Below are 72,089 nucleotides of genomic sequence, written 5' to 3' on the forward strand. Positions count from 1 at the left end.
TTATTTTGCTAAAACTTTACCATAAATTTTAGTCAGAAAGTATGTTTCTGGCTGCGACCCTCAAATAGTCATCACTCAGTCCAATTATTTTAAATAGTAAATTTGAATTAGACCAACACTTCAATGTCAAAAGAACCCTCTTTATAGATTGGAAAGAATACTGTGCCAAGTTATGGAAATGTGCACTGCAACACAACACAATCTTGGCATTTGCTCAGATTACAAAATCTTGCAGAATACAATGCACTAAGCACATGACAGCCAATGACATACAACATGTAGCATGCTTGACACAATTCATTGAGCAATTATTTTTAAACAGAGCAGCCTAGTTAGATTCATAACAATTTGAAATGCTGTAATGGAATTCCTCTTCACATGGTATGTAGTTTAATTTAAACAATGTATAATGCAGCTCCCTACGCACGTCATACTGCCAAGTTACCCTCATTTATTTCCTTATTTAGGTCCACCCAAAAATAATTTTCATCTAGTGCATTTCTGTAATAATTTATACATTCACATAGATTTCATTTTAATAGGAACCATAATTTAAGCAGACATGCCGAGAGCTATGCATAGATTCTAGTTAGAAGAAATGCACAAGGCAGCGTTCAGTCCCTTGAAGAATACGGGAGCCTTACGCTGGTACAGTTCTAAACAGGAGACATCCTTTACAACGCAAAAATGGCAACGCAATGCCTTTACAACGCAACTATTACAACGCTGACACACTAACATTGCATGCTTTTACAACGCATGCTATTACAACGCATTGGTAAGTATTGTATGGTAAGTGTTTGTTTTACTTGTTCATAATGTTTGTTTAAATAATATAAAAAAGATTAATTAATAAATAAAAATATTTTTTTAAACTTATTAATACTCAGGTATTAATATTGTTAATAAATAGTTAGGGGTCGATTAGGATGTAGGGCGGATCGTCACTGCCCGCATGGCGGTGGCGATCCACCCTACATCCTTCCCCGCCCGCCAGCCATTTCCCCCCGGCATATTAGTATTGCGGGGTGGACCCCGGCGGACGGGAAGACTGTCCGCCGGTTGACCAGTCGACCGGGCGGAAAAGGGGCTATATATGGTGGCGGTGTCTGCTAGACACCGCCATCCATATTAACATGGGCAGCGAAGCATGGCTTTCCATGGCGGAGACCGCACCATGAAAAGCCATGCGGAGTCTGCTTTCGGGGGACCGTTGCGGGCCCCCAGGGTATTGGGAGGGTGGGGGGTGCACATGGGGGTTACCTATGGTACCCCCCTGCATTGTCATGGACATGGTGGCAGGTACCTCGCGGTGCCTGTCACCTTGTGCATGACAATGCACACAGTGCATTCCCAGCATTGTGGCGGGCGGTGCTGTGAGCACCGCCCGCCATAATGCTGGGACTGGAGGATGCCACCACCACGGTGGCATCCTAATTGCAGGTGCGGGACCACCGCACCACTGGCGGCCGGTCCCAGCACCGCTAGGGTGGCGGCGGACTAAAATCTGCCTGCCATCCTAAATATTTATTATTATAATAATACTAATTATTTTATGGAAAAGCGTTATTTTTTGGTAATTTAATACTTAGGTATTAATATTTATATGACATTTAAAAAAATTAACTGAAACGTTCATATTTAATATTTTATATTTAATATTAATATTTAATATGTAATGGGAGTTGGCTGTTATTGTGTAATTTAATACTTAAGTAAATATTTAAGTTATGAGTAAATTATGTTATTGTTTAAATAAATACTCAGGTATTAATATTAATACTAAGGGGTCGATTCCGATCCTGTAAAAAGGCCCTACGAATAGCCGTACGGAGCGTGTTCTCCGTACGACTCGTACCAGGTAAACTCATTTCACAACCTAGGAAGTACGATTCGTACAGAAAGCCTTTTTCTGTACGAATCGTACAAAAGACCGTACAGCAAAAAAATACCCACGATTCCGATCCGGAAATGCTTGTACGCGACGTCCGTACGTATTTTACCAGCGTTTTCCAGCCCAGCAAGTACGATTCGTACCGATGTCACTCCGTACGGCTCTTTGTTTACGGGAGCCAAACACAGCCAGAAAAGCAGGGTCCGACACGAACCGCAACGCCACGGAGTCCCGGTACGCGACGTACAGCCATGAACCCCATCGTACATGTTATCCCGGTCCTCTTGGCCTACGACTTGGTGCACCGCACCCGACGCACACGCCGCAGAAGGTGAGAACAACATGCGTGGGTACGGTGCATACCACATGTACCCCTACGGCGCCATGACAACAGTGGTACGGACCGTACCCATGCATGAATGCGTGGGTACGGTGCGTACCACACGTACCCCTACGGCGCCATGACAACAGTGGTATGGACCGTACCCATGCATGAATGCGTGGGTACGATGCGTACCACACGTAACCCTACGGCGCCATGGCAACAGTGGTACGGACCGTACCCATGCATTAATACGTGGGTACGGTGCGTACCTCTACGGCCCCATGAGTACCCAGGTACGGACCGTATCCACGCATGAATGCGTGGGTACGGTGTGTACCATACGTACCCCTACGGCACCATGCCAACAGTGGTACGGACCGTACCCACGCATGAATACGTGGGTACGGTGCGTACCTCTACGGCCCCATGAGTACTCAAGTATGGACCGTACCCACGCATGAATGCGTGGGTACGGTGCATACCATACGTACCCCTACAGCACCATGCCAACAGTGGTTCGGACCTTACCCACGCATAAATATGTGGGTACAGTGCATACCCCTATGGCCCCATGATTAATCAGGTACGGACCGTACCCACGCATACATGCATGGGTACGGTCCATACTACACGTACCCCATGACGGCAGCAGGAAAATTTGGATACGAGGCGTACACACGCCAGGAATGTGGGCATAGAGGACTGGCCCAGCATGTTACCTACAAATTGTTGTGTGTGTAGGTCCTGGCCAGCAGTGTACAGATCCAAGGGGGTGCGTGGGTGGGTGCAGAGGGCTCCCAGCAGTGGGCAGACATATGAGGGATGGGTGCAGAGGACTCCCAGCAGTGGAGAGACATATGAGGGGTGGGTGCATATCACTACCAGCAGTGGACAGAGATATGGGGGTGGGTGCAGGGAACTCCCAACAGTGCCCAGACATATAAGGGGTGGGTGCAGAGGACTCCCAGCAGTGCCCAGACATATGAGGGTGGGTGCAGAGGACTCCCAGCAGTGGGCAGACATATGAGGGGTGGGTGCATATCACTACCAGCAGTACCCAGACATATGAGGGGTGGGTGCAGAGGACTCCCAGCAGTGCCCAGACACATGAGGGGTGGGTGCATATCACTACCAGCAGTGCCCAGATATATGAGGGGTGGGTGCAGAAGACTCCCAGCAGTGGACAGAGATATGGGGGTGGGTGTAGAGGATTTCCAGCAGTGCTCAGACATATGAGGGGTGGGTGCAGAGGACTCCCAGCAGTGCCCAGACATATGAGGGGTGGGTGCATAGGACTCCCAGCAGTGCCCGGACATATGAGGGGTGGGTGCAGAGGACTCCCAGCAGTGGACAGACATATGAGGGGTGGGTGCATATCACTACCAGCAGTGCCCAGACATGTGAGGGGTGGGTGCATATCACTACCAGCAGTGCCCAGACATATGAGGGGTGGGTGCAGAGGACTTCCAGCAGTGGACAGAGAGATGGGGGTGGGTGCAGAGGACTCCCAGCAGTACCCAGACATATGAGGGGTGGGTGCAGAGGACTCCAGCAGTAGACAGACATATGAGGGGTGGGTGCATATCACTACCAGCAGTGCCCAGACATATGAGGGGTGGGTGCATATCACTACCAGCAGTGCCCAGGCATATGAGGGGTGGGTGCAGAGGACTCCCAGCAGTGCCCCACTCCCAGGAGGATGGATGTCATTCACACACTGCATGACACACCACATGTGGGTGTGAGAACATACAACACATGTATACCCACCCATGGTGGATGCCCCACAATACACACCCGGATTTAATGCCAACAGACTGTATAGTCATAGAAATGCATACTAAAATAAGTTAGCCAGGGGGAACACACACTGTCACGCACATCACTGGAGTGATAGGAATGTCCAGGTGCTGGTCCAGCCACCCAGATGTTGTCTCTCATGTAAGGAATAGGGTTCACTGCGACTAGATACAATGCCCACAATTGTGAGTCAGGTGCCCAAATACCCTGCATTACACGTGCCATTTGTGTGTTAGGCCGTGATTACACACATGCATAGTGCTGAAAAGGGGCAATTGGTCCCTGTTGCCATTCCTACATACACAAAACACAAGTACAGTGACTGGCAAGGATGGCACAGACGATTCAGCAGGAGACATCGGTGAGCATGCATGGCCATTGTTGAAGGGATCCGTCACCAACAAAGGATATGTTGACGCAGGTCAGCACAACAATTGTGCAACTGCTTGCAGGGAACATATCAGGTGCCACAGAGGAAGGAACGCTTCCTGGGACAATGTCTCACAATCCAAAGGAACACACACTACCAATTAATATTTTCACAGACATTGAGATGGCACAAACATACCATGGGCCACCTCATGACCATCATGCTAAAACATTTCTCAGAACCCTAACACATTACCAGAACACCAACTTCATGGGCCTCATCACCAACATCAAGTACCTGAAATGCAATAGTGTGGAAACTAAAAGAAAAGGCTTTATTCAGCACACAAAAAACAAAATTGTTAAAAAAACACTATTTACAAAGGCCAATGGCCAGTCCATAGTTCGAGTCCAAGGGTGGACGTATGCGACTGTGTCCACCCCTACCTTGCCTGCACAAAGTCACCTCAAGGGTTGTCGACCGGGGGGGGCATCATCAGTGGGAGTACCAGGCACCGCAGGGACAGGAGTGGGTTGGGTAGGTGTGGTGGGTGCAGGGCTGGACGTATCCACCACAGGGGGTGGTGCAGCGCCAAAGGTGGTGGTGACCAGCTCACTGCACACTGCTGCCAGGGCGTCCAGAGGAACCCTTGCACCGTAACGAACACCAGGGCCAATGGAGGGGGGGTGTCCGAGGGATGGGGTGCAGCGCTCTCGGGGGAGGTGGTGGACATGGGGGGGACTCAACTCCCCTGGCCGGAGACTTCCTCAACCGCTTGCGGGGTGGTGTCACAGTGGGGCTAAGGGACTGACTAGCCATGTCGGTCACTTTGGGTGATGTCTTGGCAGGGGAGCTAAGGGGAGTGGATTTGGAGGAAGTGGGTCGTGAGGACTGCGGACTCTGACTGTGGCTGCATGTCTGCCGTTTGCCCCCAGACCCTGTGGGTGTGACTACATCTCCCTGAGTGTGCGTGCCAGGAGGTGTGCGCTGTGCCTTAGTTGGGGGTGTGCTGGATGTGTCTGTTGTGGTGTGTGCCTGTGACTGTCTGTGTGTGCTTTGGACAGGCATGGGAGAGGGCAATGTAGATGGGTCCGGGGTAGGGGGGGATGGAGTGCCGCAGGAGAGACACTGCTTCCGTCAGTGAAGAGTCCATGGACCGCAGAATCCTGCGTTGGTCAGACATCGTTGCTGACATGCCCTCCACGAACGACACCAACTGTGTGAGCAGTCTAGTGTGTTCATGGAGGACATGCAGCATCGATGCCTGACCAACCTGCAACTGGTGCAGTGTGTCCACAGACTCTTCACTGAGGGTAGCAGGGGTGACAGGGGCAGGGGCTGCGGTGCCTGGTCTGAAGGAGACACGGTGGGACCGTGCACGGACAGAAGGGACGGGAGCAACTTGGAGGGCGGAGATGGCAATGGAGGAGGCGGGTACAGATGCTGCCAGATGTTGTTGCATCCTCCGCCTCCTCAAGGATGTCAGCCTGGGACCCGTCGGTGTTGTACATGCTCTCGCCTCCGGGCAGGTCCTCCGACTGACTCCCCTCGCCCTCCGTGCCACTGTCTCCTGCTGACTCCACAGCACTGGTGGCACTGTCGCTGGGTCCCTCCTCAAGGTCCATGCCGGTGTCTCCCTCGCGTGTGGATGATGATGCTGTGGGCAAGGAGAAGAAACCAGAAAGCATCAGTCACCTGTATACATCTGACACATGAGCACAAGAACAATTGGTCACAGTGCATATCAGGCAATGCATCATGAGTAACAGCTGGATTACTCCACACATATGTAAGCCCTGTACTGCCCAGTTGGTAGACCCACCATGCCACTTTGACACCAGGAAACTCAATACACAAAAGGCCACAACTTGAATGAGCAATACACTGAGAAGCTAGTGTCTGTGAACCGGTGAGCACAGCAATACAATGAAGTCATGACACCTCTTGTTTACCCTGAAAGAAACAGGAGTGGTGCACTCAAGGTAAACTAACACACCTCAATACTCAAGGTGTCACCACACTCAGAGACCTGTAAGTCCCTTGGAACGCAAAACGAACAAATGTTGGTACCTTGGGACTCACACAAATTCAACCAATCTACATGTTTGGGATGTGCCATTTTGCAAAAAGAACACTGATGTGCCTGCATGCAAGATGTTGCACAAGACAGTGCACACAAAAGTACATTGACACTGTCATTGAAGAAACTGGCACCTTTTCAGAGGAGCCACTGTTAGAAATAGATGGTGTTGCAGAAAGTACATATACATGTGCCCACGGAGGTCTGGATGTCTTGACACTCGTTAGTTTGTTTCACCGACAACTAATGAGTCTCACAAAATCAAGACCACCGTGGGCACATGTATATGGAGAATCTGCGACAACATTTATTTATAACAGTGGCTTCATTGAAAATGTGCCAGCTCATTCCATGACAGTGTCAATGTACTGTAGTGTGCACTGCCTTGTGCGACATATTGCATGCAGGCACATTAGTGTTCATAACACAAATCAACAAATTTCCACATGAGAAACATGAACAACTGTTGACAAGTGCTGTGAGTGCCAAGGTACAAATCATGAAGAGTAACAACTTGAATCATGTCAGTTGTCACCAGGCCATCCGTCACCTGATTACACTGTTGGCTACACATATGACCTACTGCCTGTCAGCTGGAGTGGCACCCATGTCCACAACCAGGACAATGCATAAGCTAATGGGCCTGCAAATTGGGTGGTAAAAAAGGCCAGCTGTACTGTGGGGACACCCTCATGGCAAGCCTGAATGGACACACAGATGTCAGCACACACAGTCCAAACTGCGTTGCATCTGAACCACACACGTGCCAATAATGTATGAGCAGGATTCTTGTTGGTAAAAAAAATGACACAGGCTGCAAAGCATGTACATTAAGCACTGGCCAGCAACACAGGGGCACTGCCCAGTGTATTTTAGTCCAGGCATTTCTCACACACAAGTCAGACCTGCCACTGAAAAATCAGAGTGGCACATGTATGCCTCTCCCGCACCCCCCTCCCCCAATACCTGATTCTCTGTGATTTATACAGATCAAGAAGTGACACCTCTTATTCAGGGTTACAACAACTGTGCTTGCAAAATTTCTTCATTGACACCACATCACCTCGTGGGGCTGACAACACATATTTGTGACAAACAACCATCAACAGATTGGTGTGAATAGCCGCACAGGCACTGGCCAGTGAGAGTATGCACAAGCAAAATGTTGTATCCCTGTTCAGTGGACACATGTAGCACACATTAATCAAATAAAACTAGGCCAGGGAACAATGCCACAGAGGCAGACCTATGCAGCACACACAGAGAATGTGCACAGTGTTGGATGACACACATGATTAGGAGGCCAGGGTGTCTCAGGGGACTGTAGTGGGCACACTGCTCCATGGTCCTGGAATGAGCTGACTCTACCATGTACAACCGTCATGGCACTATGCATATCTCACACTCATGCACATCATGTCTGAGGCCACAACAGTGCACATGCATGCTGCAAGGGTGTCCAGTTGAAAGCTCACACTCCTATGTTGAGAATCAGCATCAGTGACAACAACTATGGACCCCCTACATAGTGAACAGGTCATGGCACAGGCAAGGTACCAACACAAGTCACAGACCACCCTCCCACATGATGCAGAAAGCAATGTGCACTTAGATGTACTGGCACCCTAGATGATCATGTGCAAATGTGATTACACACACACCAGGGGACACATGTCAAGGAGAGGAAGGGATGAAAAAGATCCCCAGGTGACATTTGGAAACAGAAAATGCACTGCACATATGAACTCTGGGAGTGTATTCATGCAAAATAGCACTTCCTAAAGCTGGCGACACATAACACAACAAGAAGCCATGTACCTACCCCCTCCTTGCTGCAGTCCCTCCACTATCTGCCTATCGAGGTCAGGGAAGACCACCGCCAGGATACGTTTCATGTGGTGGGTCAGGTGTCGGCGCCTGCCGTGGCGGCGAGGTGGAGAGAGCTTGAGCTGGACCCGGGCGATCCGCCGGGTCCAGCACCGGATGTCCTGCCACCTCCTGTGGACCTGGGCCAGCTGCCAATCACGCCCCCCGCAGTCCTCACGGCCCTGACGACGTTGGTCCAGATGACCCCCTTCTCGTAGGCAGTTACCTGTCAGGATGACAAAGTGACACAACATCAATACACCTGCTCCATGTCCCAGAAACACACATCAGAACATCTTAGAAATGTTGAACAGGGCATAGGATGCTGACAGGAAGAGTCTCATTCACAACATGCAAGTGGCCTGTGTGCAAGCGCCAATGCAGTACATGGCATTGAAAGTCTACAGGTGGCATGAGGGGTGCAAAACAGTCAATGAACATGCCACACACTGTGCAGCACATGCAACAGCAGGCTGATGTGCAGCACGTGCCATGCAGTCACATGTCCCACTCCACTGATGCACCCTCAGCAGGCTAGACAGACACACCCAGCCACTGATCACTGGCCTGTCATTGACTACAGCGGATACAACCCTCACTCTGCACATGTGCCATTTGCCAGGGGGAGTCACAGGTGTCGTGCCAGCTCTGCAAGTTAGACACAAAGCACGGCTCACTTGTCACATTAGATGGTTAGATCAGTAGCCTTCAACATGCAGCTGTGGTGCAACACTTCACATAGACACTCACCCACATGACAAGGAACATTCACACACATCAATGTCCATGAGGTCGTACACGTCATTTGGACACTCTCACCACAGGTCCACCCAACTCATACTCATCTGTGGGTACAGTCACCTGTCACACCGGGGGGACCACAGAATCACCTCAGGACAACAGGAATAAAAGCCCCCAAGGATAAGCCAGGCTGAATGTCTCATGCACTATGCAGTGAAAGTCACTGTAAGCACCATGCAAGTGAGGAGTGCACACAGGAACTACATGATGCACTGCATGAGTGACATAAGCATGCCCCCCCCGGGACACGCTCTGAACAACATTGCATGTCAGTCCCACCTTGACACAATATTGACAGTCACACAACAGGTGCATAGGCAAAGGTAGTGGACTCAGCACTCACCTGCTCCACTAGTCTCCCATACAGGCTGGTGTACTGTGGGAGGAGGACGTCCAGCAGGGCCTGATTCTCCTCCAGGGTGATTGGCTGGGCCCTCTCCACAGCACGAGACATGGTCCAGGGAAGCAGAGACAGCAGCAATGTTGTCGACAGGAAAGTTGTGAAGGCAAGTGCCCTCTCATGGCTTCTGGCTGCCTTATATCTGTCCTACTGAGGGGCATTCATTTTGAGGAGTACATAGTGATTGGTCTGAATCATTCGCATCTTACGTTTACTCCAATCCCTTTAAACATACACCAATGACAGCATTTGCATCGTTCAAATTTAGAGCATCATGTCAAGTCAACAACCACTTTGCAACATTGTATTTTGTGGCCAACTGACTTTTCCAGGAAACCTGCTGGAAAAATTTGAAGAGAAAACTCGGTATCCATGGCAACCTGCATGCATTTAGGGCCTAATACCTGTCCCTTATGTGTCCTCTACGTAAATTTGAAAGCCACACACAGGTTCGGTGCGTTTCACACGTACCCCTACGGCACCAGTTGCACAGTGCGTTTGACACGTACGTGTAGGCACTGGTAGTACATGTACGTGTACCACCAGTGCCTACACGTACATGTGGTATGTGTAGGCACTGGTAGTACACGTACGTGTAGGCACTGGTAGTACACGTACGTGTAGGCACTGGTAGTACACGTATTTGTACTACCAGTGCCTACACATACATGTACTACCATGGCGTACACGTACTTGTACATGTACGTGTACGCACTAGTAGTACACATACGTGTAGGCACTGGTAGTACACGTACGTGTAGGCACTGGTAGTACACATATGTGTACACGTACGTGTACTACCATGGCGTACACGTACTTGTACACGTACGTGTAGGCACTGGTAGTACACGTACGTGTAAGCACTGGCAGTGCACGTACGTGTACTACCAGTGCCTACAGGCACATGTACACGTACGTGTACGCACTAGTTGTACACGTACGTGTACTATCAGTGCCTACACGTACGTTTGCTACCAGTGCCTACATGTACGTGTACTACCATGGCATACACGTACTTGTACACGTACGTGTATGCACTGGTTGTACACGTACGTGTACTACCAGTGCCTACACGTACATGTACTACCATGGCGTACACGTACTTGTACACATATGTGTACGCACTAGTAGTACACATACGTGTAGGCACTGGTAGTACACATACGTGTACTACCAGTGCCTACACGTACGTGTACGCACTAGTTGTACACGTACGTGTACTACCAGTGCCTACACGTACGTGTACTACCAGTGCCTACACGTACATGTATTACCATGGCGTACACGTACTTGTACACGTACGTGTAGGCACTGGTTGTACACGTATGTGTACTACCAGTGCCTACACGTACGTGTACTGCCATGGCGTACACGTACTTGTACATGTACATGTACGCACTAGTTGTACACGTACATGTACTACCAGTGCCTACACGTACGTTTACTACCATGGCATACACGTACTTGTACACGTACATGTACGCACTAGTAGTACACGTACGTGTAGGCACTGGTAGTACACGTATGTGTACTACCAGTGCCTACATATATGTGTACCACCAGTGCCTACACATACATGTACAGGTATGTGTAGGCACTGGTAGTACATGTACGTGTACAACTAGTGTGTACACGTACGTGTACAGGTACGTGTACGCCATGGCAGTACACGTACGTGTAGGCACTGGTAGTACACGTACGTGTACAACCAGTGCCTACACGTACGTGTACAAGTACGTGTACGCCATGGTAATACATGTACGTGTAGGCACTGGTAGTACACGTACGTGTAGGCATTGGTAGTACATGTACGTGTACAACTTGTGTGTACACGTACGTGTACACATACGTGTACTACCAGTGCCTACACGTACCTGTACACTACGTGTACGCACTAGTTGTACACGTACGTGTACTACCAGTGCCTACACGTACGTGTACTACCATGGCGTACACGTACCTGTACATGTATGTGTATGCACTAGTTGTACACGTACTTGTACATGTACGTGTACGCACTAGTTGTACACGTACGTGTACTACCAGTGCCTACATGTACGTGTACTACCATGGCGTACACACACTTGTACACGTATGTATACACACTAGTAGTACACGTACGTGTACGCACTGGTAGTACACGTATGTGTACTACCAGTGCCTACACGTACGTGTACTACCATGGCGTACACGTACGTGTATGCGCAAGTAGAACACGTACGTGTAGGCGCTGGTAGTACATGTACGTGTACTACCAGTGCCTACACGTACGTGTACCACCAGTGCCTACACGTACGTGTACAGGTACGTGTAGGCACTGGTAGTACACGTACGCATACAGGTATGTGTAGGCACTGGTAGTACACGTACATGTACAACTACTACGTACACATACATGTACAGGTACGTGTACGCCATGGTAGTACACGTACGTGTAGGCACTGGTAGTACACGTACGTGTACAACTACTGCGTGCACGTACGTGTACAGGTACATGTACGCCATGGTAGTACACGTACGTGTAGGCACTGGTAGTACACATACGTGTACAACTAGTGCGTACACGTACGTGTACGCGTACATGTACTACCAGTGCCTACACATACCTGTACACGTACATGTACGCACTAGTTGTACACGTATGTGTACTACCAGTGCCTACACGTACGGGTACGCATTTCACACGCTTACAATGGTGATACAGGTGCACACATGCCAGGAATGGAGGGCTACGAGTCGCAAATGGCTGTCCATCAAGTACTTGTCATTGCCTACTTTCATGTGCAGGCCCTAGGTGTGTTAGCCAGTGATCTTGCACTGGTCCTCTCATCTCGTTGTACAATTGATGTGTTCTGACCTGTGGACACATGTCATGTGTGATGGTGCACGATGTGGCACACATCACCTTGACACTTGCCACATGTGTGTCTGTAGTCCAACTGTGTCATGCATAGCAGCAGTGGGTGGCATGGTAACCAACACCCGCACCTGTCTCCTGATGCCAGGGACAGGGACACTTTATCAACTGACCTGTCATGATCAGCGTGCCCCTTTGGGACTATGTCGGCTGTGTGTCATGTGTTCACATGAGCTTCATGTCAGTGTCCCGTCAACGGCATCTGCTGTTGGTGCATCCAACAGGGGTCTGTGTGGAGATGGGCATGTAACACATCTACGCACACCATGCCACATGTAGATTCCCAAGGCTGTAGGGTCTGTGTGCATGGGACATCATATATTTTCTGTCATACATGTGTTTGTTGTCTCAATGGCTGTGTCTTTGTGTTGTCACGTGTACCCCTTCATCGCACTGTGTTTGACATGTACATTTGGCATTCCATGTGACCTGTGCGTGTGTCTTGCAGTCAGCTGTCTGGATGAGATGACATCCTTCAAATGCAGCTATGTGGTTGTGTGTCACTCCAGTGATATCTGTGGCTCGTCACTCAGACTGGCCCCAAATCTTTTCAGGGCATGTCATGTTGACTTGACAATCAACAGGTGTATCATGCATTTTGTAGGAGTGCCAGCAAGCTGCCATCTGTGTCTTGGATGTATTGCACACACCCGACTCCATAGTTACCTGATGTGTATTAGCAGTGTAGCATGTGCTATGTTCATTGACATTGATGTTTGCCGACTCTCAAGCTTCATTCTTCAAAACTATGTTTTGCAGGGCACCACCTGTCCCAAGACTAATGCCAGACTTGGGTGCCATGAGGGAACGTGCCTGCATCCGCCGTTACAGATTCACTCAACAGTTGATTGAGGACCTGACAAACAGGCTGGCACCACACCTCCAACCGCAACACAGGTATCCTACTGCGCTGACCCCCAAGATGAAGGTGATGGCAGCCTTACTTTTTTCGCCACAGATACGTTTCAATAGACCATAGCTGATGTGGGTGGGATGTCCCAGTCTATGTTCAGCCATGTCCTGCGTGATGTTTTAGCAGCCATGTTTGGAGCACCTTGATGAATTCATCAAATTTCCGAGTCCAGAGGGGTTGAGGGATGTCAAGGGGGATTTCTATGCCCTGGATGGGATACCCCATGTAATTGGATCCATTGATGGTACACATGTGGCTTTTGTACCACCACAGGCACAGGAACAAGCCTATTTCAACCGCAAACATTACCACTCAATAAATGCCCTTGTGGTGTGTCTTGCTAACATGCTGATTTCCCATGTCTGTGCATGTTTTCCAGGATCAGCACACGATGCCTACATCATGAGGCGTAGCAGGGTGCCACAAATGATGCTGCGGCTGCACAACGAATGAGCATGTCTTGTTGGTGGGTATAGTCTTTTTGTCCTATGTGTTGCGGTATCTTTGTCTCTTACGGCATCTCGTGACCCACTTATTTACATGATGTTTCCATGTAGGGGACTCTGGCTATCCCAACATGCCATGGCTGCTGACACCTCTCCGCAACCCAAGAACAGCTGCACATCACCGGTACAACGATGCACACGGCCAGACCAGGCGGGTGATTGAGAGGACGTTTGGACTCCTGAAGAGCCGATTCCGGTGCCTGGACAAGACAGGCAGGTCCCTCCCTTATGCCCCGGACAAGGTCTGCAAAATCTTCATTGTGTGCTGCATGCTGCACAACATGGCAGTTGAGAAGGCAGTGCCACTCATCCTGGATCCAGATGAGCAGGAGCATCCACCCGTGGAGGATCAAGGGCTTGGTCATGGGACTAGTGATGATGAGGAGGAGTGGGATGATATCCGGAGTCAGCTCATACGCAACTTCTTCTCATAATGGTGAGTCACTGGCTAGGAGTGTGCAAGCTTGTAGCGTTGAGCTCAGCCAGTCTTGCCTCTATCCGTCCTTGGTGTTGTTGTTGACTGGTGTGTTGCTCGGCCTGCTGGTTTTTGATCTCTGTGAGGGTCACCACTACCTGGCTGATCTCCCTGGTGTCACGCCGGTATGCCTCCATGATGTTGCGGATGTGTGACATACCGGTCCCTTCAGCTGGCTGGTCAGGTTCTCGCCTCTGCCTGCCTCCACTCCCGCCACCCCTGCCCACACAAGACTGGCCTGCCGTTGTGGGCACATCGGGTCGATGGGACCCCTGAGGGATGGCAGTGGCGGTGTTGTCTGCCTCCTCCTGGGTGCCTGCCGCACCTTGTCCCTCCTGGTCAGACTGGCTCTGTTCACTGCGGGCAGGGCTCCTGGGTGTCTCCTGTGATGTGGCAGGAATGGGGGTGGTGGTTGGCACAGATATTCCTGAACCAGGTGCTGCAGGGGCTTGGACACCAGAGGGTCCAGGTCGGTCGGGGTCATCCGCGGAGTGTTGAGAGGCGTCGCTGCTGGTGGGATCCGGTTCCTCCCGAGCCTGTGACTGTGATTCTTCCCCCATTGTTGGGGGGATGTTCATCACGTTGCCCTGTGTGTGAGAGAGAGACAATGTTAAAGCTGTTTAATGCAACATGCATGTTTCATACACATTCAAGTTGGCACAGTTCCTCCACGTAGTTGTATGTGCCTAGCATTCTCCTCAATGTTCACTTGTGTATGGATATGTTGCGGGGGACAGATTGATATGGTTCTGCTCACCAACGTTTTGAACTCCCTGAACACCATAGGTTTCATCTCCACCTGGCCTGAGGCGATTGTAGTCCCGATTGTTAAAAAAGGCGATAGGGATAACCCCGTTAATTATCGCCCAATTTCCCTATTAGACTCCCTCATGAAGGTAGCAGGGCAAATCATTTTAAACAGAATACATGACTGGATAAATGGCCAAGACATAATTTCTAATCTTCAATATGGCTTTAGACATGGTAAAGGCACAATAGAGCAAGGTCTAAATCTGACTCTTATAATAGCCAAATACACTCAGGCTAAAAAAGGTAACCTTTTTATAACCTTTGTAGACCTTAGCTCCGCATTTGATTGCGTCGACCATGAGCTGCTATGGGAATCCCTTGTAGAGATAGGCTTAGATCCTCCTATTCTCGCATTTATCAAAGAGCTTTACAGGGGAGCATCAGCCCGCGTCAGGTATGGTAGAAATGGAGAATGTTCTGATAGATTTTACATCAAGCGAGGTGTCAGACAGGGATGCATATTAGCTCCCTTACTTTTCACCCTCTACATTAACTCCGTAGGCCATCATCTAAACAGATCTTTCCACGACTACCCTACCATAAACGGCAAACCCATACCCATCCTCCTCTATGCGGATGACGCAGCAATTATGTCCCAGACCCGTATTGGGTTACAAAGGGCAGTCGACGAATTCACTGTTTTCATGTCAAGGAGAGGTCTCAACGTTATTGCCTCCAAAACCCTCACCATGTCTTGCGGCTTGGGGATTGGGAAAAAACAATGTTCTATCTTTTTGAATGGCAGAAAACTGGATAGCACCGACAGATTCCCCTACCTGGGTATTATTTTTAACAATAGAGGCACCTGGCGGGCTGCTGCCCAAGCCAGAGGCTTAGCATTGTCTAAAGCTATCGGTGCACTGACCAATTTTTCCAAGAAACTTGGGGCCGCCCGAAAACCCCCCTACTCCAGATCTATCGGGCCAAGTGTATCTCAGCCGGCACTTATGGATCCGGGATCTGGGGGATCGAATCTGTTGACCAAATTCAACGCCTTGAGAACGCCTTCTTGCGCAATCTCTTGGCTGTCCCCCGTGGCACATCTACCTATTTGGCGCATACTGAATTGGGTCTTACATATATCGCGGATACGATCAACTCTGCCCCCATTATCCTATGGCATAAAGTCTGGACCAATCAAGAGACACCTTTTAATAGAGAAATTATCACTGATTGTCTCAAATTGGACGAGGTCAAGAACATTAAATGGCTGAATTATGTAAAGAACTTGTTTTTTGATTTAGGGCACCCTGAATATTTTAATGATCCCTCAACTCTAAATAACATACCAAGAGTCACGTTAAAACGCCTTGTTTTAAACCACTTGAGCAACCGCCGGTGGTCCTTAGAAAAACAAAAGAGATCCATCGTTGACTATCATCAATTCACTACCATAAATGAGATTCAGCAATATTTACTTTTAGAACCATCGCCCTTTATTCGTATGCTCTTGACTCGCTTTCGCACTGACACTTTTTTCAGACTTTTAACATTCCCCTAACATTCCCCAACCCAAATTGCTGGTCTAGTACTTTGGAGAAATGCCCCTGTGACGATTTGTCAAAGCAGACCAACATTCACTGCATCTTATTCTGCAGATTTTATCAACGGCCAAGGGCTATCTTCTTGAAACCTCTGCTTAAATCATGGGGACTATATTCATGCAGAGCAGCTTACTATAAATTAAAATCTCTGGAAACCCCTTTAGCCCTGGCTGCCGTTTCATCTTATTTACAAATGACTGTGAAAACAAGGGCATCAATGCAGATTTAGTTGATATATGTCTTAATGTCCTCTCATGCACCTGTATTTTAACTGATCTTGTGATAGTCGAAAAATAATTGAAACTCTATCCGTCTTATTTTATCAATTATTTTAATAAACTCCTTTTTATCTATATTTATGTACATGTACTTTTATGATATTGTTTTTACATATCGAATAAAGTTCATTATGATATGATATGATATGGTTCGCCTGAGTCTTTGACATGTCCATTTGTGGCTTGGATGCTTCTTCGGCTATGTATTGTTGTAGTTGTGTTACATGTCCATTATGGCAGTGGGTAAATCCATTGCCTGTCCTGGTGGTGTGTGCTTGTGTAAGGGGTGTGTGTGACAGGGCCTGCTGGTGGGTGTAGTGTGATTTGGCACTGGGGCTCCCAGGTGATGTAGCTGTCCCCCCATGGAGCATGCTGCCATGACAGTAGGTGTGAGTTCCTATCCTAGATATCTGACCTTGTTGTGTTGGTGTTTGTGTTTGCACTGGTCACAGGATGGCCTTGTGCTGCCTACACCAGGGCCGAGTGTGAGCTATCTTGTCAGTACTTTCCCAATCCCTGGCCATTGCGCATGGTGCATGGGTATGTAGCTGGGCCATATGGGAGGAGGGCAATTGTGTCTGATTTGGAATTCAAACATGCGTTTTGGTGCACCCACCCTCCCAGCATACGGGACATCCATTCTTGGGTTGGTGCTTCGTGTAGCATGGGACATGGCATGGTTGTTTGTGACTGTGGTTCTGGCGGGTGAGGGCTTGGGGGTAGTTGCGTGCATCAGGTGTAGTTGGGGTGTTGATGCCATTACCCCTATGTCACGTAAGTGGTTTGTGTACTCACCAGGCTCTGGAGGTCCTTGGAGTCCATGTACTCCCACCGGCAGAAGCATGGCCATCACCTTCTCCTCCCAGGGATGGTAATGTACTGGTCTGCGGGGCGCGCCACCTCCAGTAATGTTGGTCTGGGCGTGCTTTTCATTCATTTTTCTCTTGACCGCCCTCCGCAGATCATACCACCTGGCTTGGCATTCATTCCTGGTCCTTCTGATGGGTGCGACAGCATTCACCCTCTCGACGATCCTCTGCCACAGGCGTGATTTTTCAGCTATGCTGGTCTGTCTGACCAATGTTCCAAACAGCTGTGGCACGACTCTGATGACTTCATTGACAAGGATGTCCAGCTCCTCCCTTGTGAACTTTGGATTCTTGTCGGTGGGCATGGTGTGGGGTGAGGGTGTGGATGGTTGTGGGTGTGTGTGTAGGTGTATATGTTTAGGTGGATGGATGCAGTGGTTTGTGTGTGCTCTATAGCAGTGGTGAGTATGTTGCAAAGGCTCATGGTTTGTGTGTGTGGTCCCTTTTTATTGGTCCATTTGTGGGTGGGGCTCAGTTTGAATTTTTGGTGGGTGTGTTATAAGGGGTGGTTGTGAGGTTGCCCCTCTGTTTGCCTGTTTGGATGTGTCCATGTCAGTCCTTTTAATTTTTTGAGCTGTGTAGATGTGTTTTGTGGTGTTGTGCGAGTCGAATAGGCACTCCTTGTGTAGTTTTACAGTGTCCGTGGTTCAGTATGGTACAGGGGTACGAGTCGTACAGCCACACACCCCAATGCGTTGTGTATGTACGGCGCGTGCACAGACATTGCTATGTACGGTGCGTACACCCCATTGCTTCTGTATGGTGTGGGTGCATAGACCACCATCGCGTATGCACGGTGTGTACCCACAACATCGCGTACCCGCAACATCCACCGTACATACGTGATGTTGGGGGTACGCACCGTACATTCGCAATGGGAGTACGGTGCGTACATATGTGCTGGGGGTACGCACCGTACATACGCGATGGGGGTACGCACCATACATTCGCACTGGGGGTACGGTGCGTACCTACGCACTGGGGGTACGGTGCATACCTACACGGGGGGTACGGTGCGTACCTATGCACTGGGGGTACGGTGCGTACCTACGTGCTGGGGGTACGCACTGTAAATTCGCACGGGGGTACGGTGCATACCTACGCGCTGGGGGTATGGTGCATACCTACGCGCTGGGGGTACACACCGTACATTCGCAAGGGGGCTACGGTGCGTACCTACGTGCTGGGTGTACGGTGCGTACCTACGTGCTGGGGGTACGCACCGTACATTCGCACTGGGGGTACGATACGTACCTACGTGCTGGGGATACGGTGCATACCTACGTGCTGGGGGTACGCACCATACATTCGCGCTGGGGGTACGGTGCGTACAAACTTCGCTTCATAGCAGGCAAAGTCATTCCCCGTGTACGGGACGTTTTCCGTACGAATCGTAAATTGTAACGCCGGTCCGGATCGTACTAGTACGGTCGGACTTCATTTTTACGATTTGTACGAAGAAGTGTCCGGGTCCGTCTCGTACTAATTTTCGCGCTACGATTCGTACGGATCGGGCCAATCCGTATGTACTTTTTCCCGTATGGATCGTACTTCACGGGCCGGACGTGACCTGTACGATTCGTACGTAAAAAAATACGGATATGAGTCGTACGGGAAAAAAAATCCAGGATCGGAATCGACCCCTAAATTGTTAATGCTTAATTAAAAAAAGAAACTAAAGAATTAATGGAAAAAAATCACTTTTTGGGAATTGATTTCTCAGTTAATAATATTTATACTATATTTTTGATAATAAACTAGAGGTATTATTAAAAGATTAATAATAAGATTTAATAGTTAATATGAAATGGAAAATGGGTATAGTGTGATTTAATATTTAGTTGAATATTTTATTTAATTTTTGATAAGTTATGAGGAAATTATGTAATTGTTTAATTTCATACTCTGGTATTAATATTAATATTAATATATTATAAATATTCTAAACATTAATAATTAGTAATGAAAAACGTAGTGTCATGTTTAAATATAATGATGGATAAGACTTTAATGGGGGAAAATATAAATATAAACAAATGTAAAATAGATGCAAAGTAGTATTCGGGCTTCAAAATAAGTACTAGATTTTTTTCAAAATGTTTTATAATATTTTTTTGGTTAGATAATAATTTTAATATAGGGTTATTGTAATATATTAATCATTATTAATTATTTATTAAAAAAATTAACAAATATACATTTTAATGTGTAATTCACTAAAATATTATTTTGCAGTATTAAATTTTTTGGGAGATAAATATGAATAATGAAATACAAGACATGTAATGCATTAATAACATTTTTTAATAATAATTTGACATATTTTTAACTATAGAAATAAATTTAAAAAATATATAAAAAATAGAGTAGAAACATACATATTTCATAAAAATAATTTAGCATTTTATTATGTACAGTTACATTTTATAATACATTTTTGTACATTTTTCTCACACTTTTCCATTGAAGTCAATGAGAGAAAATGTATTTTTTATCTTTACAGAAAGAAATGACGTCCACGCGTAAACGTTACTTTCATCAGTACGGAGATTGTCGTGGGAGAGAACAGAAGCAACGGAGAGCTGCGTTAAGGTAAGACAAATTTACATTATTAAAATACATAGTGTAGTGGTAATGTTTATTGTAAGGAGAGAGTAGGGAGGTAGATAGATGTAGAAAATGTGGTTTAGGTATTTTTGATGTGTGTTTACCAACTATTTTCCGCCATTACAGGTTGCAGTATTAGGTCCACATCGGGTCTCATGTTTTTAAAACAATTTCAGTTTCATAAAGTGTTTAATGATATATATTAGACACTTTATTAAACAAAAGTGTTTTGAAAGGTGTGCTTTTTTAGTTTTGCGACACGATTTTTAAAAACATATATACGTTTATCGTCGTCACGGTCAGATGTCTTTATAATGTGATTTAACCCCTTCGCTGCCAGGCCTTTTCCCCCTCCTGTGCCAAGCCTTTTTTTGGCTATTTGGGGTAGTGCGCGCTTAGGCCCCTGTAACTGTTTGACCACATTAGGTATCCACGCCAAATTTGCGTCCTTTTCTTCCAACATCATGGGGATTCTAAAGGTACTCAGGGTTTGTGGATTCCCCTGGAGGGGTCACAGAAATGAGCCAAAATACAGCAACATTTTGTTTTTTTTCGGAAAAATTGGAAAAACGGGCTGCAAATGAAAGCATCTGGGTTTTTCCCTGCAAATGTTATCAAAAAAGGGTTTGTGGGGTTGGAATCATAATTTTCCCAGCTTTTCGGGGATACCAGAATTTTGTCAGAAACCCAACATGTTTTACACAGTTTTGGCATTTTTCTGGGACATAGCCTATTTTTACTATTTTTTGTGCTTTTGACCTCCTTCCTGTTAATGGCAGAAATGGGTACAAAAGCAATAATGGATCCTGGAAAGCTATACATTTTCGAGAAGAAGACAAAAGTCTGAATTCAGCAAGGGGTCATTTGTGTAGATCCATCGAGTTTTTTTTTATAGAAACAAACAGTTAAATATAGGATAAATTGAAAATTAGTTGAAAAAAACAGCCTTTTGTGTCAACATTTTCACCTGTAACTTCTTCTAATTATGACAGCTCTTTGAAAACAATATACCGTTGCATCCGCTGGACATTACTGGTTGTGGGGATATATAGGATTTGTAGGTTCACCAAGAACACGACGAGCCCAGAGCCAAAAACTGAGCAGCAACTTGCAATGGTTTTTATTATGTACCGGGTATATAGTAATTATTCTGTAAAAATGTTTACATGGAAAAATCGGTATGAAAGACACCTATGTATTTCTGAAATGGGAACAAAATATAGAGGTTAGAAACAGTAGATATTTGCATATTTCTGAAATTGGGAATACTCATACTAGCATGAGAATTATCAGTCATTTTTTAGAATGACTTATTTTTTACACAATGTCTTTCATTTGGAAGGCAGAAATGCATCGAAAGTCAATAGATAATAACAGTTACTTTACAAATCTGAATTACCCTAAGTCTCCCGATCAAAATGGTACCTCACTTGTGTGGGTAGGCATAGTGCCCACGACAGGAAACGGCGCAAAACGCAACGTGGTCACAACTCAATATCGCAGTGAAAATTTACCCTTTTTTGGCAAAGTGCCTAGCTCTAGTTTTTGAACCCTAGCTCTGCGGGCACCTTGGGATACCTAGCAAACCTATACATTTTTGAAAACTAGACACCCAGAGGAATCCAGGATGGGGTGACTTGACTGCCTCCCACCAGGGTCTGTTACCCAGAATCCCTTGCAAACCTAAAAAATTGTCAAAAAAAACACATTTTCCCCACATTTCTGTCGTGGAAAGTTCCGGAATCAGCATGGATCCACAAATTTCCACCCACCCCGCGTTCCCCAAAGTCTTCCGAGAAAAACGGTACCTCACTTGTGTGGGTCAGCCTAGTGCCCGCGACAGGAAACGGCGCAAAACGCAATGTGGTCACACCTCAATTTCGTAGTGAAAAATTACCCTTTTTTGGCAAAATGTCTAGCTGTAGTTTTTGAACCCTAGCTCTGCGGGCACCTTGGGAAACCTAGCAAACCTATAAATTTTTGAAAACTAGACACCCAGGGGAATCCAGGATGGGGTGACTTGACTGCCGCCCACCAGGGTCTGTTACCCAGAATCCCTTGCAAACCTAAAAAATTGTCAAACAAAACACATTTTCCCCACATTTCTGTCGTGGAAAGTTCCGGAATCAGCGTGGATCCACAAATTTCCACACACCCCGCGTTACCCAAAGTCTTACGAGAAAAACAGTACCTCACTTGTGTGGGTCGGCCTAGTGCCCGCGACAGGAAACGGCGCAAAACACAACGTGGTCACACCTCAATTTCGCAGTGAAGAATGACCCTTTTTTGGCAAAATGTCTAGCTGTAGTTTTTGAACCCTAGCTCTGCGGGCACCTTGGGAAACCTAGCAAACCTATACATTTTTGAAAACTAGACACCCAGGGGAATCCAGGATGAGGTGACTTGACTGCCTCCCACCAGGGTCTGTTACCCAGAATCCCTTGCAAACCTAAAAAGTTTTCAAAAAAAACACATTTTCCCCACATTTCTGTCGTGGAAAGTTCCGGAATCTGCGTGAATCCACAAATTTCCACCCACTCCGCGTTCCCCAAAGTCTTACGAGAAAAACGGTAACTCACTTGTGTGGGTCGGCCTAGTGGCCGCAACAGGAAACGGCGCAAAACGCATCGTGGTCACACCTCAATTTCGCAGTGAAAAATGACCCTTTTTTGGCAAAATGACTAGCTGTAGTTTTTGAACCCTAGCTCTGCGGGCACCTTGGGAAACCTAGCAAACCTATACATTTTTGAAAACTAGACACCCAGGGGAATCCAGGATGGGGTGACTTGACTGCCTCCCACCAGGGTCTGTTACCCAGAATCCCTTGCAAACCTAAAAAATTGTCAAAAAAAACACATTTTCCCCACATTTCTGTGGTGGAAAGTTTTGGAATCTGCGTGGATCCACAAATTTCCACCCACCCCGCGTTCCCCAAAGTCTTACGAGAAAAACGGTACCTCACTTGTGTGGGTCGGCCTAGTGCCTGCGACAGGAAACGGCGCAAAATGCAACGTGGTCACACCTCAATTTCGCACTGAAAAATGACCCTTTTTTGGCAAAATGACTAGCTGTAGTTTTTGAACCCTAGCTCTGCGGGCTCTTTGGGAAACCTAGCAAACCTATACATTTTTGGAAACTAGACACCCAGGGGAATCCAGGATGGGGTGACTTGACTGCCTCCCTCCAGGGTCTGTTACCCAGAATCCCTTGCAAACTTAAAAAATTGTCAAAAAAAACACATTTTCCCCACATTTCTGTAGTGGAAAGTTCCGGAATCTGCGTGGATCTACAAATTTCCACCCACCCCGCGTTCCCCAAAGTCTTACAAGAAAAATGGTACCTCACTTGTGTGGGTCGGCCTAGTGCCCGCAACAGGAAACGGCGCAAAACGCAACGTGGTCACACCTCAATTTCGCAGTGAAAAGTGACCCTTTTTTGGCCAAATGACTAGCTGTAGTTTTTGAACCCTAGCTCTGCGGGCACCTTGGGAAACCTAGCAAACCTATACATTTTTGAAAACTAGACACCCAGGGGAATCCAGGATGGGGTGACTTGACTGCCTCCCACCAGGGTCTGTTACCCAGAATCCCTTGCAAACCTAAAAAATTGTCAAAAAAAACACATTTTCCCCACATTTCTGTCGTGGAAAGTTCCGGAATCAGCGTGGATCCACAAATTTCCACCCACCCCGCGTTCCCCAAAGTCTTACGAGAAAAACAGTATCTCACTTGTGTGGTTCGGCCTAGTGCCCGCGACAGGAAACGTCGCAAAACGCATCGTGGCCACACCTCAATTTCGCAGTGAAAAATGACCCTTTTTTGGCAAAATGACTAGCTGTAGTTTTTGAACCCTAGCTCTGCGGGCACCTTGGGAAACCTAGCAAACCTATACATTTTTGAAAACTAGACACCCAGAGGAATCCAGGATGGGGTGACTTGACTGCCTCCCACCAGGGTCTGTTACCGAGAATTCCTTGCAAACCTAAAAAATTTCAAAAAAACCACATTTTCCCCACATTTCTGTGGTGGAAAGTTCCGGAATCTGCGTGGATCCACAAATTTCCACCCACCCCACGTTCCCCAAAGTCTTACGAGAAAAATGGTATCTCATTTGTGTGGTTCGGCCTAGTGCCCGCGACAGGAAACGTCTCAAAACGCATCGTGGTCACACCTCAATTTCGCAGTGAAAAATGACCCTTTTTTGGCAAAATGACTAGCTGTGGTTTTTGAACCCTAGCTCTGCGGGCACCTTGGGAAACCTAGCAAACCTATACATTTTTGAAAACTAGACACCCAGGGGAATCCAGGATAGGGTGACTTGACTGCCTCCCACCAGGGTCTGTTACCCAGAATCCCTTGCAAACCTAAACAATTGTCCAAAAAAACACATTTTCCCCACATTTCTGTGGTGGAAAGTTCCGGAATCTCCGTGGATCCACAAATTTCCACCCACCCCACGTTCCCCAAAGTCTTACGAGAAAAACAGTACCTCACTTGTGTGGGTCGGCCTAGTGCCCGCGACAGGAAACGTCGCAAAACGCATCGTGGTCACACCTCAATTTCGCTGTGAAAAATTACCCTTTTTTGGCAAAATGACTAGCTGTAGTTTTTGAACCCTAGCTCTGCAGGCACCTTGGGAAACCTAGCAAACCTATACATTTTTGAAAACTAGACACCCAGGGGAATCCAGGATGGGGTGACTTGACTGCCTCCCACCAGAGTCTGTTACCCAGAATCCCTTGCAAACCTAAAAAATTGTCCAAAAAACCACATTTTCCCCACATTTCTGAGGTGGAAAGTTCCGGAATCTGCGTGGATCCACAAATTTCCACCCACCCCGTGTTCCCCAAAGTCTAACGAGAAAAACTGTACCTCACTTGTGTGGGTCGGCCTAGTGCCCGCGACAGGAAACGGCGCAAAACGTTGTGAGGTAACATCAAAATTGCCTATCTCAAAACCACCTGGTTTTGCAAGGGGGGTCACTTGGGTTTTTGGCCCGGTGCTCGGCGGCCATCTAGGGAAACCTACCAAACCCATACATTTCTGAAAACTAGACACCCGGGGGCTTCCAGGGAGGTATGGCTTGCGTGGATCCCCCAACGTTTCCTTACCCAGAATCCCCTGCAAACCTCATTTTTAGCTGAAAAAAATCACTTTTTTCACACATTTTTGTGTGGGAAAGTTGTGGCATCACCGGGCTCACTCAAATTTCCCACCTCCCAGCGTTCCCCTGGGTCTCCCGGTAAAAATGGTGCCTCACTTGTGTGGGAAGCCCAAGTACCCGCGACAGGCAAGGGCCCAAAACGTAGTGAGGTGACATCAAAATTGCCTATCTCAAAACCACCTGGTTTTGCAAGGGGGGTCACCTGGGTTTTTGGCCCGGTGCTCGGCGGCCATCTAGGGAAACCTACCAAACCCATACATTTCTGAAAACTAGGCACCCGGGGGCTTCCAGGGAGGTATGGCTTGCGTGGATCCCCCAACGTTTCCTACCCAGAATCCTCTGCAAACCTCATTTTTAGCTGAAAAAAATCACTTTTTTCACACATTTTTGTGTGGGAAAGTTGTGGCATCACCGGGCTCACTCAAATTTCCCACCTCCCAGCGTTCCCCTGGGTCTCCCAGTAAAAATGGTGCCTCACTTGTGTGGGAGGCCCAAGTACCCGCGACAGGCAAGGGCCCAAACATTTTTTTCGATAGGCAATGTTGATGTCGCATCACTACGTTTTGGGCCCTTGCCTGTCGCGGGTACTTGGGCCTCCCACACAAGTGAGGCACCATTTTTACCGGGAGACCCAGGGGAACGCTGGGAGGTGGGTAAATGTGTGAAAAAAGTGATTTTTTTCAGCTAAAATTGAGGTTTGCAGGGGATTCTGGGTAAGGTAACGTTGGGGGATCCATGCAAGCCATACCTCCCTGGAAGCCCCCAGGTGTCTAGTTTTCAGAAATGTATGGGCTTGGTAGGTTTCCCTAGATGGCCGCCGAGCACAGGCCAAAAAGACAGTTGACCCCCTTGCAAAACCAGATCGTTTTGACATTGTTTGTTTCTACAACGTGAGAATTTCGGCACAATATTGCAAGGAAAATGTGACAGACATTTTGAGGTTTGCAGGACATTGTGGATAAAATAACTTTTTGGAATTTACAAGAGAGACATCACCATGAACTCCCGTGGGTTTACGACAATATCTACAGTTGGTGGGTTATTCTTACATGGAACATACACCTTGGCAGAGAAACTAAAAAGACAAAGATTCCTGCACAGCCATCTATTCCTCAAACGCATACACATACTGGTTGGATTTGGCACGAGGGCGAGTGATGGTTCAGTATATTAAATTTTATTAACAAGAGATTTCACAAAAATGAAATGCACTGTCAATAATTAAATGGAGAAAAAACTGAACCAATGACTCGCAGCTTGCGAGCTGTAAAGCCACTGCAAGGCACCAACCGCTTTACAGGCCATTCACACACCTTTCATACGTGATACACACAAGACCATTCGCACCACCAGGCACAAAAACAACACATTACAAAATTCACAAAAGGGACAAGGTACACCCTGCTTCAGAAAGGCAAATATTACTGCACAGACATCTATTCCTCAAACGCACACACATACTGGTTGGATTTGGCACGAGGTTGAGTGATGGTTCAGTATATACAATTGTATTAGCAAGTGATTTCACAAAAATGAAATGCCGCGGGCCCATCACATAACAAAACTCACACCAGCACACAGCGCCATTCAAGGGCCCATCACGTTCACACGCCCACATTCCTGACACAGCAACTACACAAGCTGATGGATTGCGTGGAGTGGAACTCAGATCGCAGTGTGTGTAGTGACCAGCAGCAAGTCACTACTCACACACCGCCAGCCAAGCACCATTCCACGCACACCGCAAACCAAGTGCCAGTCCACACACACCGCCAACACATTTACGATTTTTTTTAGACAAAAATAAAAACACAAAGAAATCACAAATCGATACAAATCTACAAACACATAATCAGAAACTAAATACATTACACTAACGCCAACCTTGAAACAGAATCAAATTTTTCAAAGAATACAGACCAGGCAGTTCACTTTACCACTCATGAATGCTCCCAAAAATTCTTTTGCGTGTGGTACGCTCTAAAAGAAGCAGGGACACACAGCCCAGGTTTAGAAGGACAGTCGGGGTAGTACATACGAATCTCCTTCCGCGTACCTCTTCTCCAACAGACTCTGCATCTCCTAGTGGGAAAATCTTTTGCCGGTGTGGGAGGGATGAAATCAGGAAAGTGGCGATCTTTCAATCAAACCACATCCTCCACCACTCCAAATCTAGGAACACTTGCATGTTCCACAACAACAAGGCTAGCTATCACAGAGTGCTGAAACTGAAGAAATGTCAAGTTTGACGCAGGAGAACACTCCTTGAACACAATAAAAGCATTGAAATTTGCTAATTCGAAGAAATGGATGGCCAACTTCTTATACCAAACATAAGCCTTCCGAAAAGCAGAGTAAGGTTCCAACCTCTGATCTACTCTGTCAACACCACCCATGTGCTTATTGTAGTCTAGAATGCACACAGGTTTGCGCACTTCAGCAACCTGACCCCAAACAGCCACAGGTGAAGTACTCTCATCATGGATGGTAGTCAGCATGTACACATCCCTCCTGTCCACAAATTTTACAGCTAGTAGTTCATCACTACGCAAGGAACTGCACTGCCCCCTCTGAAGTTTTTTGCAAACAAGCTCTTTCGGATAACCTTTACGGTTAGCGTGGATTGTGCCACATGCAAAAGTGTCCACTTTATACAATTCCTTAAATAATTGCACAGCAGTATAGAAGTTATCAAGGTACAAATGGTGGCATCTGTTCAACAGTCTTCTAGCAAGATCCCACACAATTTTCTCTGAAACTCCAAAAGTGGACAGACAACCTGGGGGGTCAATAGTAGAATCTCTACCAGTGTACACACGAAAATTAAAAACATATCCTGTCCTACTCTCAGACAACATATACAGCTTAATTCCATAGCATGCCCTCTTGATAGGGATGTACTGCCTAAAAACCAAATGGCCCTTGAACAAGACCAAAGACTCATCAATAGATATTTCTTTCCCTGGAGTATAGATCTCAGAAAATCGATCTACAAAGTGTTCAAGAACGGGCCGAATCTTAAAAAGACGGTCACAGTCAGGGTGATCTCGTGGCAACGCCATAGAATTATCAACAAAATGCAGCATACGTAGCAAAAGTAAATACCGATTATGAGTCATAACTGCAGGAAATATGGCAGTTGTCAACAAGGGGCTAGTAGACCAATATGAAGCCAAGGTTGGCTTCCTTACCACACCCATCAATAAAGTCAAACCCAAAAACTTCTTAATCTCTTCCAGATATGTGGGAGTCCACCGGGTAGCTCTAGACTGGGGCCTAAGTTTGTCGCTGTTGTCCCTCAAAAACTGTTCAGCATACAAATTCGTCTGCTCAACAATCTCACCCAAAAATACATCATCCATAAACAACTGAAAAAACTGTATAGGCAAAAAGTGTTCACAATCCACTGTACACCCTGCATCACCACTAAAGGCAGGCAACACCGGCTGCACCATGTTTGGATCAACCCAAAGTCCAGCACTTCCAGTAGGAAGGCTAGCAGCCTCGGACTGCAATCCAGATGCCTCTTGCACCATCGGCACAGGAGTTTCCTCCTCTAAGACAGGCGCTTCATCCACACCAAGAGTACCTTCGTCTGCACTGAGAGTACCTTCATCATCTGATGATTCCATGTTGAGTGAAAACTCACTGCCAGAATCTTCCCCTCCCTCCTCTCCCTCAGATGCACTGTCAGTCTCATAATCATGCTCAGAGGAAGGTTCAAGAAGCATACCAACCACCTGTTGAGCAGTCATTCTACGGCTAGCCATATTGCTTACTAATAAAGGTAACTTGTAAAACAAGTCAACAACAACAAACACTTTGTAAAATAAGTAATAAACAAAAAGCACCTTTATCAAAAACTCATATATACTCCAAAACAATACCACTCACTTGCCAGAGGCAGCTAAACCACTCACAACCACCTACTCTGTACAGAAACAGTATGGATCAACAATATCCCACTAAAAAAGAAAGAGAAAAGCAATTACACATAAGACTATGCAAAACACATTGCAAAGAATTTCATGCTCAAACCACTAACTAAATATGCCGCCATTATGACATCACTTACAAAAAAATTCATTCAGACATTACAATATTACTCATTTGGAGTAAATACAACAAAAAAAAAATTCTTACCAAAACAATGCAACTACACACAACTGTAGAACAACCACTGTCGAAACTGGAATCAGGAATCAAAAGCTTTAGACTAGAATAAAAAGGAGAAAAAAACTTTATTGTCACATATGCATATAATGCTCTAGACCATCACGTACTGCGCAAAATTTATTACTTGAACCTCCCACTTTCAAGAAGGAAAGATCGATGGCCCAATCCTTTACAAGCAACGCGTCGAGAATCTGGAACTCAGCCTCAGCTCCGGACCACCCCCTCCCTCTTCCCAGTCCTTCAAAACTGACCTCAAAGTTCTCCTCCTGCAAAGACACTTCCAAACTTAATTCACACCCTCTCTATTGTCTGAAGGAAGTCTTTACATTTTAGGAAATTCTGTTCTCCATGCCCGTAGAAGTGCCTTCCCAGTGTGTTCCTGTGTTTTGAGTGTCTGCCATTTATTGCACTTTTATACCTCTACTTGTACTTTGTACTCTTTTGTAACTTGCACCCATGTCACTTTTCCTCTTGTAACGTATTGTTTGCTACCTCTTGTATTTTGTTTGCTTTTGATACATGCACAATTACCACCATTGCCTCATGTAACATAACGTTTGCTCTTGTTTTCAGAGTGTCTGCCATTTATTGCAGTATTTTACCTCATGTGACATCCATCAGAGAGCTGCGTGAATAATTACCTGGTAATCACCTCAGCACAATGCAAACACCCACCCGAAATAGGTACCCAGTGAGGTCACACCGTTCGCATCGCCCTAACCTGCTCAAGGTTCATGTGACCTCAGTGACAGTCACAGCGACTGGATCACTGTTGCTCTAGGGTGTGCTGCTTCGTAGGCCTGCCCGCAAGACTGGAGATGAACTTCAGTATGGATTGTGGTGGACAGGCCTTCAAGGTTAACCCACAATTGAAACCACTAGGGTACACCTGCTTGTGCTAAGACATCAAGCCTTCTAAGGTCTAGTGGGGCCTTCTACGGTCTAGCATGGGAATGTGCTCCCTCAGTACAGTGGTGTGGTGGACTGGTCATGAATGCGGAACCCGGTTCCCCAGTTCCAAATTCCACAGCTCTGGCCATAGTGCCACATCCCCACTGAACACCATACTTGCCCACTGAGAGAAACTCGCACTGCCTTCAGCTATAACCTAATTGTGCCCGCTATAAACACTTGGATGTGGCTCAATTCAAATTATGCACTTGATAAGAGTAATATGCTGCCTAAAAATTTGTTTTTAAAAAGCAACCACTCATAGGGAATGCAAAGCATGTGAAATGTAAGCAGAAACAACATGGTTACCTAAACGATCTCTCACTAACTATTCAGAAATCAGCGAGTGGTTTCACCTGAAAAGTTATGGACATGACTAGAGGGCCCTGAAGGGAACCGTTTCACTGTCCATTGCTTACATCCTTACAAAACGTAAGCAGTATGGTATAAAAAGACCACATCCATAAACACAGAGCCATGGTACACATTGTGTTTTCCAATCCACCCATCAACCAGGTATTGCAGTACCTCCAGGAATGGTACACTCTCCCAACCTGGAAACAACAATGCTCTTCAAAGAAAGATGAGAAAATGAAAGTAGCACTTCACTGGCAAACTCTGTAAAGTGATACTGGTGTATTTGGATGTAAAAAAAACCAATCTGGCCACTTTGCAACCCCTCTGTCTTGCTATTAGTTAGGTATTTAATTCTCATATAAGAAATTCTATTTCTCTACATGCTGCTGCACTTTGGATTTGAAAAATTAAAAAGAAGGGCATTTCTCGGCATTTTTGGATCCATTTCACAGGGAAGCAACTAGAAAGACGAGCGTTTTTCAAATTTGGATCCATTTCACAGGGAAGCAACAACAGGCACACACGAACGAAGCCGAGCCTCGTGGCATGCCTGGGCATACCAAAGTGCCCCCACCCTAACCCAAACCCACTGATGCAAAAACCATGCTGCTGCACTTTGGATTTGAAAAATTAAAAAGAAGGGCATTTCTCTGCATTTTTGGATCCATTTCACAGGGAAGCAACTAGAAAGACGAGCGTTTTTCAAATTTGGATCCATTTCACAGGGAAGCAACAACAGGCACACATGAACGAAGCCGAGCCTCGTGGCATGCCTGGGCATACCAAAGTGCCCCCACCCTAACCCAAACCCACCGATGCAAAAAAAAACCCTCCCCAGCCCCAAAACTCACCTTTTCTCTCCGACGCGCAGGAAGCAAATGGCTTCCTGCGCCTCGGAGAGCAAAGGGGAAATCTCCAATGACGTCAGCGCGACTCGCACGCTGACGTCATTAATGACGCAGGGGGGGGCGGGGGGAGGCAGGGGAAGGTCTTCCCCTGCCTTCCCAGTAAAAGAAAAAAAGATCGACCACTCACGGGGGAAGCGCCAGCGCTTCCCCCGTGGGTGGGTGCCATGACGAGCTGGACTCGTCATGGGCACAGCGCGACTGTGCTCCATGACGAGTCCAGCTCGTCATGGGCACAGAAGGGGTTAAAGTAAAAGAATCTGCATGTGCTCATCATCATTTTTAGAAAGGATTTACTGGCCAGATGGATTGCATTGTTAGAATTTGTTGCATTTTTTCCAAAAAAAAAAAAAAAAAGCTTTTTGTGATTTTTTTCTTGGGTGTGTTTATTTTGGATTTCTACAGATATCGAGATGGCATTGTTTTTATATAAGAATTGGATTGCAATGTTAGAATTTGTTGTGTTTTTTTAACAATATCCTAATTTTTCGAGATTTTTTTGTTGGGGCCGTTTTTTGAGATATGCACTGTTTTTAGTGTGTATATTAATATCTTTTTTATCCGTTTATGAATTTTCCCAATGGATTGTTTATTATTTGCTATGGATTTTCAAAAACAAAAAGGACTCTTGGTGAAGTAATGAATTGAATGTAAGTCCAAGAGTTGAAGTAAGAAAACAACTGAAGGTAAGGAGACTCGACTTTTATTATTAATTTAAAAATGTTTGGATATAACCAATTGAATTAGTAGTATTTGTTTTAGGGCAAAACAGACAAGTAAAAAGATAGTGTGTGTTAGAAATGGAGGATGTGTGCAAGATTCTCAAGGTAGTCTGAAGCCACTGTCAACGTAAACTGTTGAATTACGCCCAATAGTCTTTCAGACATTTCCTTAGTTCTTTTAGAAATATGTGGGTTCAGACTACCTGTTAATTATTGCAACATTCTTATTTCTTGGAAACTTTGCTCCTTCTTCAAAATTTCCAAGAAATTATAAAAATTAGGATGAGGTTTGCCAATTGATTGATTGAAGGAGTTGTGCCATCCCTCCATGGCATTGTTTGTTTTTGCTCCTCCCTCTAAGCAGGTCCACAGTGGTGGTAACAGTTCCACTACTCCACATGGAAACGTGGCCTCCTCCTGTGACCCGATCTGCTTAGATGGCCAATCTATGTGTCTTCAAAATAATTTAGAATAGGTGACAATGTATCTTCATTTGGTGTAAAATATTCAGATTCTGTAATTGGAGTGTAGTACTTGTCTACACGGTCAGGAGGAACAAAGCAAAGGGTAGTTAGTTTTTTTAGTTCAACTGTAGTCTGCTTTCTTATATATAATCCTCAATTAAGGATGTTTTTTGAAGTTTTCTCCAATATGCCTGTGAAAAGTGAAAAAAACATCCTTGAATTTGGGTATCTGTGTACGTTTTGGTTATTGTATTACTCATAATTAATTCAAAGTCAATTAGTACTTTTCTAGGACTTTTGTTTGATGTTTTAGATTTTATCACTGACAATAATTTTGTGTATGTTGAGGATTGTTTATCAGGTAGTAAACTGTAAACTAAGCGAACTACTCTATTATTAATGTATGTGTGAATAGTGTATATTTGTGTGAATGGATGGGGCGTGCTTTTAAACGTTCCATCCATCATCCTAATATCACTGTTCCCTAGCCTTACAAGATTATGGGGTGTGCTAAAGATTAGTATTCTCTTATGAGGGTTTTGGTTGTCATGCAAAAGGAAAGGTTCATTAGAAACAGTGACAGAGAGTTCAGGTGGAATTATTATGTCAGAGTAGGTTTTGGGTGTTACTCTTTGTGGGTTACTTGTCTGTTTTTGACGTTGAATAATTCTTCGCAAATTAGGTATGGTGGGCATACTACTTGCAACATGTGGGGGAATGTGTTGGGATACCTCCCTTAAAACTGCACCACAGGGTTCATTAGAGGTGGATGCAATATCTTTAATCTCATTAATATTAATTTTTTCTCTAACTTCAATCTCCATTGCAGAGGCAGAGTGGTTATGGTTTGTAGTTCTTAAAACAGTGTCACCAAGAGTAACTGCTCTGCCTGTGCAATGGGTTGAGTAGTATTGCACACACCTCCAATGACACCTGGGTTCAGATAGTCTCTCCTTAAAATAAACATACCCACTATGGTTAAGCAGTGTGTTTCCTCATTTTGAGGTGATGTATTTAGCTTCTGTGGAAGAGGCAGACAATTTCTGTTCTGTAAAAAGAAAAAGAAGAAAAAAAATCGACTTTTATTATTAATTTAAAAATGTTTGGATATAACCAATTGAATTAGTAGTATTTGTTTTAGGGCAAAACAGACAAGTAAAAAGATAGTGTGTGTTAGAAATGGAGGATGTGTGCAAGATTCTCAAGGTAGTCCGAAGCTACTGTCAACGTAAACTGTTGAATTACGCCCAATAGTCTTTCAGACATTTCCTTAGTTCTTTTAGAAATATGTGGGTTCAGACTACCTGTTAATTATTGCAACATTCTTATTTCTTGGAAACTTTGCTCCTTCTTCAAAATTTCCAAGAAATTATAAAAATTAGGATGAGGTTTGCCAATTGATTGATTGAAGGAGTTGTGCCATCCCTCCATGGCATTGTTTGTTTTTGCTCCTCCCTCTAAGCAGGTCCACAGTGGTGGTAACAGTTCCACCACTCCACATGGAAACGTGGCCTTCTCCTGTGACCCGATCTGCTTAGATGGCCAATCTATGTGTCTTCAAAATAATTTAGAATAGGTGACAATGTATCTTCATTTGGTGTAAAATATTCAGATTCTGTAATTGGAGTGTAGTACTTGTCTACACGGTCAGGAGGAACAAAGCAAAGGGCAGTTAGTTTTTTTAGTTCAACTGTAGTCTGCTTTCTTATATATAATCCTCAATTAAGGATGTTTTTTTAAGTTTTCTCCAATATGCCAGTGAAAAGTGAAAAAAACATCCTTGAATTTGGGTATCTGTGTACGTTTTGGTTATTGTATTACTCATAATTAATTCAAAGTCAATTAGTACTTTTCTAGGACTTTTGTTTGATGTGTTAGATTTTATCACTGACAATAATTTTGTGTATGTTGAGGATTGTTTATCAGGGAGTAAACTGTAAACTAAGCGAACTACTCTATTATTAATGTATGTGTGAATAGTGTATATTTGTGTGAATGGATGGGGCGTGCTTTTAAACGTTTCATCCATCATCCTAATATCACTGTTCCCTAGCCTTACAAGATTATGGGGTGTGCTAATGATTAGTATTCTCTTGTGAGGGTTTTGGTTGTCATGCAAAAGGAAAGGTTCATTAGAAACAGTGACAGAGAGTTCAGGTGGAATTATTATGTCAGAGTAGGTTTTGGGTGTTACTCTTTGTGGGTTACTTGTCTGTTTTTGACGTTGAATAATTCTTCGCAAATTAGGTATGGTGGGCATACTACTTGCAACATGTGGGGGAATGTGTTGGGATACCTCCCTTAAAACTGCACCACAGGGTTCATTAGAGGTGGATGCAATATCTTTAATCTCATTAATATTAATTCTTTCTCTAACTTCAATCTCCATTGCAGAGGCAGAGTGGTTATGGTTTGTGGTTCTTAAAACAGTGTCACCAAGAGTAACTGCTCTGCCTGTGCAATGGGTTGAGTAGTATTGCACACACCTCCAATGACACCTGAGTTCAGATAGTCTCTCCTTAAAATAAACATACCCACTATGGTTAAGCAGTGTGTTTCCTCGTTTTGAGGTGATGTATTTAGCTTCTGTGGAAGAGGCAGACAATTTCTGTTCTGTAAAAAGAAAAAAGAAGAAAAAAAATGTTTTTTTTTTGTTTTGTTAAAACAATTTTTATTAACACAAACAGAGAACAAAAGTACACCTTTCGTCATTACATAGTACATCCGTGCAGTACCTTTGCTGGCATATTGGCAATTTCTGACATTTAATGAGACTATCATACATGCACACCCAAGCCTCTATATCCACCACCCGCCGCCCCCCGCACGTTCACCCACCCTTCATCGAGTCGCACTTCAAGTGAAGATGATGGCTCAGCTTCAGTCGCTCAGCTCGGACTCTGAGTCCGTTACCGGGGGTTCACAGATATTGCCTCTAAAAGCATTCCACTTTCCCCAGATTCTCTGCCATCTCCGGGGGCAACCTCTGTTCGCGCACACCACCCTCTCCGCCGTCATGGCACTATCCAGGTCCCGGCACCACCTCATGTGGGAGGGGGCTGCCTGTGCCCCCCAGTATTGCGCAATGGCCCTCTTTGCCAATGCTAGTCCGACGGTCACCCAGGTTTGGATCAGCCTGGTTAAGATCAGTAGTATCCCACACATTCAGTAAACACATCCGAGGTTCTGGTGAGACAGCATGACCGGTAACCCGTGAGATCGTCGCCATGACCTCCCCCCAGTACGAGGCTATGTCAGGACATTCCCATATAGTGTGAAAGAAGGTGCCCTGTAGTCCACACCCCCGCAGACAGATCGGGGTAAGTGCCCTGCCCATTTTATGGAGTGTGTCTCTAGTGTAGTATATCAGGTGCAGTATTTTAAGCTGCACCAGTTTTATTTTGGATGGGATGGCCACCTCTCGGGGAGACGCCAGCGCTTCATACCATTCTAGTTTGTCCATGGGCCCCACTGCTGCCTCCCATTTTCTTTTGAGGATCTCCGTGGGGTCTTTTTGATGATTCACCAGTTTACGGTAGGTCAATGATATAGCTTTCTTGGTGAGGTGGTCTGTGAGCAGCCGGTCCTCTAACGGGGAGGACTCAGGTAGGGTGGTCCCTTTGGGTATAACTTTCTGTAATGCATGCTGTATTTGTAAGAATTTAAAGTGCTTGGTCCGGCTCATCTGATACTCTGATTGCAGCTTCTCAAACGGTATCACCCCACCCTTCCTCCAGAGGTCGCCGACCTTGGAGATGCCTATGAAGTCCCACCCCTCGAATTGTTTACGTAGATGACCCATACCAATCTTAGGGGAGATCCATATCGGCATCTGCTGCGTAATCACCCCCTCCCATCCCAACCTGTGCTGTGCCGTGCGCCAGATCTGTACAGTGTGCGCTGTGGGGCCTTGTAGCCTATTCGTCCCTGATTTAACATATAGGGCTTGGAGGACTCCGTGCAGTCCCAGCATCGCCCTGTCCATTCGTAAAGCGGGTTCAACTTGTGCTGCGTGGATCCATTGATTGACTATGATAAGTTGGGACGCCCAATAATATAGACGTATGTTGGGCAGCGCGACTCCCCCATCATACCAACTCCGCATAAGTTTGCAGAGAGCTATTCTATGAGGTTTACCCTCCCACAGCAGACAACCCACCTCTGCGTCGATTGATTTAAAGTAGGAGTCTGGGACTGGAGCGGGCGCATTCTGCAGCGCGTTGAGGAAGCGAGGGAGAGCCATCATTTTGAATAGCGCCGCTCTCCCCAGCAATGTCAGTGGCAGGGAGTGCCAATATTTGACATCACTCTTCAGTCGTTTTAGGGGTGGAAGCAAATTGCGTTCCAGGAAAAGCGCTGGGTCCGGTGTGATGTTTATACCCAGATATTTGAAACCATCCTCCACCCTCGGTATTAACACTCCTTCGGGGAGTTGTGGCGGAGGCCCCTGTAGGACGTAGAGCACTGACTTCGTCCAGTTAATCGAATAGCCAGAGAATCGACCATAGGAGTCGCAGATATCCAGCAATGCAGCTATGGACCGTTTCGGTTGTGTCAGATAGACCAAGATATCGTCCGCATAGAGTGAGATACGATCATCCCAGCTCTCCGTCCACCTTAGCCCCAATATAACTGGATCCTGCCTTATCCATGCCGCCAAGGGCACCATAACCAGGGCGAATAGTAGAGGGGAGAGAGGACACCCTTGCCTAGTGCCTCGTCCCAGTGCAAAGTCTCTCGATAGCCGGCCATTCACCGCCACCTGCGCCAGAGGTTCTGTATAGAGTAGCCGTACCCATGCGCAGAACTTGGGCCCAAAACCAATATGCACAAGCACCGCAAACAGAAAGGGCCACTCCACTCAGTCGAAAGCCATAATCGCGTCCAGCGAGAGTATAACTGCATCCTCTTGGATGTGGGGCCCACTGGCCAGTATGCCGTGCAGCCGTCTAATGTTCATTCCAGTGTTACGCGCAGGCATAAAGCCTGACTGGTCTGGATGGATAAGTGTCTGCAAATGAGGTTGGATATGGGTTGCTAATAGTTTTGCCAATATCTTGGCTTCCACATTCAGGAGTGAGATAGGCCTGTAGGAGGTGCACTCGGTGGGGGGCTTCCCGGGCTTTAATATTGCGACCAATGTCGCGACTCTGACGTCCTGTGGAAGTATACCTTCCTCCAGACTGGCCTCATACATTTGCAGCAAGTGCGGCACTATCGTGTTCACCTCACGTTTGAACAATTCCACTGGAATCCCATTCGGTCCCAGCGCCTTCCCCGACTGAAGGCCGCGAATAGCTAGGGCGACCTCCTCTTCTGGTAGACTCTTTTCTAGCGCAAGTGCGTCATCCAGGGCCAGTTTCGGAAGTCGTATGTCTGCGAGGAATTTTAAATTATCCTCTGTGGTCGTCGTCACTGCAGAGGTGTAGACCTGCTCATAGTGGTTAGCGAAGGCTATCGCTATGTCGTCCGGGTTTGTCACGTCCTCCCCGGATGTCAGTTGCAGCCGTGCCACCCATCGGTTGGCCCTCTCTTTTTTGTCAAGCCACGCTAGCAGTCGGCCCGCCTTATCCCCAAGCTCGTATATCGTATGCTGCGTTTTCGCTAGTCGCTACCGGGCAGCCTCCCACAGATGGTCTCTATACGCCTGTTTTGCAAGGTTAAGTGTGTGAGTGTTCGTATCGGTGGGGTCTCTGGCGTGCTCCCCTTCTGCCACGGTCACTGCTTCCTCCAGTTGCCACCTGTTGTGACGCTTCTTGCTTATGAGCTGTGATTACTGCAATGGCCTGCCCACGCAGCACTGTTTTGTAGGCCTCCCAGAGGACAATAGGCGAGGAGACAGAGTGCAAGTTTTCGGGAAAATATTGTTTTGTAGTTTTATGCAACGTCTTCCGCACGCCCGGGACATTTATGTAGCCAGGATGTATCGGGAAAGTGCGCCTTCTACCTGAGAGGCCTAAGGAATATGTTAGCAGCACCGGCGAGTGATCGGATATGCCCCTGGGGAGGTGCTTAACCTCTTGTATGCGAGCTATACATGTAGGAGAGGTGAGGAGGTAGTCAATATGTGAGAGACTGTTGTGCGCGCTAGCGTGATGCATAAATTGACGGTCAGTGGGATGTCGCATGCGCCAACAGTCAAGTAGCCCCATGGCGTCCAGGAAGCCCCGTAGGGGTGTAGGGGTCGTGTTTGGCCCTCTCGGGGGGTGCTTATCCCAGTCCGCATCCACTATGGCGTTAAAATCGCCCCCTACAATCAGTTCTCCCTGGGGTAGGCCCAGCAGAAACTTTCCCAGGGCCGGAAAAGCTAGTGAGTGAAGTGCAGGGGGGAGGTATACCGTGACAAAATTAAAGCTGCAGCCCTCCCATTGTCCCGATATCGCAGCAAACCGCCCCTGGTCATCTGCCCATTTCCCGGTCACCACCAAGGGACAGCTTTTCCGGAGGAGGATCCCCGCTCCTCTGGATCCGGAGGAGAACTCGGAGTGCGCTACCATTTTGAACCCCCATCTATCTAGTGCCCTCACGGCCGTGCCGGCCAGATGTGTCTCCTGTAGGAGAGCCACCGATGGTGTGTGCCTCTTAATATGTTGCAGCACCAGCCCCCTCTTAATCTTATTGCCCAGGCCGTTCACATTCCAGGACATCACTGTCAGAGGGGCGCCCGGGCCCTGACGATCACTCATTGTTACATTCACCATTATCTCGATACGATTTGCGCTGTGGGTGTGCGCAGATGTGCGGCGTGAGCAAGCACTGTGATAGACTCTGGATCACTAATACACTTTTGGTACGCAAACATTTTTCGTGTGTGTGTACCCTCAGTTCAAACTCCAGGTGCATAAGAAAGAGTAACAAATTAGGGAGCAATACAAAAGCCCCAAAAACCACTAACGGAAAACAATCCCCAATCACCACCCCCCTCCCTGCTTCCCTGCCAGACGGATCCCCAACTACCCGCCACCCCAACATAGCAGAGTGCTTTGATCGCATAAACAGTACTTGCGTGCCGGGGGATAGGAGTCCGAGAGTCATTACTGTAGTCCCCCAACCTCCAAGACAGCCGTTCAGCCAGTCTGCGCCATTGAGAAGCCCATTTGAGCCTGTAATTCGGACCCCTCGCCTACAGCACCGGTAAGGGCGGGCTGTTACGTTCACATTCTTTTCACATCGTCAGCACACCGGTTGTGAGAGGCTCGCCTCGTCACCACGCCGCCAGTTCATCTGCTACTTGCAGCCGTGTCATTCCTCAGTGTCTGCATTCGTGGAGGGTGATGCCTACCGCCCAGGCGCGGAGTCCGTGGCGTCCTACTTTTCTGCTTTATCTTGTCGGCGACGCCGTCTTGAGTTCTCATCACCCTCGGCCCGCTGCCATCCCTCAAGCCAGTTGTGGGCCTCCTCTGGCGTTTCAAAGAAGCGTGCCTTTCCATCCGCCACCACCCGCAGCTTCGCCGGAAAGAGCATTGCGTATGGAAGCTCCCGTCTACGAAGTTCTTTTTTTACCTCCAGAAAGCTTCTTCGGCGCTGAGCAACCGCCGCCGTGTAGTCCGGAAAGAAGGAGATCTGGGAATTTTGGATTCGCACCGGCGGTGCCACTCTCGCCGCCTGGAGGATAGCATTGCGATCCCGAAAATTAAAGATGCGGATGCCAGGATAGGTCTTGGGGGCGCTCCGGGTTTGGGCTTACCGCCCGGCACTCGGTGCGTTCTCTCCACTGCAAAGAGGGCGGATAGTCCCCGAGGTTGAAGCTTTGACTGTATGACGTCTTCTACATATAGATCCATGGCATGGGTCCCTTCGCGTTCCGGGACCCCCGTAATTCTAATGTTGTTCCTCCGAGAGCGCCCCTCCTGATCATCGAGCTTGGCCGCCATGAGTTTATTGTCATTCTCCAGCTGACCAACTCTGTGGAGCAGCGAAGCGGTGTCTTTAGTAAGGGATTTCGCCACCTGCTCCACCTCCGTCACTCTGGCGTTCATTTTTTGGAAATCCGCTCAGAGGAAGGAAACATCATCAGAGATCGAACCCACCGTGGACTGTACGCTAGCAAGAGCCGCCATAATTTCTTCCAAAGTCACCTTGGCCACTCCCCCGGAGTCTGGGGCCCCAGCGGAAAGTTCTTTGCGCTCTGGCGGGCTTTTGGAGTCTTTAGCGAAAGCATATTTGTCGAGTTTGGCCTGTGCGGTCACGCGTTGGCCCTTTCCCCCCATCTCCACCTGGGTCGGCCAGTTCTGACAGGTAATCCCCGCCACCTGCCGCTAGTCTCGCCCGCCAGCGCGGCCTGTCGGCTTTCCCTGGTCCAGAAGCGGTGATTGAGCTAAGGGTGTCCGGGTCCTCGCATTCACCAGCACGGCGCGACTGATGTCCCTGAGCGCTTGGGGTGCGTTCTCCACCGTGCCGGGGGGCTCTGGTCGTCGCAGCGCATCCACTGGCTCTGCACGTCCCCGCCAGCCGTCTCTGCGCTCCCGGATCTGCCCTCCACGTTATTGGCCCGACTCTGGCCCACCTCAGCCCCGAGGCGACACAGAGCACGGATGAGGCCCGTCCATTTCTTGCTGCGATTGTTGCGAGCAATCGTATTTCAACGTTATTTCAACGTATTTCAACGTTAGTAAATCTGGCCCCAAGCCGGCGGAGGGTTCCTCTCTTGGTGGCCTCGGCTAATGGAGCGTCTTCTCCGCCCTGCGCGGCCGTATTGCCTGGCCCTCGTCCCGTGCTCCTAGCGCCTTCCGCAACGCTGCTGAGTGAGCCCGCTCCCGATGTGATCCCCGCCGTCACGAGGGATGCGCCCCGCGCAGGCTCCCACCTCCGGCACTTCCCTTCGATCGCTCCTGGGCTGGCCCCACTGGTCACCTGCTGGGCCCCGCCCCCATTTTTAGGGTCCCTCGGATATCCAGACCCCGGCTGCTAGTGCGGGACAAGGCCGCAGGGTCCCTCGCGCCCTCCACCACCGCTCCGGTGACACCTGTACCTCAGTTTATAGGGCCTCTGGGCTGATCAGGTCACCGTGTGCTCTGACGGCTCTGGGGGCTTGCTGCTTGCACCTTTCCACCGCACTGCCGGATCCGTGGCAGCTCTCGACGGAGCTGGCTCTGCTTCCGCTCACTGCGAGGGCACCACGCCTCGCTCTCCACACTCACGCCGCTGAACTGCCATAGATGTCACTCTGGCTGTGCCCCCTTCAGACGTTCTGTGCCACCGCCACCTCTCTCCGCACGTCAGCGGGTGTTCGCACGCCTCCCTGCCGGTCCCTCCTTCACGTTCCAAGGCCGTCGACTGAGACCGGAAAAATTTTGTCCCCGGCTGCCGGCGTCGAGCAAGGCCTCCGCCCGCCGCACGGCCTCCGCTGCCTCCCGGGCCCCCCCGCAGACCAGGGCCAGCTCGATCGGTGCCTCTCGCCTTCCTGTAGTGATTGCTGTCTTGGGGGCAGGATACTTGGTCGGATAGAGTGCCGGATTGTCTGGGGAAACTAAGTCGCTCTCAGAGCCTCGCTAGCGCGCGGCCATCGCTGTCGGCTGCAGGCCACGCCCCCTCCGTTATTTTTTAAATAATTTGTTGTCAAACCTGTTTAGATGGAAATATTCTAGTATATTTTATGCAAATAATTTAACAGTTTAAAGTTTATGCTTTTTCAAGTTCAGTTTAATGTTTTCAACGTGCTGCATTTCAATATTTGTTGGCTTTTTAAAAAAAAATGCTTTTTTGGGAGCAAAAAATGGTTAATTTGTGTTATTGAAAAATATTTTTGCTTTTTTTACCTTTGAATTAGATGTTGCTTTATTCTTTTACTTTGGTGAATTGTTTGGTTTATTTGGTGGTTCTGAAATGAAAAATATTTAGGTGCCGATCCCGATCCGGCAAAAACCGGGTACGAACCATCGGACGGAGCATATTCTCCGTCCGACGCGTACCCGGTCGTCAAAATTTACAAACAAGGAATTACGATTCGCACGGAACACCATTTCCGTACGATTCGTAAAAAAGCCCGACCGAACAAAATAAACCTACCAATGCGATCCGGGAAAGCGCCGACCTGACGTCGGGACGCTCGCAGCCTGCCATTCACGAACCAGGAATCACGATTCGCACCGACGTCATCCCGCACGGTGAATATTTTCCGGCTGCCAAAAACTGCCGGGAAATCAGGACGACGCGAACAAGGACCACCAGTATGCGACGGACAGACAGGACGACGCGAACAAGGAGGACCAGTACGCGACAGGACGACGCGATCAAGGAGTACCAGTACGCGACGGACACACAGGACGACGCGATCAAGGAGGACCAGTACGCGACGGACACACAGGACGACGCAAACAAGGAGGACCCGTACGCGACGGACAGACATGGACCCGAACCTACGTGTCATCCCGGCCCTCATAGCAGTCCACCTCCTCTACAGGTTACGACGCAGACGCCACAGAAGGTCAGAATAACTAAGGGAGGGGGGAAAGTGGGGTGGGGTGGGGGTGGCAGGACCAGGGCAGGCCACAAAACCCCCACCAAAGTCACACACCACACATGCCCAGGACATACCTGACACCCATGCCCTGGTCACTACGAGGGGGTGGGGGCATGTCCAGCTAAGCCAGCGACCGCCACAACGGAAGTCCGTCACCACGTGAACCGGCAACACAACCAGACCGGTACGTCCCGTACCCACGCCTGAAGAGCGTGGGTACGAGACGTACCACGCCCACACCCACGTCACCCCAACAATGGCGGGACGGATCGTACCCACGTGGCAAAGGCCTGGGTACGGCCCGCACAAGCATCACATAGCGTGGGGACGGATATGTACGGACCCTACCCCCACCCGCGTACGTATGGAGCGTACCCCCACCCCACCAGTGTAAGTACGACTCGTACCCTCACCCCGTATGCACGGAGCGTACCCCCACCCCAACAGTGTAAGTATGACTCGTACCCTCACCCCGTATGCATGGAGCGTACCTCCACCCCAACAGTGTAAGTACGACTCGTACCCTCACCCGCGGACGTACGGACCGTACCCCCACCCCCACCAGTGTAAGTACGACACGTACCCCCACCCCCGTAGGCATGGAGCCCACCCCCACCCCACCAGTGTAAGTACGACTTGTACCCTCACCCCGTATGCACGGAGCCCACCCCCACCCCACCAGTGTAAGTACGACTCGTACCCTCACCCCGTATGCACGGAGCGTACCCCCACCCCACCAGTGTAAGTACGACTCGTACCCTCACCCCGTATGCACGGAGCGTACCCCCACCCCACCAGTGTAAGTACGACTCGTACCCTCACCCCGTATGCATGGAGCGTACCCCCACCCCACCAGTGTAAGTACGACTCGTACCCTCACCCCGTATGCACGGAGCGTACCCCCACCCCAACAGTGTAAGTACGACTCGTACCCTCACCCGCGGACGTACGGACCGTACCCCCACCCCCACCAGTGTAAGTACGACACATACCCCCACCCCCGTAGGCATGAAGCCCACCCCCACCCCACCAGTGTAAGTACGACTCGTACCCTCACCCGCGGACGTACGGACCGTACCCCCACCCCCACCAGTGTAAGTACGACACGTACCCCCACCCCCGTATGCATGGAGCGTACCCCCACCCCACCAGTGTAAGTACGACTCGTACCCTCACCTCGAATGCATGGAGCGTACCCCCACCGTGTATGTTCCAAGCGTACATATCCAGAAATAGGAGGTGTGTGTGCAGAGTCCTCCCAGCAGTGCCCTGAGACAGGAGGTGTGGGTGCCTAACACTCCCAGCAGTGCCCTGAGACAGGAGGGGTGGGTGCAGAGTCCTCCCAGCAGTGCCCTGAGACAGGAGGGGTGGGTGCAGAGTCCTCCCAGCAGTGCCCTGAGACAGGAGGGGTGGGTGCCTAACACTCCCAGCAGTGCCCAGTCACAAGAGAAGTGGGTGCAGAGTCCTCCCAGCAGTGCCCAGACACAGGAGGGGTGGGTGCCTAACACTCCCAGCAGTGCCCTGAGACAGGAGGGGTAGGTGCCTAACACTCACAGCAGTGCCCTGAGACAGGAGGGGTGGGTGCAGAGTCCTCCCAGCAGTGCCCCGAAACAGGAGGGGTGGGTGCAGAGTCCTCCCAGCAGTGCCCTGAGACAGGAGGGGTGGGTGCCTAACACTCCCAGCAGTGCCCTGAGACAGGAGGGGTGGGTGCTGAGTCCTCCCAGCAGTGCCCTGAGACAGGAGGGGTGGGTGCTGAGTCCTCCCAGCAGTGCCCTGAGACAGGAGGGGTGGGTGCAGAGTCCTCCCAGCAGTGCCCTGAGACAGGAGGGGTGGGTGCCTAACACTCCCAGCAGTGCCCTGAGACAGGAGGGGTGGGTGCTGAGTCCTCCCAGCAGTGCCCAGAGACAGGAGGGGTGGGTGCAGAGTCCTCCCAGCAGTGCCCTGAGACAGGAGGGGTGGGTGCCTAACACTCCCAGAAGTGCCCTGAGACAGGAGGGGTGGGTGCAGAGTCCTCCAGCAGTGCCCTGAGACAGGAGGGGTGGGTGCAGAGTCCTCCCAGCAGTGCCCTGAGACAGGAGGGGTGGGTGCAGAGTCCTCCCAACAGTGCCCTGACACAGGAGGGGTGGGTGCCTAACACTCCCAGCAGTGCCCAGTCACAAGAGAAGTGGGTGCAGAGTCCTCCCAGCAGTGCCCAGACACAGGAGGGGTGGGTGCCTAACACTCCCAGCAGTGCCCTGAGACAGGAGGGGTGGGTGCCTAACACTCACAGCAGTGCCCTGAGACAGGAGGGGTGGGTGCAGAGTCCTCCCAGCAGTGCCCCGAAACAGGAGGGGTGTGTGCAGAGTCCTCCCAGCAGTGCCCTGAGACAGGAGGGGTGGGTGCAGAGTCCTCCCAGCAGTGCCCTGAGACAGGAGGGGTGGGTGCCTAACACTCCCAGCAGTGCCCCGAGACAGGAGGGGTGGGTGCTGAGTCCTCCCAGCAGTGCCCTGAGACAGGAGGGGTGGGTGCTGAGTCCTCCCAGCAGTGCCCTGAGACAGGAGGGGTGGGTGCAGAGTCCTCCCAGCAGTGCCCTGAGACAGGAGGGGTGGGTGCCTAACACTCCCAGCAGTGCCCTGAGACAGGAGGGGTGGGTGCTGAGTCCTCCCAGCAGTGCCCAGAGACAGGAGGGGTGGGTGCAGAGTCCTCCCAGCAGTGCCCTGAGACAGGAGGGGTGGGTGCCTAACACTCCCAGCAGTGCCCTGAGACAGGAGGGGTGGGTGCAGAGTCCTCCCAGCAGTGCCCTGAGACAGGAGGGGTGGGTGCCTAACACTCCCAGCAGTGCCCTGAGACAGGAGGGGTGGGTGCAGAGTCCTCCCAGCAGTGCCCTGAGACAGGAGGGGTGTAACACATGTGTGTGAGGCTGGAAGTACACACATGCATACTGCCTACAAGGGAACATGTCCCCATGAACTCATGTCAACAGACTCCATACACATGTACAGTGATCACCAAGGATGCCACGAATGTTGCAGGTGGAGACATGGCCCTGCATGCATGGCAAAAGTAGAAGGGCTCCGTCACACACACAGCTCATGTAGACACAGCTCTGCGCTAAATATTGGGAACACCCTGCAGGGAAGATATCAGGGTACACAGAGGGAGGAATACACCCTGTGACAATTGCACCGTGCAGTAACTGCTTACATGAACACAGAAAGTTAGCTAACACCTTGTGATGGCACACAGATCCCAGGGTCCCCCCAATGAGCAGCCCACTACTACATTTCCCACACACCCAACACATAAACACCACCCAAAACCATGTAGCAGCCCCACCAACACCAATACCAGCATAGCAGTAGTGTCAGAATGAAAAAAAAAGTAAAGCTTTATTCAGCATGATCACAGTGTCCGTGGATCGCAGGCAGTTCAATATTCACAAAGCCCATAGGGCAGTCAATAAGTCTCAGCTGGATGGGGGACACAGTGGGATGCGTGTCCCCTAGCTTGCCTGCACAGTTACATGCCGTCGTCTTCCACAGGGGTGAGGGCATCAGGGGGGGGGGGAAGCACCAGGCACCGCAGGGACATCAGGGCAAAGGGTAGGCGTTGTGGGTGCAGGGATGGAGGACTCCACCACAGGGGGTGGGGCAGGGCCAAAGGCGGAGGCCAGGATGGCACTACACACCTTTGCAAGGTCCTCCAGGGAGTCCCCTGCACCCGAAGGATCCACAGGCCCCAAGGAGGGGGGGGGGTCAGAGGGATGGGTCGCAGCGCCACTGTGGGAGGGTGTAGACAGGGGTGGGGAATCAAGCACCCTGACCGGGGACCTCCTTGACCGCTTGCGGGGTGGTGTCACTGTGGGGCTCAGGGACAGAGCGGCCATGAAGGAGTCTTTGGGGGAGAGGTGGCCAGGAGAGCTGAGGGGAGGGGATTTGGAGGGAGTGGACTGGGTGGAATGCGGACTCCCACTCTGGCTGCGTGTCACACGTTTGCCCCCCGACCCAGTGGGTGTGCCTACCTCACCCTGTGTGTGCGTGTCAGGAGGAGTGCGGTGGACCTTCCCTGCTGGTGTGGTGCCTGTGTCTGTTGATGTGGGTGCATGCCGACGTCTGGGTGTACGTGGGACAGGCATGGGAGTGGGAAGTGTGGATGGGGCAGGGGTAGGTGGTGGGAGGTCGCGCTGCAGGAGACCCACTGCTGCAGTCAGTGTCGAGTCTATCGACCGAAGCAAGCTGCGTTGGTCAGCCTGCGATGAATGAATGCCCTCCAAGTATGCCTCGATGTTGTTGAGGGTCTGGCCGTGGGCATGGAGGACATTAAGGATCGCAGCCTGACCAACCTGCAGCTGCCGCTGGATGTCCACAGACTCGGCATGGGCGGCAGCAGTGGAGACAGGGGCAGGGGGTGCGGTGCCTGGCATGAAGGAGACATGCGGTGACCGGGCACGCTGGGAAGGGACACAAGCAAGTGGGAGGCGGCTGATGGGAACGGAGGGGGCGGTGCGAGGTGTTGTTCCGCTGTCAGCTGCTGGTGCAACCTCCGCCCACTCGGAGACATCCTCCTCAGACCTCTCAGCTTCGTATTCTGACGTGCCAGTCGACAGGTCCTCGGCCACACTCTCCTCCGCCTCTGTCCCACTCGATGTGCCAGCCTCGATGTCACGGCTGGCACTGGTGCTCGGTCCCTCCGCCTGGTCTGTGTCCATGTCTCCCTCTGTGTCCCCCGACGATGCTGTGGGCAGGGTGAAGAGACAGAAAGTAATCAGACACCTGTACACATCTGTCACATGAGTCCAATCTACATAGGTTACATTGCATAGCCTGAAAAGGAAGATCCCTAACATCTACTAAACAAGGTACCGATGTAGGGCATGAAACACACAGTTGGTTGAGCCACCATGCCACTGAAATACCATGGAGAGCATGAGACAATAGCAAATGACAGGAAACGGAGTCTGACATAGCACCCAGGCCCTGGGGACAATCCAGCACTGCATCTGCACCACACAGCGTTGGCGAAAATAGGGATGACCTGGGACTATATCCATGAACTTGAGACACATGCTGCATAGGTAATGCTGAAAACATGCCCAACATGACTGGGTCACTGCACCTTGAGTGTATGTCCAGACAAACATCACACACTGCCCAGACCCAGCAAGTAGAAATCAGGATTTGACATATAGGCTTTGCCCGCCCCAACCACCCCCTACACGAGGCAAATTGTTGAGACACAGGTGGCACCAACATCTCATAGTCTGGGTGATAAACACAGGGGCAGGCAAAATGCAAGATTGGACGCCAAACACCCAAGGTGCGCCTGTACAAATAATGAGGTACCAGTGCCCATCCTCAGATGAGTATAACAAGACACACAGGCACTGGCAACTGTGAGTATGAAGAAGGACATTCAGGTCAGGCTGCACAGTGGACACCTGTACTAAATTTCACGTCTATATTCATGGTGCCAGGGGACAATGGCACAGAGCACAACCTACGCTGTAGACACTGAGAGTGTCCACGTTTTTGGATGACACATACAACACCGAGGAAAAGGTGCCCCAGGGGACAGTAGTGGCCACACATCTCCATGCTCCTGAATGGTAATGACTGCAACACACGCCACCATCCCTGCACTATGCGTATCGCACACTCATGCACATCATGTCACAAGCCACTACATAGGACATGCGCGCTGTAAGGCATGACACTTGAGAGACTAACTCCCATGTCTGGACTCAGCATCAGTGCCAACTGACATGGAACCCACATGCAGTGAACTGGACAGGGCACAGGCAAGGTCCCAAAACCTGTTACACACCACCCCCACACATGATGCTACAGGCATAGTTCTCGTGGACAAAGCGCCAGCCTACATTACCTTGTGAAGGAGTGACCACACACAGACCAGGGAACACATTGCATGGAGGGGAAGGGTGGCAGGAGCGCTGCGCTATACTGGGGCAAACTGGATCTGCACAGCACCTTTAAACCCTGGCAGTGAATTCATGCTACTGTGCCCTTACAAATGCCGGTGACACACAACAAACACACATGTACCTACCCCCTTCCGGCTGCTGCATCTCCTGTAAGCGCCTCTCCTAGTCTGGAAAGACCACCGGCAGCACACGCCTGTGGAGGTGGCTCAGACGGCGGCGCACGCGGTTCTTGTGGCTCACAGGTGAGTCCCCCAGCAGGACCCGTGCGATCCTCCGCGTCCAGCACCGGATATCCTGCCAGCGTTTCCTCACCTGGGACAGGCTCCGCCTCCGACCATCCACACCCCTCACGGCACTGACGGCGGTCAGCCAGATCTGCTCCTTGGCAGTGGCGCCTACCTGTGAGGAAGAACAAGTGACACCACATCAATACACCAGCCACATGTCACAGAGAGACATATGAGGAAAAATTAGCTGGTTACAACAAGGCATGTCATGCAGCCAATGCATTGCACCTTTGTCATGGGGACATGATCCTCTGGGGAGGGAAGAAGCAGTACGTGCCATTGTGGGTACACAGGTGGAATGATGGCAATTTCACAATCAATGATCAAGGCTTACACTGTGCATCACACCCACCCCTCCTGTCTCAGGGCACTGCTGGGAGTGTTAGGCACCCACCCCTCCTGTCTCAGGGCACTGCTGGGAGGACTCTGCACCCACCCCTCCTGTCTCAGGGCACTGCTGGGAGTGTTAGGCACCCACCCCTCCTGTCTCAGGGCACTGCTGGGAGGACTCTGCACCCACCCCTCCTGTCTCAGGGCACTGCTGGGAGGACTCAGCACCCACCCCTCCTGTCTCAGGGCACTGCTGGGAGGACTCTGCACCCACCCCTCCTGTCTCAGGGCACTGCTGGGAGGACTCTGCACCCACCCCTCCTGTCTCAGGGCACTGCTGGGAGGACTCTGCACCCACCCCTCCTGTCTCAGGGCACTGCTGGGAGTGTTAGGCGCCCACCCCTCCTGTCTCAGGGCACTGCTGGGAGTGTTAGGCACCCACCCCTCCTGTCTCAGGGCACTGCTGGGAGGACTCTCCACCCACCCCTCCTGTCTCAGGGCACTGCTGGGAGGACTCAGCACCCACCCCTCCTGTCTCAGGGCACTGCTGGGAGGACTCAGCACCCACCCCTCCTGTCTCAGGGCACTGCTGGGAGTGTTAGGCACCCACCCCTCCTGTCTCAGGGCACTGCTGGGAGGACTCTGCACCCACCCCTCCTGTCTCAGGGCACTGCTGGGAGGACTCAGCACCCACCCCTCCTGTCTCAGGGCACTGCTGGGAGGACTCTGCACCCACCCCTCCTGTCTCAGGGCACTGCTGGGAGGACTCTGCACACACACCTCCTGTGTCTGGCCAGCACCTCAAAGCAGTCACATGCCACAGGCCACTGACGCCACCTCAGCAGAATACACAGACACAGGACATTCACCTGGCATTGCCAAATGCAGATACAAACCTCACTGCACATGTGCCACTAGATCGGGGAGGCTCACAGGTGTGGGGCTGGCTCTGCACGTCAGACACACAGCACTGCTCCCTGCTCACATGAGATGTGCAGGGCATATCCAGGCCTCATGCATCTGGGGTGGTCCACTACACATATGCACCCACACAAATGACATTGGACTTACACACACAGATGTCCAGGGGACGAACACATCATGTGGACACTCTCAGCATAGGTACAGTGGACAAACACACATCTGTAGGTACAGTCACCTGTCACACTGGGGTAACCACAGAATCACAGGAGGACTGTAGTAGCTCCATACCCTGGAGGATTAGACAGGCACAATGTGTAATGCCACATGCAGTGAATGTCACAGTAAACACAATGCAAGTGAGGAGAGCAGACATGCACCACAGCATGCTCTGGCTGGGAGACATCAGGCACCCCCCCCCTGGGACCCCCCCACAGTACATAGCATGTGTGTCACACCAGGACACAATGCCAGAAGTCACAGTCACAACTAAGGGACAGTCTGTGCCAGTGGCCTATGCACTCACCTGATACCCTGGTCACCCATACAGAAGGGGGTACTGTGGGAGGATCACATCCAGCAATGCCAGGTTCTCCTCCAGGGTGAATGGCTGTGACCTCTCCACAGCCCTTGACATGGTTCCAGGGAATCAGTAGCAGCAGCTGGGTTGACGAATTCAAAGATGTGCAGGCAAGTTCTCCCTCATGGGACCTGGCTGCCTTATATCTGCCTTTCTGCCCTGTCTCATGCACAGGAGTACAGAGTGATTGGTCACTCACATTTGCATCCTATGTGTCCTCCAATCCCTTCAAACCTAGCAGTCTGTGGGTTCTCTATCGGTTTCATTCTCCTGCATGATGTCAGCCCCACAAACACATTGCAACAAAGTAGATTAATTCCAACTGACTTCTGCTGTGCACCTTCCAGAACAAAATCAAATTTTTAACTTGGTCTCCATGACAACCAGCATGCATGTAGGCCTCAATACTTGTCCCTCATGTGTCCCCTATGTAATTTGGAGCTTCACACACACAGGTACGGTGCGTTCCGGGGCCCTAGGGCACCCCAAATGCCTTGCAACGGGCCGTACACGCGTGCCTACGTTCACTATCACTATGGGTGTCCTCGCGTATGTGTACACGTTGTGATAGGAAGCGTACAGGCGTGTGTACGGCCCATACCACTATGGGTGTTCTTGCGTATGCGTAGTCGTAGTGGTACGGGCCGTATACATGCCTGTACGCTCACTATCACAACGTGTACGCATACGCGAGGCCACCCATAGTGATAGGGAGCGTACAGGCGTGTGTACGGCCCGTACCACTACGAGTACGCATACGCGAGGCCACCCATAGTGATAGGGAGCGTACAGGCGTGTGTACGGCCCGTACCACTACGAGTACGCATACGCGAGGCCACCCATAGTGATAGGGAGCGTACAGGCGTGTGTACGGCCCGTACCACTACGAGTACGCATACGCGAGGCCACCCATAGTGGTACAGGCCGTACACACGCCTGTACGCTCCCTATCACTATGGGTGTCCTCGCGTATGCGTACACGTTGTGATAGGGAGCGTACAGGCGTGTGTACGGCCCGTACCACTATGGGTGTTCTTGCGTATGCGTACTCGTAGTGGTATGGGCCGTACACACGCCTGTACGCTCCCTATCACTATGGGTGTCCTCGCGTATGCGTACACGTTGTGATAGTGAGCGTACAGGCATGTGTACGGCCCGTACCACTACGACTACGCATACGCAAGAACACCCATAGTGGTACGGGCCGTACACACGCCTGTACGCTCCCTATCACAACGTGTACGCATACGCGAGGACACCCATAGTGATAGGGAGCGTACAGGCGTGTGTACGGCCCGTACCACTACGAGTACGCATACGCGAGGCCACCCATAGTGATAGGGAGCGTACAGGCATGTGTACGGCCCGTACCACTACGAGTACGCATACGCGAGGCCACCCATACTGATAGGGAGCGTACAGGCGTGTGTACGGCCCGTACCACTATGGGTGGCCTCGCGTATGCGTACTCGTAGTGGTACGGGCCGTACACATGCCTGTACGCTCGCCATCACGATGGGTACACATACGGCAGCACTCCCATAGTGATATGGGAACGTACACAGGCCCTCTTGGCAGCAGTACAGCGGTTTTCACACATCACAGTGGTGACAGGCGGCACACAGGTAGGGATAGGGCGGACATACTTGTACATGGATGGACATACTTGTCCATTAATTGACATCGAGGCATCGTCTGTGCATCACTACATGTGTGGGGCACAGGTGTGACGGCCTGTGATGTGGAACATTACTCCTGAGTCGAGAAGGCACCAGATGTATGATGAGATGTGTACAGATGTACTGTGTGATGGTGCGATGTGTGCCAGGCATGCCCTTGACTCCTTTGACATGTGTGCATGTCGTACTGCGCACTTGGGGTGAGCGTCACTGGCATGGCACGGACAACAACACACGGAAGTGTCCCCTGATGCCCGGTACAGGGGTTATGACACCTGACTTGTCACTACCCACGGTGCACAATGTGACTATGTCATGTATGTGTGGGGGCTTCCCATCAGGTTGATGTTGGAGCACCCTCAAAAGCTGCAGCCGTTGCAGCAACCAACATGTGTCTGTGTGTAGTTTGTCATTGCACACTGTTCCGCACACCATGCCACATGTGCAATCGGATGTGAGGTGCACATGTATGCATGGGACACAGAGTAGCGTGACAAGGACATGTCAGTATCCTCACAAGGTATGTGTGGTGAGTCATGACATGTGCACCTTCATGGCAAGGTGTGTGGGCTGTCCTAGTGTAATGTCATGTGACCTGTGGCTCCAGTGTTCCGCTACCAGTCTCTGCAATCGGCATCCTACTGCTGCTGATGTGTGGGCGTATGTCACTCCTGTGTTGCGTCTGGCTGTTCACTTGCACTGGGACACAGCTATTCCCATGGCGTGGCATGGGGAGGTTCTCAATCTCCGTGTGTAGCTGGGTCTTGGAAGGAGTGTCACCTTGCATCCATACGTGTCCTGGCCATGTAGCACATACCTGACTCCCTATGTAGCATGTGTGTATTGACAGTTTAACATGTGCTCAGTACACATGAGTTGTTGTCAGAGTGCACTCACTCTTCCTTGTCACTTCAAAATTACTGCAGAGCGCCGCCTCTTGCCCGAAGAATTCCAGACTTGGCTGCCATGCAGGAGAATGACAGCATCCGGCTCTACCGCTTCACCCAACCGTTGATTCTGGAGTTGACGGCGAGACTGGCACCACACCTGCAACCGCAGCACAGGTATCCCACGGCACTGACACCCCAGCTGAAGGTAATGGCTGCCCTACATTTTCTTGCCACGGGTACCTTTCAAAATACCATAGCTCATGTTGGTGGCATGTCCCAGAGCACGTTCAGCGGTGTGCTGCATGATTTCTTAGAGGCCATGTTGATTCACCTGGATGACTTCATCAAGTTCCCAACACCTGAACAGATGACTGAGGTCAAGCGTGGATTCTATGCCCTGGGAGGGATGCTCCATGTCATTGGGTCCATAGATGGAACACATGTAGCTTTGGTACCACCACACGCACGGGAGGTGGCGTACCGCAATCGGAAGCACTACCACTCCATCAATGCCCTTGTGGTGTGTCAGTCCAACATGGTGATTTCACATGTCTGTGCTCGTTTTCCAGGATCAGCACACGATGCCTACATCATGAGACGTAGCGGGATGCCTGATATGATGATGCAGCTGCGCAACGAATGGGCATGTGTTGTTGGTGGGTACAGTCTGTCTGTCCTGTATTCTGTATAGCCTACCAGCACGACCGCTTCACCACTTCTAACGATGAGCATGTGCTTCCCATGTAGGGGACGCTGGCTATCCCAACATGCCTTGGCTGCTCACACCTCTCCGCAACCCCATCACGCCGGCCCAGCTCCGCTACAACACCGCCCATGGCCGGACAAGGCGAGTGATAGACAGGACGTTTGGCATGCTGAAGAGCCGATTCAGGTGCCTCCACAAGACCGGCGGCGCACTCCCATATGCCCCGGCAAAGGTCTGCAAGATCTTCATGGTCTGCTGCATGCTGCACAACATGGCAGTTGAAAGAGCTGTGCCACTTATCCTGGATCAACATGACGAGGAGCATCCACCCGTGGAGGATGAAGGGCTTGGCAATGGGGCTAGTGATGTGGAGGATGTGGAGCCGCAAGAGGATATCCGGACTCGGCTCATACGCGACTTCTTTGCTTAGTGGTGAGTACCAGTGTCTGAGTGTGCACGCATTTGGCCCCGTGTGGCATGCGTTGTGATGTGTGTCTCCACCTGCATGTATGGCACGTGAGTCAGAGGTGTGTGTGGGTGTGTCACTGGAGTGATGGTGCCAGTGATGGTTGTACTTCCCCAGTCATAATTGTGACCTAGCATGTTGTCATCCATACATGTGTCGAGTAAATGCACATGCAAGTGGCTGTGCTTTTTGTGGCTGACTTCTTGTGTGTCTCTCTTCCCCAGGTACTTGCGCATGCCGTCTGCTGCTTGCATTGTTGTGGCACTGCTATTCCTCAGGGACACGTCATCGTGGGCTGACTCAGCGTTACAGGCACGGACACGTTTGGAAGTCTCCATAGGGTAAGGGATGCATCAGGGGTGTATTGGGTGTGGCAGTTGTTCACGATGTATGCACACTGCCCCTGTCGATGTTTTGTTCCTCTGCAGCCATGTCGCATCCCCATGGGACACGACATGCAGCTGTGTACCCCTGAATAGATGGTCTGCCTGGTTGACAGTCATCAGTGATGGGATAGGGGATTGTGATGATGGCATCAATGTGTGTGACACTGCCCTCGGACACATACGGTTAGCTTTGGCTTGACATGGTGTGGGACTTCGACATCAGCGGATCAATGGTGTATGGCAGGCTCTCCGTGTGCAGCTGTGGGTATTTAGCTGTTAGCCGATGCTTGTGTGCCAGTTCCATGGCGAACACGCATGTGTGCTGCTGAAGGGGGGTGCCAGTGTTGGACCCAGATGTTACTCCACATGATGTGTTCATGTGTACTTCGAGTTGCCTCAGCAATCCCGAATACATGACTAATAAAGGTGTCCCTATGCCTCCAAGGTGCCTCTTCTCAGTCAATGCTGGTGTGTTGCCACGGTGCATCCTGCTTGTCTGGCATGGTATTCCCTGATTGTGGCTATGTGTCAAAGTGTCGAGTGGCAAGATGCAAGCTGTGTGTGTGGGCTGAGACTGTGTATTGGGCATGATGTCCATGACTGTGTGGGTATTGTGACATGTGCCATCCCCATGCATCCAACGTTGGCCAGGCCCCCATTCTCTGCATCCACCGGACTCAAGCTTGCAGGACATGGTTCTGCCACCTGTCTACACATACCTGAGTGCCCCCCAGGACACTGGACTGGATCCCTGACCTCTGCGCATGACTGTTGCTGTACTCAATGTGTGTGTCAGCACGGTTGTTCGGTAACCCCCTCAGCTGGTTGGGCCCATCACGGGTGTGTATGGTGCTCCATGTCTGTCTTGCCTAATACACTGTGACCCATGTGTCCTGTGCCAGACTCAGGCCCCAGGGTGTGGGTGGTTGAAGACAAAAGATGACTCAGGCATGTTTTGACTTTACAAGACACATGTTAGATAATAATGCTACCAGCAGGCATCTACTCTTCATAGTGTGATTTATTATTGGGGGGGGGGGGGACAAAGTGACGGTCTTTCCGGGATTTTGGAATCCAAAGTTCAGTAGGGGAGTTGGTGTCCTTGCCATTGGAAATCCTCAGAGTCCATGCCACAGTCTTTGTCAACATTGGTCAGCCAGTGACCAGCAGGGCCATGTGGCACAGAATGTCTCTTGATGCTGTGATGCTGTTGCTCCAGTGGGCCAGGTGCCAGGCCAGGTGTCCTGGGAGATGGTGATGTAGCGCCGACCATCACGGTCCTTTCCGTGGACGACCCGCCCTCCTGCGGGGAACCTCAGCAGCAGGCCGTGACGACATCTGGGATGCTCCGTCGGATGTTTCCTCCTCCTCCTCCTGATCCCTCCCTGTGGGTGGTGATGTTCTCCGCCTTCTGGCACAGGGAGGGTCGGCCATGTTGTCGGCCATCCGACGGAGTGTAGCGTGAATCCCCTGGAATGCCGTCACTTGCTCAGCCTGTCTGTCCTCCATCCTCCGTTGGTGTACCAGTAGACAGGCATGTAGCTCCGCATGTTGCTGGGCCTGCTGGGTCTTTATCTCATCGAGGCTCCCCTTGATCTCATTGAGGGTGGACACAACCTGGCCCATGCCCGTGGTGTCCTGCCGGTATGAGTCCAGGATGTTACGGACATGGGAAAATACCGGATCCCCAGCCAACTGGTCAGGCTCGCGCCTCCGCCGTCCTCCACTCCCACCACCCCTGCCCACTTGCGCCTGGCCTGCCCTTGTGGGCACATCGGGTCTCCGGGACCCCTGAGGGGTGGCATTGGCGTTGTCGCCTGCCTCCTCCTGGGTGCCCGGGACACTGTGTCCCTCCTGGCCAGCCTGGCTGCATTGTGGTGTTGGGGCAGGGATCCTGGGTGTCTCCTGGGATGTGGCAGGAGTGGGGGTGGTGGTTGGCACAGTTGTACCTGACGCAGGTGCTGCAGGTGGTTGGACACCAGAGGGGCCAGGTCGGTCGGGGTCGTCCACAGAGTGGTGAGAGTGGTCGCTGCCGGTGGGATCGGGCTCCTGCAGATCCAGGTCCTGTGAGTCTTCCCCCCCTGTGTTGGGGGGTGCACCACGACGTTGACCTGTGTGTGAGAGAGACAATGTTAATTTTGGTCCATGCAACATCCATGTTTCATCAGTTTCAAAGTTGGCACATTTCCTCTTGGAATTAGGATCTGTCTTGCATTCCACTCACAGTGCACTTGTGCATGGGTGTGTCCCTTGGGCACCACTTTGGCCCCTTTAACTATGTGTGGCACAGTCTTACTTGCTGCGTCAAGTGTGACTGCAGGCAGCAGTGGAGTGGGCAGGTGTGGCGAGCCATGCATTGGCGCCTTCCGTGTAGCACTGTACATGTGCACATGGAGTGGATCCACACACTTATATGATCCCGGTAGCTGTCGTTGTGCTCGTGAACAGGTTGTGACATGGCCCTGTGTTTTGCCATGGTGAAGAGGGGGGGTTCTGGGACTGGCCACCCTTGTCTACATGCACGCAGTCTACCTGCTGACGAGCAGACATTCGCACACGCCACACGTCTGATTTGCTCTCCCTGTGTCTCGCTCCCTCTCTGTCCCCCTCTCCCTCCCTCTCTGTCCCCCTCTCCCTCCCTCTGTGTCCCCCTCTCCCTCCCTCTGTGTGTCAGCCTCCTCCCTCTGTCCGTCTCCCTGTGTCTCCCTCCCTCTCTGTCCCCCTCTCCCTCCCTCTGTGTGTCAGCCTCCTCCCTCTGTCCGTCTCCCTGTGTCTCCCTCCCTCTCTGTCCCCCTCTCCCTCCCTCTCTGTCCCCCTCTCCCTCCCTCTCTGTCCCCCTCTCCCTCCCTCTCTGTCCCCCTCTCCCTCCCTCTGTGTGTCAGCCTCCTCCCTCTGTCCGTCTCCCTGTGTCTCCCTCCCTCTCTGTCCCCCTCTCCCTCCCTCTGTGTCCCCCTCTCCCTCCCTCTGTGTGTCAGCCTCCTCCCTCTGTCCGTCTCCCTGTGTCTCCCTCCCTCTCTGTCCCCCTCTCCCTCCCTCTCTGTCCCCCTCTCCCTCCCTCTCTGTCCCCCTCTCCCTCCCTCTCTGTCCCCCTCTCCCTCCCTCTGTGTATCAGCCTCCTCCCTCTGTCCGTCTCCCTGTGTCTCCCTCCCTCTCTGTCCCCCTCTCCCTCCCTCTGTGTCCCCCTCTCCCTCCCTCTGTGTGTCAGCCTCCTCCCTCTGTCCGTCTCCCTGTGTCTCCCTCCCTCTCTGTCCCCCTCTCCCTCCCTCTCTGTCCCCCTCTCCCTCCCTCTCTGTCCCCCTCTCCCTCCCTCTGTGTGCCACCCTCTGTCACCTCAGCCCAGCTTCCTGGGCACACACTGTTAGCAGATCTTTGAGTGGCCCTTGGCTTGTTGATGTGAGTTTGTTTGTGATCTCCAGGCACCCATTGGGTGTGATGTGTGTCTGTGCGCTGCTGCTGTGGTGGTGTGTGCTGCCACTCTTTCACAATGTTGGCTGTTCATTAGCTGCTGTCATGTACAAAACAGTGCCTTCACCCCCATGTGTTGATGCAAGGCGTCCGCCATTTGCTGGCAAGTCATTCCTGTGTTGGGACACACTGTTTGTCTGGCTGTGACCTAGGCCATATGGGCAGAGTGCATTGTTGTCTGCTTCGGAGTCGCACTATGTGATTTTTGGTGCCCAGCCTCCCGCCATCCGGGTTACCGTGTCATGTGTTGTTGTCATCTGTGGCCTGTGACTTGACATTGTCCAGCTGGGTGCATGGGGCATGGTGGCAGCAGTGGCATGTGCGTGCTCATGGAGTGTGGTTGAGTCATGCGATGGCTTGTGGTGGTTGCGTGCCTGTTAGTGATTTTGGTTGTGGATGCCGTTCCCCCCATGTGAGGTGCGTTGTTTGTGTACTCACCCGGGTCTCGGAGTCCTTCTAATCCTTCGACTGCCTCCACCGGCAGTATGGCCATCACCCTCTCCTCCCAGGGATGGTAGTGTACGGGTCTGCGGGAGGGCCCTCCTCCGGTGGCGTTGGCCTGGTCGTGTTCCTCCTGCCTCTTGGCTCGGACCCTCCTCCGCAGATCGTACCACCTGTTCTGGCATTCCTGCCTGGTCCTTCTGGTGTCCGCAACAGCATTCACAGCATCGACGATGGTCTGCCACATGGCAGTTTTTGCTGCCAGGCTGGTGTTTCTGACCAATGTTCCAAAGATCTGTGGCTCGACTCTGAGGATTTGATCAACAAGGACCTCCAACTCTCGGTTACTGAACTTTGGATTCTTGGTAGTGGGCATGGTGAGGGGTGTGGGTGGGGATGGTGGGGGGGGTGTGGATGTTGGGGGGGGTGTGGATGGTTGTGGGTGTGTGTGTGTGAATGTGATGAGGGGGTGTTTGTGAAGGTGGTTGTGTGAAGGTGTGCAAGTGTAAGGTGTGGTGTAGCTTGTAGTATGGTTCTGTGGTGTCTGGCAGCAGTGAGTCTGTTGCAAAGGCTCATGGTTTGTGTGTGTGGGCCCTTTTTATTGGTCCATGGGTGGGTGTGGCAGTGTTTGAAGTTTGGGTGGGTGTGTTATAAGTAGTGGTGGTGTTTTGGGCCTCTGTTTGTCTTTGGCAGTTGCAGGTCAGTGAAGGTGTTTTTGTAGTGTTTGTTGGCCATGTTTAGTGGCTTTGTGCCATTCGTATGGTGTATTCTTGTGTTGTTTAGTTTTGGCCTGGTTGCGTACGTGCGTTTTGAGCGTGTGTACGGTGTGTACATGGGCCATTTGGTTGTACGGTGCTGTCCTTGTGTGTGGGTTGGTACGACTCGTACATGCGGGTGTGATGTTGGGGCCTGGGGTGCGCTCCGTACTTAGGAGGTTGTGTTGGGGGTAGGACCGGAACGTACTGGGGTGTAGGTACACGATGGTACGACACGTACAGGGGTGGGGGTACGACTCGAACGTACTGGGGTGTACTTAGACGGTGGTACGACACGTACAGGGGTGGGGGTAGGACTCGAACATACTGGGGTGTAGGTACACGGGGGTACGACACGTACAGGGGTGGGGGTACGACTCGAACGTACTGGGGTGTACTTAGACGGTGGTACGACATGTACAGGGGTGGGGGTAGGACTCGAACGTACTGGGGTGTAGGTACACGGGGGTACGACACGTACAGGGGTGGGGGTAGGACTCGAACGTACTGGGGTATAGGTACACGGGGGTATGACACGTACAGGGGTGGGGGTAGGACTCGAACGTACTGGGGTGTAGGTACACGGGGGTATGACACGTACAGGGGTGGGGGTAGGACTCGAACGTACTGGGGTGTAGGTACACGGGGGTATGACACGTACAGGGGTGGGGGTAGGACTCGAACGTACTGGGGTGTAGGTACACGGGGGTATGACACGTACAGGGGTGGGGGTAGGACTCAAACATACTGGGGTGTAGGTACACGGGGGTACGACACGTACAGGGGTGGGGGTAGGACTCGAACGTACTGGGGTGTAGGTACACGGGGGTATGACACGTACAGGGGTGGGGGTAGGACTCGAACGTACTGGGGTGTAGGTACACGGGGGTATGACACGTACAGGGGTGGGGGTAGGACTCGAACGTACTGGGGTGTAGGTACACGGGGGTATGACACGTACAGGGGTGGGGGTAGGACTCGAACGTACTGGGGTGTAGGTACACGGGGGTACGACACGTACAGGGGTGGGGGTACGACTCGAACGTACTGGGGTGTGGGTACACGGTGGTACGACACGTACAGGGGTGGGGGTACAACTCGAACGTACTGGGGTGTGGGTACACAGTGGTACGACACGTACAGGGGTGGGGGTACAACTCGAATGTACTGGGGTGTACTTAGACGGTGGTACGACACGTACAGGGGTGGGGGTACGACTCGAACGTACTGGGGTGTAGGTACACGGGGGTACGACACGTACAGGGGTGGGGGTAGGACTCGAACGTACTGGGGTGTAGGTACACGGGGGTATGACACGTACAGGGGTGGGGGTAGGACTCGAACGTACTGGGGTGTAGGTACACGGGGGTATGACATGTACAGGGGTGGGGGTAGGACTCGAACGTACTGGGGTGTAGGTACACGGGGGTATGACACGTACAGGGGTGGGGGTAGGACTCGAACGTACTGGGGTGTAGGTACACGGGGTACGACACGTACAGGGGTGGGGGTACGACTCGAACGTACTGGGGTGTGGGTACACGGTGGTACGACACGTACAGGGGTGGGGGTACGACTCGAACGTACTGGGGTGTACTTAGACGGTGGTACGACACGTACAGAGGTGGGGGTACGACTCGAACATACTGGGGTGTAGGTACACGGGGGTACGACACGTACAGGGGTGGGGGTACGACTCGAACGTACTGGGGTGTAGGTACACGGGGGTATGACACGTACAGGGGTGGGGGTGCGACTCGAACGTACTGGGGTGTACCTAGACGGATGGGGGTGTACATACACGGGGGGTACGTGTCGGACGTACGGGGGCTGGGGGGAGTGTTGGGCGCGTATGCGGGCACATGTCTCCACGGTTGCTATAGGAGTTCGGTGCGGACGGTGTTTTTTCCATACGGTTGTACCCTCGGACGCACGGGATGGATCGTGATTCCTCGGTCGGACTTGACTTTTCACGTTTGTACGGTGAATCGTCCGAGGACGTGTCGGACACATTTTCCGACCCGAGGACGTGTGGGAAATCATTCCCGATGCGGTTCGTATGGACTTTTTACCATGCGAATCGTGATTGCCAGTTCGTACGGCACTTGTACGATTCGTACGGTAAAAAGACCGGATACGAGTCGCACGGGGAAATTTTTTACCGGATCGTGATCGGCGCCTTAATGTGTTTTATTAGATATATATAATTTTAATAAAGTTTACTAGGGAGAGAAACATGGTAAAGTATTTGTATTGGTTTTTGTTTTTGAAATCGTAACTTTATAAAATTATTTAGGTTGTTCGTTTCTTTTGGATATGAAGTTGATTTGTATTGTGGTCTGAAAAAGTAGAAAGAAATTTATTGTTAGGTTATTGAAAATATTTTCTATTATTTATCTGAAATAGAATAACAAAACTTTTTCATTCTTCTCATAACAGCTACATTTCTGTTTATTTGGCTATATTTCTTTAGTGAAGTTTAAAAAATGTATTTACCTGCAAAATGTATTTTTCTGTAGAAGAGAATTTTATTGAATTATAATAATATTAGTAAAAACTTTAAAGACATATTTTATTAATGTGAAAATTACCTTATGTTTTTCTTTTTTATGTACGTTGAAAGCTGAATGAAAAAATATTTGAACATTGTTTAGAAATTGTAATGAGGATGTTATTTTATTTGTTTCATTTGTGTTTGCATACTATATCATTTGTTTACTTCTTTTTGGTGTTAATATTTTAGGAAATTACCTTGCAATATGCTTTTCAGAACGTTTTCTGTATATATATATATTTTCAGGCCAAATATTGCTGGTATTTTGTAGATGGATGAGTAGCAATCTGTTGATATATTAAAAAGTAGAATAAATATTTATAGTGTGTGATAATATGTATAAGCTAATAAAAAACAACAAGCATGTTTTATTGAGATAAGCTAATGTTGGCGTAGGATTAGTAATTTAGGGGCCCATTAGGATGGCGGTCGGAAAACCACCCCGACCGCCATGGTAGCGGAAAACAACCGCCCGCTGGTACCGCGGCAAAACCGGCGGTCCGATTAGGACCAACCGCCAAAAAATACCGACCGCAGCGGAAAGAGCCAAAGAAAAAAAGCACATAGCGGGCGGAGAGGGTCAAAAGCCATCCGCGGCGTATGGATTCTCGGCGGAAATACACCAACCCGCCGCCACGATAGCAGAGACACCGCCCGGAAAATTTGGATATCCCCGATGTGCCCGCAGTACGTTCCGCTGTTTCCGACCGCCGCGGTCGCAAACAGTGATGAATGGGAGATACGGCGGAAGGGCTGTAGCATAGCCACCGCTGCGGACGCTCCGTGAATAAAATGGTGGACAATATGAAAACACACAACATGGCCACCAAGTGCACACAGCAAACTAGTCCTGCCCCTAAAAACACCTAAGACATCCCAAAGACACACACCCATGTCAAATCAGAAAACTACAAATCCCAGGACAACCCACACAACACACCTGACAGCAATAACCCACTTTGACACACCCACATAGCTGAGTATAAAACCAGCCCCTTCCCTGGCCACAATCCTTTGCAATACTCCACAACTGAAGGACCCAACACCACAGCTGAAAGGAGAGGCAAATCAGCACAACACAGCACACAGACATTATCGCCACCAACACCACTTCCACACCTGCACCTCTAACCTCTTTGCAGATCACACACCATACACATCACCACCACAACCAACACTCCCACACCTGCACCTCTAACCCCTTGGCACATCACACACCATGGCACCACAGAAAATGCCAAAATTCACAGAGAGTGAGTTGAAGGTTATGGTAGATGAGATAATCAGAGATGAACCACAATTGTTTGGTAACCTGGTCCAGCAGACACCATTAGCCACATGAGCACAAATGTGGGTAAGGATAGTTAATAAGGTCAATGCAGTAGGGACCACCCCGCGCAACAAACAAGAAATCCAGAAGCGGTGGCATGACCTGAAGACTGTTGTGAAGAAAAAGAGGAGCAAGAACAGTGAGCTGGCACAGATGACTGGCGGTGGCCCTCCTGTTCCACTAAAAGAATTCACTTCATGGGAGGAGAAGGTGCTTGCCATTCTGCATTCAGAGAGTCTCTCAGGAATAGCCGGGGGAGTGCAGGCTGGTAAGTACAAACAAATGTATACCATCACACTGCTATGTACTGTCTTGCACAACTACAAAGCTACACCTCCTAGGCCCAAGTTCATTAGTCTGCGCCACAATACCCAACACAGGTCTCACAGGTGTAACATTCACTCCATCTGAATCACCCCAAAGCTACACAGCATTTAGAGGGTGGCATGTGTCCAGGCAACCAGCACCACAACTCCCACCATGCACCCCTGTCCCAGCCCTGAACAGGATGGAGCACTCCCTCCCACCCAGATGCATGAGGCAGCCATTGTATCTCACCACCAAAACTCACAGGTAGGTAGCCATTTACCAAGGTTGTTCTGTCTGGGGGTAGGAGTCCTGCACCACCACTCCCACCATGTACCCCTGCCCCACCCCTGAGCAGGATGGAGCACTCCTTCCCACCCAGATGCATGTGGCAACCATTGTATGGTTCCCCCTCACCTAACAGGTAGGTAGCCATCTTCCCAGGGAGGGCTGTTTGGAGATAGGAGGCCTGCACACAACTCCCACCATGCATCCCTGTCCAACCCCTGAGCAGGATGGACACTCCCTCCCACCCAGATGCATGTGGAAGCCATTGTATCTCATCAACAAAACTCACAGGTAGGTAGCCATTTACCATGGTTGTTCTGTCTGGGAGTGGGAGGCCTGCACACCACTCCCACCATGCACCCCTGTCCCACCCCTGAGCAGTATGGAGCACTCCCTCCCACCCAGATGCATGTGGCAGCCATTGTATAGTTCCCCCACCTAACAGGTAGATAGCCATCTTCATAGGGAGGGCTGTTTGGGGGTGGGAGGCCTGCACTACAATTCCCACCATGCACCCCTGTCCCACTCCTGATCAGGATGGAACACTCCCCCCACCCAGATGCATGTGGCAGCCCATGTATCTCACCAACAGAACTCACAGGTAGGTAGCCATTTACCAAGGTTGTTCTGTCTGGGGGCAGGGGACCTGCACCAACACTCCCACCATGTACCCCTGTCCCACCCCTGAGCAGGATGGAGCACTCCCTTCAACCCAGATGCATGTGGCAGCCATTGCATTTTCTACCTTCACCTAACAGGTAGGTAACCATCTTAACAGGGAGGGGTGTCAGTGGTTGGGCAGCCTGCACTACAACTCACACCAGGACCACTTGTACCAAAGCTCAGCAGGATGGAGCACTCCCACCACACCCACAATCACAACCATGTGTCCTCCATTGCATTGCTCTCCACAAACTTACAGGTAGGTAGCCAACTTTACAGGGAGGGGTGTTTGTGGGTGTGAAGCCAGCATTACAACTCCCACCAGGTACCCCTGTCCCACCCCTGAGCAGGATGGAGCACACCCTCCCACTCAGATGCATGTGGCAGCCTTTGTATCTCACCAACCAAAATCACAGGTAGGTAGCCATTTACCAAGGTTGTCCTGTCTGGGGGTGAGAGGCCTGCACCACCACTCCCACCATGCCTCCTTGTTCCCAAGCTCAGCAAGATGTAGCACTCACCCCCACCCAGACGCATGTGTTAGCCATTGCATTGTACACCTTCACCTAACAGGTAGGTAGCCATATTATGCTCTCTTGTTCCACCCCTGAGCAGGATGTAGCCCTCCAACACACGCACACAGAGATGTGTCACAAATTCCACCCAATTGTCAGAACCGAACAGGTAAGTAGACAGTGCATGCACCCAGCCATTCCTCCCAAAAAGCATGTTGTCATATGACAACACAAGCACTCTCAACACACCAAAATTCACACAGATCTTAGTGCCACTTACAGTGTGCAGCCAGCCAAGCGAATGTAACTGTCACAGCAACCAAAGTGTGACTCACCAATTCACATGTTGATGAAAGTTGCTGCACAACAATGCACAGCACTGAATGCCATGTGTAAGTGGCATGGGGCCAGATCATCAATTACCATATGAGAACAAAGAAAGCATGGGCGGCAATACAAATTGAGGTTTGCACATGGCATGACAAAGGAATGCATGAGATAACAATGGCCAGTCCATGCTCAGCTGTAACCTCTGCCAGGCAGAGTGATCAACAAAGACGCTTCACATTAAATTGTTGTGGCGCAAGTCGTCAGATGACAACATGTGCTTGTAATCACAAAATATGCACGTTGCGTATTGCATGTATTGACATGTCACACCATGGACAAGCAACGCATGTCCTGCCACAGCAAGTCAGGATGCACAGTAGTGTGCAGACAAACAATGTGACAACTAGTAAACGGTGTTGTGTATGAACAGTGAATAAGGTACATCTAACACCATGCTTGAGGGGTGCACCTCAATTAACATTTCCCCTCTGTCCCACAGGTGACCAAGAACTGACTGCAGAGGACGACAACAGCAACCTGCTGAGCCAGTCTCCCCCCCCCCGCAACATAGACTCTCGGATGTTGACTCCCTGGATTCTGTGGATGAGGAGTTCAAAGCCAGCCCATCTGGTGTGCCAGGGCGCAACAGGTCCCAGGACCCCATTGTCCCCCCACCACATATGCTGCAACAACAACATCTCTGCAGCCCCCTGCTGTAACGGCCTGTGCATCCTCAACAAGCACCATCACCACCACCAGTGCTGCCTGCAACACCCTCCCAGCACCAGAGGATGACCACCCCACACCACCAACTGAGGAGTGCAGGGAGAGTATGCGTGTGTCTACAGTGGTGAGGCAACAGGCCCATGGCAGCAGGACAGGTGGGAGGACATGGGTCAGACATAGACAACCGGACACTGGGACCGAAGCCCTGGACAACATCAACAGTGTCATTGGGGCCCACGAACAGGTCCAGGGATAAAGGGGCCGGACTGAGGAAGATTCACGCGAGCTCCTCCTGTTGATGAGGTCCATGGACACCCGCATGGGACAAATTGTGGACCTCGGGCCAGCTAGTTGCGATACTAAGGGACAGGCCTGAGCCACAAGCAACACCTCCACCTCACTCTGGTGGGCTGCAGGATGACAGTTCACCATCCTCCCCTGTGGCCACAGAGAGGGGTGAGTCCTCAGACCCCACTGGCCCGCAGCAGAGGGCACCCCCACAAAACGAGCAAGGGGCCGTCCAAAGAAATCCCTGGGAGTGACCTGTGGCAAAGCACCTGCCAAACACCAGTCACGGAGCCTGCCATGATGGCCTCACTCTTCAATACTACATTGACTTTCTGGACTGTCCTTACCCACACTGCCTTGTGAATGGCATCTGTCTGTTGGACTGGGTCACCACATCGATGTGGTGACTACTTGATTGTCTCATGTACCATAACTGACAACTCACTGCATCAATAATCACCTTATTGTAAATAGTCACCCACCCTCACATGTCCACATTGTAAATAAACACTACACACACACACACATGTCGTTGCATCAGCTTCGTGTTAATTCCAAGTAGTGCAGTCTTCACCATGATTACAATGTACTTGGAGTATGGAATGTGTTTTTGGCAAGGAGAGGCTGAAGAGACCTAGGAAAACAGAACAGAACACTATTCCCTATTCAGGTGATGGCATCACAGCCATCACTCAACACTTGTCATCAAAGTACTCAATTCTGCACACATTACAATGAGCGACAGTGCTGACATAATCACCATGTAGATGTGCCAAACGACTCTGTCCCAGAAACATTGTCAGCCACCATTGAGTCAAAAACCGTCAGTAGTCACAAAGCTGACACACACCTTGCCAACAACAGCGACATCATCACACAATGGGTCCATTGTACATTGTCACTCACCTTCAAGTGAAGTAGCGGTTGATAAGCTTTCGCCGCAGGTCAACACCTTCCTCCTCTCCACTATCCTCGTCACTGGACATGGGTTGGTTAGCAGGCGGGGGCCTCTGCTGCTCATCACCATCCAGGAACAGGGGGATCTCCTTGCGCAAGGCATGCTTGTGGATCATGTAGCATGCTACAGCGGTCTGGCTCACCTTTTGTGGTGAGTACATGAGGGCACCTCCGGTCATGTCCAGGCAGAGAAACCGTGACTTGAGGAGACCAAATGTCCACTCCAACACACGACGGGTCCTCCCATGGGCATCATTGTAGCGGACTTCAGCCGGTGTCTGGGGATTGCGCAGTGGGCTTAGCAACCAAGGATGGTTGGGTTATGCAGAGTCACCTAGGTGTGAGAGAAACAGACCTACTTTGTAATACAACGGTGGCAGAGGACAGCATGTCACACACACAGCACGCTAATTGACTCTGCATACTCACCCACAATCCATGCTCGCTCAGGAAGCAGATTAGCCATCAGCTGGGGCTGTTCTGCATGATGTATGAGTTGTGGGGTGAATCTGGAAATTTGGCACACACGTGCAAGATGATCATATCACCTGGCACACCACTTGCACGTTGATGGAATGGAAATGTTTCCGATTCCTGTGGACATGCTCATGTGCTTGTGGTGGAACCAGCCCAACATGTGTGCAATCAATGGCACTAACAACATGGGAGATGTGCCCAAGGGCATAAAAGTCACCCTTAACATCTGCCAACTCATGCCTCCTGGGGAAATGTATATATCTGTCCTTGTATATCATCATGGCAGACAGGACATCCTGTAGCACCATGCTGAACATTGGTTGCGACATCCCACCTGCGCTGGCCACCGTGTTCTGGAATGATCCAATGGCAAAAAAATTCAGGGCCACCATTACCTTTGTTGTTGTGGTGAAAGCACCCGGATATGTCCTGCGAGGCTGCAGGTGGGGCTCCAACATAGCACATAGGGTTTGTAGGGTGGCTCTATCCAGACGGAATTTCCAGATGATCTCCTCATTTCCATGTCTGCCAGCACTGTGTAGGGACGATTCAGATTTGGTCTCCTCCTAGTTGAGATAAAAGGGGACACATTTCAATGCAATACACCATGAGATGTGTACCACATCTTACGTTTTGACGGACAGAACGCCAAAAAGGACTGTCATCACAGTCGAGTGGCATACCACCTTACATGTAGTGACACCTTCAGCTATACTTGTACACTTGTCCCCTTTCACACAGCAAGTACCTACAAAACAATATCTGACTATGAGAATGCACAAAGGGATATGTCCACATCTAGCATGATCATCCCTGACAGTATTTCAAACAGCATATGTGTGAAACTGCAACACCACTGTCTCATACCTAACTGCTGTACCTGCCACACAGCGGTAAGTTGCACTGGGCACACATCAACAACACAATGAGCACAGTCTGTGCATAAACTACAAGTGTGTGCCTGAGCCAAGAAAAGTAGACAGTCCAATATGCACATTGTTCATTGACACATACATCACTGGGATTTTATCTGCCCTTTCACACATTGACATGTGTTCCCATTGGAAAGTCCATCACAACTCTGTTCTGTGTACATGCCCATCAAAATCACAAGTGACATGTGAGTGAGTACATGCCAATGTACTAAATCACATACACAAACATGGCATGTGTAGTTAGCAGTGGTCTAAATGGCAATATGGCATTGTGTGCACAATGAGGTGCCATTAATCATGTGGCCACTGCGCACTGTTGATAACTGGCCATTGGCCATTGACACAGCATGATGTGTCCATAGGTGCTGTTAAACAAAGTGCTCCGCCATCCAAATCATGGTCACTCATTGCAGTGTATGGCACCCAAATCACGTGTTCCCATTGGAAAGTCCATCACAACTCTGTTCTGTGTACATGCCCATCAAAATCACAAGTGACATGTGAGTGAGTACATGCCAATGTACTAAATCACATACACAAACATGGCATGTGTAGTTAGCAGTGGTCTAAATGGCAATATGGCATTGTGTGCACAATGAGGTGCCATTAATCATGTGGCCACTGTGCACTGTTGATAACTGGCCATTGGCCATTGACACAGCATGATGTGTCCATAGGTGCTGTTAAACAAAGTGCTCCGCCATCCAAATCATGGTCACTCATTGCAGTGTATGGCACCCAAATCACGTGCAGCTACCCACCTGGCACCAGCGTTGTGTCCCCGCCAATGCCAAAGCCACACTCATGGTACTGATAGGCATATGAGTCTTGCAATATGGCAGTTGGCATGCTCCGCCATCCAAATCACGGTCACTCATTGCAGTGTACGGCACCCAAATTGCCATAGCTACCGACTGGCACCAGCAGTGTGTCACCGCCATGGACCATGCCCTTACAGCCAATAGGAACCGCAATCGTGGTTGCCTAATGCAATTTTGAAAATCGCGGTAGGCATGCTCCGCCACTGTGGGGCCGGTCATTGGACGCAATTCGAAATTACGGTAGACCAGTAACTCGGTCTTTATCCGCACTCCAACTTTTAATTTCTTTTATCAACATTCTTCAAATAAAGATTCATCAGATAGAACGATTTTGAGAATTTTAACCCCACTACACCTGAGCACCATCACACCCTCTTTTTACTTCGATTTTTATGCATGGACGCTACTGTAAAACCAGTTGGTCTTCCTTCTGGCGGAGGTCAGCATACATACAAACAAAAGACCCTATGATGATGCTGTACTAGTACACTCAAGCGGTGACTCAGTACATACCGCCATTTCCACCTGTGTACAGTTATGAGGGTTTTTTATGATGGAACCAAGACCAAAAAGACCCTGGCTACACAGGACAAGTGGTCCATTCTTCATTGATGATATGTAATGTATGTCTTACTTCACTTAAAAATGGACTGTAGATGTGGGCAGACTACACATGGCTTTATGTGCTGGCATCCTGCATGTGTATGAGATGGCCAGGTACTGTGTCCACCCTCACACCTGCATGCATGTACGTGTGGTTCTCCCATGCTGATGTACCATGTGAGATGCATTCTTGTCTCTGTGAGACATATCTGTGGATTTATGATGATTCAGTATCATACTACTGTACTGAGAGATATTGGTACATAACACAGTTCCCCCTCTTGTCTCCCATGTTTGCAGCTCAAAGTACACCAGTGTAAGGCCGTGCAGAGGGCCATTGCATGCAAGGTGCGGGCTCTGGGTGTCTCCAATGGATGGCGCACCCACTGTCACAAGAGGTGGGATGACATCTGCTGGCTGAGCAAGAACGTGGCCGAGATGACACTTGGGCTGATCCCTAGGACTGACAGGTTGGCATTGCGCAGCATGACACCACTAATGGCCCACATCTTGGCCGTGACACAGCCTGAGCTGGATGCACGTTTGAAGGAGCATCAACAACAAGCTAGGGGTGAGTATTCTGGGAAGGGTGACTTTGGCTGTGAGTGGCTGCATGTGTACACAGCCTGGGCCAGCGCTGGGCTATGCGGTGTTGTTAGTGTGATGCAGTGGCTTGTAAGTGGCCTCTGTGCTGGGTGCAGCTGTCATGCATTTCCCCTACCTGTACTTCCTAATGTAATTTGATTACTGGGCCTTTACATTGCAATCTGAGTCGTGGTCTTCAGGTATCGTCTGCTTTGGGTTAGTCTGGTAAA

This window comes from Triturus cristatus, chromosome 1_1 (genome assembly GCF_964204655.1).
Source record: "Triturus cristatus chromosome 1_1, aTriCri1.1, whole genome shotgun sequence".
NCBI lineage: Eukaryota > Metazoa > Chordata > Amphibia > Caudata > Salamandridae > Triturus > Triturus cristatus.